Source organism: Anguilla anguilla, chromosome 6 (assembly GCF_013347855.1).
Source record: "Anguilla anguilla isolate fAngAng1 chromosome 6, fAngAng1.pri, whole genome shotgun sequence".
NCBI classification, from domain to species: domain Eukaryota; kingdom Metazoa; phylum Chordata; class Actinopteri; order Anguilliformes; family Anguillidae; genus Anguilla; species Anguilla anguilla.
Window position 1 is genome coordinate 25,919,978 of NC_049206.1, and position 72,089 is coordinate 25,992,066.

Genomic DNA, 72,089 nt, shown 5'->3' on the forward strand with positions numbered 1-72,089 from the left:
ACATGTCTTGGGTGTATGTACTACTAATTGCTGCTGATCACTGTCTTATCCAGCTCTCCCCTGCTCCCTGCTTGAATTAATGAACATTCAATTACCATTGCCCACATATTGCACTTGGAAAGGGTGTACACTATCAGCACTGGCACATTTTTCCTCTCTGCTCTCTTGGTGGCCTAAGCAGTATTGTTCTTCCAGTTGTATTAAATATGAAATGGTTGTAGAGCGGGACTGCCTTTTTAAGGGGCAGAGGAGTCTCACATTTCTGCTTGCTTGATCTCATGCAATATTTTTCTTTATCTGTACATTTTCTCTTTCCTGCTCCAGCACTGGGCCCCACTGCTGTTGTACACTTGTCAGGTTCCTGACCTGAATTGTTGCAGGTATTATTTTGCTGTAAAAATTGATAGTGTAGTGAAAGTGAGGTGTAAGCAGGCATCTAAATAGCACAGCCATTGTCAGTGCACAGCAGTTTGACCCATTCCAGGGCTTCATAGACTCATGTTAGTGCACTGAGTACAAACACTGCCTCTTCTAAAACTGGAATGACATACAACACACTGGGAGTGTTGTTTATGTCCCTGTCAAAAAAAAGTGATCTTTCCAGCGTGTATGCTGACATGTGATTGTATACTTTATAGGGCCCTATTTTAACAACTGCCAAACACTAGCTGTAACTCAACGCACTAGTAAATTAGGGCGTTCCCAACTCAATTTCAGTAATTTCTTGACACCAGACTTTAGTGCAACTATGGCGCAGCAGTAAATTAAATAGGAAAAAATTAACTGTGGGTGTAATGGGGGTTTTGTTACATTATTGCCAATCAAATAGCCCCATTTCATTCCCTTTAAAACAGTGTGTTAGCACCACAGCTAACTGCTAATTTAGTGATGACCAAAGAGCAAGTGCATCATGAAAGGCTCCATTATGAGCCCCTCTAAGCACCATTACTCATGATATGAAAACAAAGACTGAAGTTTTAATTTTCATATTTATTTCCCCCCAAATAAATGTTTTCCATTTATATGCCATTTCTTCTTTGTTTTTGTCAATTATTTTTGTTTATTATCACTGTTTTTTTAATGTACAAGAGAAACAACTCCACAGCCAACCAGTCCATTTTCTTGTGCATTTTTGCATCCATTAATACAGCTGTTGCACTTTCTACATCTGTTTTGAAGAAATTCAGGTTAAACTCCTAAAGCCCAATAGCCATGAAATTAGACACCAATTTCTAATAATAACATTGTCTTAAATTTTTCCTTTTATCGGTCTTTGATTCAGGGTGCAGCACTATCACCCATATATAACCCTGTCTCAATTGGTAAAACCACAAAAGATAAAAGAAATAACAAGGTAGCCCCCCCTCCCAAAGGAGGGCTGAAATTGACACCCCAGGTTAATGATTATGGTATTTTACAATCCAAAAAATGTCTGCAACAAGAGAAACGACTGCTAATCCTTCTCTACTGGGACATACGTTAATAAATTACTCCCTCAGACAAAACAAGTGAATCCACTCTTTGTACATAGGATTGGAAAAGTCGATGCATTATTTTCAACTGAGCTGAATAAGCAGCAGCTGATGCGAGTATTTTGTATAGGTAAATACAATTTCAAATGTAAATATTTTTCTAAATAAGAGATTTCCTACCTTACAAACACTGAAAGAATGATCTCAATCAGACTTTTCAGTACTGACTAAATCACCTGAAAGCTCCTACCTGGAAAAATCACTTTCTATGACCTAGCTTTGACCCTAGCCCTTGCTGAAACTCTGTTATATGTTGCAGTAACCTGACAGTCTTAGATAATTTCTCCAGCTTTCAAAATTAGTTTACAGCTTCTTTATAGCTGAAATAATCGCTGAGATATTTTACTGAATAACTAGTAACTTACAGGCGGACGATTTGAAGAATGCACAAGGTACAGCTTTGCACATATACCATCCATTGAGGTCTTTTTTCATAACATAACATAACATAACATAACATAACATAACATAACATAACATAACATAACATAACATAACATAACATAACATAACATAACATAACATAACATAACGACAAGAACAGGCCATTCAGCCCAACAATTCGCCATTTCCCTGACTAAATTGTACCTTGTGCTCTGATTACCTACAGACTAAATAGTATCTAACACCGTATCAAGCCTGGTCTTGAAAATCCCCAGAGATTCTGCCTCTACTATGTGACCTGGCAGGTTTTTCCACACATTGAGTACTCTCTGCATGAATAAAAGTCTTCCTGATGTCCGTACGGAATTTACCTATGTCCCCTTGTTCTACTAACAGAACTCAATCTGAAGAATCTCTTGTAGTTTACATTGTTAATCCCTTTCATGAATTTAAAAGCCTCAATCAAATCACCCAAAGTCTCCTTTTACTAAGCTTGAAGAGATTAAGCACCTTAAATCTTTCCTTGTAGCTTTTATCTTTTATACCAGGGATCAATTTGGTTGCTCTTCTTTGAACCTTTTCTAGAACCTCTATATCTTTCTTGTAGTATGGACCCAGAACTGCACACAATACTCCAAGTGTGATCCAACAAACGTATAAGATAAGTGTAACTTCCTTGGTATTTATACTCAATACTTTTGGCTATATATCCTAGCATCCTGTTGGCCTTTTTTTTCACTGCTGCAGCACAGTGCTTGGAACCTGAAAAGCTTTTATCAACCATTTCTCTCAGGTCTTTTAAAAATTGAGAACATTCCAATTTTGTCCCTCCCATAAAGTAATCGTACCAATGTTTTCTTATTTCCCACATGCAGAACTTCACATTTTGCTATGTTGAATTTAATTTGCCAGGTGTCCACCCACTTCTGGATTTTGTTTAAATCTTCTTGGATTACTTTAGCAGATACCAAACTATTAGCTGGGCCTCCCAGTTTTATATCATCTGCAAATTTGACTAATCTATGTCCATGTGAAGGTCACTGGGATGTCATGTATGCTATCCCAACAAGTTACGCCTTAACGGGGCGGCATATAAGCCAAATATAAGCCAAACTGTACGGAAACTTGTATTGGCATAAAAGTAAAATAATTACACCAATATCATATCTGGACAAAATCCCAGCTTTTAGATTCATACCATTATCTGTCGGATATTTAAAGCTGAATTCCCTGCCTAAAATGGACTGGATTTATCGTGTCACCACAACTGTTCTGCCCCATATAAAATGCAACTTTTTGTGTTGCTATCACGTAAATTGGACATTTACCTGACAATACCACAAATGGACGAAAACGCTTAATGTAACAAAGTTCTCAACGGTAGCAGATTGGCCACATTTCACATCAATCAAGCATACCTCTCTGTCAGGCAGAAGCCGTAGGGAAATGGATGAAATGGGAAGAATTAGAAACATTTTTAAAAAATGACACGGCAATCTGCCAGCTTGGTCTCTGAGATCGACGTATTGGGCACCCCTGGCATACACTTCCATTTATTTGTCATTCGTGGTCAAGTAAAAATGATTGAATCTATGCCTATGTGTCTCTTTCATCTAGAATATGTGTTAGCATGCATGTGTGTGTATGCATGTCTCTCATAGCCTACATTTATATTGGTTCCTATTATCACTAAGTCATAACAAACACAGTACAAAAAGATGTTATATCTGATGAAAAAACATGTTTTCAATGTACAAAAAAACACATACAAAGCGCTGCCTATAAGTCATTCATTAAAATCTAGGCCTGCCATTAAAAGTATTGATATCAAAATTGTCAAAGTTACATGAAACAATATTAGCCATCTTAGCTCACACAAATTAAACAAGCTGTATTCCAAAGCAATGCTACCCAATGTTTCCTAAATTCCTTCAAGCAACTTGGCCCTTAGTTTGTGTTTAAATCTGGTCTGGGTTGGTTTAAAACACAAACACATTATCGACCACCAAATTTGCATAGTGCTGAATGCTTCTTTTGACACGCTCCCTATTGCAACAACGTAACTGCCAAATCCGACAAATGTCCCGCTTGCGTTAAGAGGAAATTAGCAGTTCCACTTGCACTCAAGTGCATTTGTGCTTACGTTGTCACAAAAATAGGGTTTGGAAAAGAGTTTGCATGGAGAGATGTTACACTTGTGAATCTCCTAACACTCAGGTGTGTTTGTATGTGCGTGTGTGAGCAGCCTCCTGCTTGCCCAGGATCTTCGCCAGTCTGTGCAGGCAGGAGTCTCCAGGTTAATCAACAGTCCCAGGGTAAGAACCCCCTGAATCTAATTTGTCCAATAACTAGATTGTATTTAATACTTTTAACAGATGGGGGAAATGTCATTGGATTAATTACCCTGGGGTCATTTAATGGATTCATCCTTTCTAAAAGTTGAGTTGAGGGTGGTTTGTGTCGCCACTTGTATAGGAGAGCATTTTGAAACTTTTGGCATCATGAAGAAATTTTAAAGGTATAGCATTTTCAGTATTTATGTTTCTCATAGGGGTATGCAGAGAAAATTGAAACAATGAATTCTGCTGGAGCAGTCTAGCGATAAATAAGCTTTTAATTTGGAGAGTTGTATATATAGAGAAAGAACTGCAGATCTGTGACTTATATGGCAAAGGTCACACTTGGGTCGCTGTTCATGTAAGTAGCGTGCTGTCGGTCTGTGTACACCCTATTCTCGGATTTAACATAACCGGAAGGGTTCTGACATTTCTTATGTGTGGCTATTTTTCCATAATGGCTTTCTTCAGAGTACTTCTGGACTACAGCCTTAAGTAAAGGGAATGTACTGCAGGTCTAAAGGACTCAGACAGGCCTGCACTTCTGAAACCTGGAATGTAAAAGCACCTTTTACACAAAAAACATTTATTCATAAGCCTTTTGCAAATGTTAAAATGCAATTAATTTTATTATCTGACATAAATACATTCGTATTTTGAATTTTATAATGTGCAACTTCCTTTATATGGATTTTGTGGTTGGAATATCGTTTTCCTTTTTCTAGATATTGTGAGTCTGTCTGATTTCCCATAATATGGATTCCATCAGGGCTGTATGCAGGTGGTAGCATGGATAGTTTCAAATATTTATACACTTTGTTGCTTCACTGAAGCCTCAGACCTCTGGTCTCTAATGCTATTGATTTTCATTCACAGAGGACTGGCTACATAGAGAATACTACTCTGATATATCAGGCTGTGGTTCTGTTGATCGTGAAAACAAGTATTATGCATGTCATGTTGTCAATGGCAATTAGTGTCAGTTGGTGGTGTGATCTGGTCATTAGAGACCATCTTGAAGGTTCAAACTCTGTAGCCTTGCAGTAGTCTATGCTCCAGTATCACATGGCACATATTTTGTCCACTCCACAGTTTTTGGCAGAAGGTTTTATATTGATTAAAAGTATAAGCTGAGCGATGGAGCTTTAACTTTAACTCCAAGGTCAGTAAGGGAAGCCACTTTTTGAAATATGTGCATTGTTTGGTGAGCAATAACAATGACAGTTTGACTGAGTTTGATCCCATCTCAGTTTTGACCAGAAACTCAAGTGGGTACGAGTTCCTAACATTGTTAATTTTACTTTAATTTAAAATGCTGTGGAAGAGCTTTCTGGTCTAAAGCCTCACGCTTAACACAAAAGAAAAACACCAATATGCTCGTTCTCTTACGCCATCTCAGCTAGGCTTCCCTGCCCTCTGACATAAAATAGTTGAATTTGGAAGACTGTCTGCTCTTTGCATATTGGTAAGTGGTTAAGTCAGGACTTGAAGATGAAGTGGAAAAATTTGAGTAAGAAAAAGCATCAGGTGATTCAGACAGAGAAGGAAATGAAGCCACTGATGCAACAGATCAAGAAAGATAGCATTACTGTGATGGGGACAGACAAAGCTTTTGGAGACAGGAATGATGAATGAACGTTCAAGAAAAGGAAAATGTATGTTTGTGTATATATCTTTATGTAGTATTTCAATATCATAAGTAACTGCCACTGTTCAATGGCTCTTTGCTTTAATGTTATTTTGGCCCTGTAGTGGTAAAATATTATGCAGGGTGACTTGCTCTGTGAATTCCACCCTAAATTTTTATTTTATTTTGTGGAGGAGTAGCTGTCCTCCTGATTAAAATGAGCCGTCTGCCAACTCTTAACCTGTAGTGAGCATAGAAACATAGCACCAAACTACTGCAGATGCTCCAGTTACCTGCTTTACTAAAGACTACAATAGGCAGGTGCTTACAGTCTTCGGGCACATGTCAGACAATGTCAATCACAAGTTGCCACTCCTACTCAATACAAACATAAGGGCTGGGCATTACTATTTGGCCTGGAAGCCATTCTTCGAGACAGGGTGACATTACTTTCTAGCAAGCCACTGAAAAAAGAAAATCTAGGGCCATGTCTAAATCCACACACTTTCCCACTATTGAGTATGCTTGTTGAATGCACAGGATGAGAAGGTTATTTAGTCATTGAAACTGTCTCTAAATGTGGTGTACTTAAAATCTCAGGAGGATATACTTATTTCCAGGGTTTCACCGAACATATTCCAGAGCATACTTTTCAGGAAGCAAACAACCATTTCGGTCCCATAAATATTTAAAGCTTTTTAAAGCTTTACGTTTAAAAGCTTTGAGTTTTGTTGATGTTTTCTTTCAACAACGACATATGAGTATGGCTGTGCAGTGGCGTAATGTCTCACAACATGCACAGTACAGTTAGAAATATGATGGAGGATACTTTCTGCATACTGCCAATTGCTTACTAAAAAGTATTAGTAGACAGTAGAAAGTACACAGTACATACTTTGAAGACACAGCAGGGAGGCTGATGTGGTTAGTTTACTTTCCTGCTTCAGTTTTACTGAAAAGAAAATACTGCTACGATGTAGTGTGGAAAATTGCAAGGGTTTAACATAGCTACGGTTTTAATAGCTGCAATTTATGTAGAAAGAATGGGGGAGAGACAAAGTCATTTAGCTAGGCAAGGAAATTTAAATTTTATTTCATAAACCTTTATTTATACAGGGTCGGTTGACTAGGACACAGGCTGTTTTGCAGCAATGGCCTGTGATTGCCCTCCAAGTCGCCGAGCCTGCATGTCTTCAGATTGTGGGAGGAAACCAGAGTAACTTAATCAGTTATGCCTTAACCTGTTAAATGAAGTTAATGTTTTTTTTTTGCTATGGAATTCCCTTTTAAATAATTATTTTTGGTTTATTTATAAGGGACAAGTGCAGAAAACATTGGCAGTTGCCAACACAGAATTTGATGTATTGTACTTTGCTTTAAGTAATGCGTAACCTTCTCTGTCCTACTTTGGGCAGATTCTCATACTAATAATATAAGCGTGTTTTAGCGTTAGCATAAATTGATGAATGAAACGTGAACCTCAGCTAAATGAACCCTTTTAGAATGTGATGGTTAAAATGTTTGAAGGTTTGAAAGTTAATATGCACAAATTTAGATTTAAATAATTTAGTGGAATGGCTACTTGCATCCAGTTACTAGGGAATTATTTTTTAACAGGCTTTTCATTTTAATGAGATAATAACGAAACATAAAAATAGTCACAAGCTTTATCTCATCATTCATTTTTCTATATCTATTTTCTGAAAGATGTTGCATAAGATAGAACACTAAAATAGCTTGTCTGTAGTTGACAATTGTTATAAAAAATGCTGTCTGTCTTACATTCTCAAACATAAAGTGCCTTAGTAAGGTGTTGGGCCACCATGAGTCACCAGAAAAGCTTCAATGCGCCTTGGCATAGATCATACAATTCTCTAGAACTCTGCTGGAGGGATGGAACACCATTATTTTAATATTTTGATATTTGATATTCCCTCAGTTTGGGTTTTGATGATGGTGATGGAGAGTGCTGTTTAACATATCGGTTTGAAATCGCCCATTGGTGTTCAATTGGGTTGAGATCTGGTGACTGTGAAGGCCATAGCATATGATTCACATCATTTCAACATGCTATTTTAAGAGTGAGAAAACATTAATGCTCAGCTGAATAACCATCTACATGAAAGCTATTGCTAAACACAATGTACTACTGTAACACTTGAACTTTTACTGCATGTAATCAACATTTATTTCACAATTTCCTTCTCAAAGTGGGTGGTGCTAACTCTGGAATGGCAGCATGTGATAAGATAACTTGCAAAAACATAGTAAATATTACTGGAGTTTATGGATCAAATTTACTTATCGGTTTGAAGACAGGTAACCTACCAAAAGTAACAAGTAACACATTAAATAAATGGTAATACATTTAAGTACAAGCAGGGAAATAACGTTGTCTTGTAGAAATGATAAAGGTTAGATTTACAGGGCCAAAGAATCATTTTTTTCAAGCAGCCTTCAAACTATATTAATTATTGACCACGAGATGAGCTTGATAGTGGTGGGTAATCCTGAGCTAATGCTGACTGTCCTGTGAGCTGAAAGCATATGAGGAATAATTCAAGTCATGCCATAACAGACACGGCATGAGGGAGCACTAAAAAAGAGGAAACTGCAATCTGTTGAGAAGGCGGTGTCATACCCAGTTCAACTTAAACTGCTTCCAGCACTGTTTATTAATCAAAACATCCATAAATGTGTTGAGCACCGCACATTTCATTACACTGGAGAACAGTGCACATTGTTTTTGTTTTATTATGCTGTTTCCTCGGAAGCTCGCTCCCAAGTTGTTAATTTTAGATTGCCCCAAAGTTCAGTGAGAGGGAGAGACATTTTTCTAGTTTTTTTAATCAATGGGAAGTGACTTGTTAGTTTTATGCTCACTTTTTTGCATCAGCCAAAATATATGCATTCTATCATAACATTAAATTTGAAAGTGCATACACTCACACTTAATTCTTCATGTTTTGTGAATATACTTGCAGTTTTTTGTATTTTGCAGTTAGCTGTCACTCAGTATCATAAGGTAATCTTTATTAGTGTCGAGGACCTCTGAAATTTAGATTTTTGTGGATTCCAGGGTCATAATTTTACATTACATCAATACCAAAGCAGTGCGACAGCAAGTCATTTACACTCCATTTGGAGCTGAGCAGCTTAATAGGTCTGGAACAATTGCCTCCAGTAAGCAGTTCAGAATTTGCATTCAAAATGACATGATGTCGGAATGTATTTGAAGTACACGTGTTGCAAAATTGACAACTATTCATGGAACCAGTGTGGATGTGTTTCCTTTCTTCATCACTTATTCTTTCACTGTGTTCTTTCACAGTGAGCATTGTGTTTCCCTGTGTCTGTTTTGTGCTTCCCTAGCAGAGGAAATTTCCCCCACTCCTAGTCCTTATTTGGTTGTGTGACATGTTACTCATTTGATTGCTTTCAAGATTCCCTTTGCACAACTGAGGTGCACCGCTGGTGTGAATATTCCATTAATAGTTTTCCTTACAGCAGGAACTACGGCTGAACATGATACACCACTGGACTTAGTAATTAAATTGTTTCTCACCTGCCGTGTGAAGTAAACTGCACAGTGAGTAGTCATTGTGAGTTTTCTAATTGCGTGCAAGCCTTTAATACCCTATGCTGCAAAGTGGGTGGAGAAGTGGATGAGAAAAAAGAGACCTTGCCATTAAGTTAGGGGAGTTATTTGGGGAGTTATTTATTATTATTATTATATATATATATATATATATATATACGCTTATGTCAAAGAGTTTGAAAATACAAATACTTTCATCAGTTAAGTACTTTCGCTAATAAATACATGGCACTTACATTTCGTTGACTTCTGTGGCCTAACATGCCACGGCCTAAAGCAGGGGCCTCAAACTCCAGGACTGGAGTGCTGCAGTCTCTGCTGGCTTTTGTGATTTCCTTTTAATCAGCAGCCAATCAGGCCTTGGAAAACAATGTGTGCTGACTTTAACCAATCAATTACTTAAATTAACAGTCTAAGTGCAGGAAACATCAAAAAGCAGCACACACAGTGGTCCTCCAGGATTTTAGCATGACATCCCTGGGCTCACTGTCCCAGGGATCTCATGCTAATAAAAGTTATTTTATTTATATTGTTTTTTTATGTCCATTATTACTGTTTTAATTTTATTGTTAATTAATAACACCAACACATATCCACTTATTATTGTTTTTTTTTTTTTATTGTGACAATTTTGTAAGCTTTAACAACAGAATATATCTTATACTCATTATGCCAATATGCAGATTTGAATTTGAGAAATAGAGCATAAACACCAACCAAAACAGAGGGAAGAGAGGCAAAAATTTTGCGAACAAAATTTTTTAAAAGACATGAGATAAGAAAAACATACATTGAAGATCGCAGGGATGGACAACATAACTGAAGACTGCACAGCAAAACTTTGTGGATGAGGTTACTGCCAAAGCTGAGCATTCATGTTGGGATAACTGTAGTCGGGGCAATTAGGCTGTAGTCACAACAAAGTTTGGGAAAACAAGCATCTACATGCTGATTGGATACCACAGCTTTAAGTCACATCCTAAATGCTCGTTGGGCATGTATACACGTGAATAAGATCTAATTGACTTTAATTCATAAACAGATTCTCGGTCTCAATTCATTGATGAACCCTATTGCATATATTTTATTGGCCCTCAACTGAAATGACCAAATACAGAACTTGAAATCCAATATCAAAGGTAATGCTTGGCCCCCTGAGAATTCAAGATGCTGTGAAGCAGAAAAACATATTCTTGTTCATTTGTTTCTCCAGATACACTTTCTCCATATTGTATCCATTTCATTAAATGAATTGGGAGGAGTAGAAAACAAGATCACAGAATAGAGAATACTCATGTGCTGGAGGGTATTCATTTTAATTACAGAGATCCAGCATGTGAAGTAAAATGCAGAGGTGCCCACTTAATTAAACCCTTTTGTATATTCTCTATGGCAGATAAATTAGCTTCAAAGTTAGATCTTGAACTGGGACAAATTTAAAATTGAAGTCTATGAGGCCAAAATTTAGCTGGGAGTGATTGCTTTTAGGCCCAGACTAAAACTTCATTCATAATGTTAATGCCCAAGGAACAGATCTAGTAACTATCTAAAGCTGAGAAACATGTGCTCATAGAAGTATGGCGGACAGAGCCCTTATACTGGATTGGTTAAATAAAATTAATTAAAAAAACCTTTGCTCCAGAGTCTGGATGAGGGCTTGTAGCTGCAGGGCAAACTTTTTGGCTGATTCAGTCCGATTTCATTTTATTTGTATAGCGCTTTTTACAGAGAACTGTCACAAAGACACTTTAAAGAGTAGCAAGGGAAGAAACAAACCAAAAAGAGAAACAGAGTAAACACAAGGCCTGAACCCCCAAATGGCAAGGTAAAAAAAAAAAAACTCCCAGTGGGGAGAAAACCCTCAAATGGTGGTGAAACTTGCCTTTGTGCCTCTTTCCAGAGGGAATTGAAGAAACCTCGTCTAGCCTGTGTGTGAAGTTGGATTATGAATAAAAACTTTCATTATGATAAAAATTTTGAATTCTATGAATGAATGAAGGACCAATTCCAAAAAAATGAAAGTAGCTCCAATCTATGTGCTCAAATGCTTTATCTACATCTATGGAAAACACTGCTAAGCAATTACATCTTTTTTTATATGGAAGTAGCTTGTATGACATTTAGAAGACAACAGCCAATAAAACAATCATTGTAAAATCAAAACCAAAGCATGTCCAGTCTTTTTCTGGTAGTACCTTCATATTTCAAAATTCTTTGAAAATGAAAGCAACAGCTCTGGAACTATACAGCATTAACAGTACAGGAACAGGAACAGATATATTATCATTGGCCAAATCCTTGTAGATGGAACAGATACTTGGCGAGAATAAAAACTTATCGAAATATGATAAAAAGTTAAATTTTCAATGTGAAAAATATGTGAATACAAAGGCATCCACAATATAATAATACTACTCTACTGATAAATAGGGATGGGTACTGATGCATCTATTTACAGTATAAATACTGTATATACAATATATAAATACAGTATATTTACCTACCAGACTGAAACACTTGAATTTTTAGTGCAAATTTGCAGTATCAATTGGTAGTAATCACACACTTGAAAATAATGTTTCTTCTTCACTAATGAATTGGTGAAAGCAATGGTTCTTATTAACATATTTATTTTTGTAGTTCCTTGAACAAAATTGGATTGGATGCATACTCAAAAAAAAGCTAAAATTTAAACTAATTTATCTTACCTTATTTCACCTCCAACTCAGGTCTCCTGTTTCTCTATATTCTCTCAGTAACACAAACAAACCCCACAGGTCCTTCTGTTTCCTCTAGGGATGTAATGGCACCTTTGTCAGACTCCCTCATGTCAAAACACATTCAAATTACAAAGTAACCATTAGTACAACAAAATGCAAAGCTGATCAGTAGATATCTGCCAAGCTCTCTGTCCAGATGGATGTGAGGATTTTGTTTCCCGAAATGCACAAGTGGGCTCATTTCCAAAGCAGTTTAGAAGTACAGCTTGTTTCCTGGCCTGTAATTTATTTTTCTCCTTAGTATTTATCACTAGTAGATAATTCTCATCCATTTTTATTCTTGCAGATTCACTGGGGAACTGTTGGTATGAAGAAGAGGAACGCTTGTGTCGACCATCTTATCGCCAGTTGATTTTGTAGGGAGTAATGAACAGGGCTTGAAGTTAACACCCGCCACCCGCTAAATGTGGGTTGAATTTGGCAGTGGCGTGTAACTCGTTCACTCTTACTAGACACTTTGGCGGGTAACCTTTTGGTCGCATTTTCTATGAATATAACTATTTTAGTTCACAAAAGGAAGCTGAAGTAGTTAAGTTGATTCAAGGTGATACTACATGATACTACAACTCCCATGAGCACTGGGTACAAACTATATGCTCATCCCATTCGCCATGTACTTCGCCCTCTTGCGCTTGGTTCCTCTCAGTAAGAGAAGACGAACTCGGCTGAAATCAAATAACAGCCAAACATGGCGCCACATACAAATGTACCTATACTGATTGTGGCAGATTAGAGACACCCCATGCCAGTGAGAGCACCGATTCAGATTCTCAAGTTCTGATTGGAAAACACAATGATTGCAGGACCAAAGACAGAAAACAACAATGGTTTGGCAAAGGAGTATGAACTTCCACCAGACAGTTCTGTGACTTTGACAGGTGAACGCCCATGATTTCATGGCTACTTTAGCACTTTTGTTTATCTAGCACTGAAAAAAGAAAAGAAAGTAGACAGCTTGTTGCAGTGTTTAGTATGAAAGCATATGATGTGTAAGCCTGCACTGGAGTAGTTATTGCCACACTGCTAACACCGGTATTTTGTAATTGCAGTTTAAAAATAAAGGTAAATTTTTTAAATAAAAGTGCATCAGCAGAGTTTTAAGATTGATGTTATTAAATGAATATGAGTAAATGTCTGACAGTATTGAGCATTATGTGAATATCAATAGCCACAGTGACTGGGGAGTGAAAAGGTTTCAAGCCCTGTTCATGTCAAGCCCTGTTAATGACTAACTATTACTTGAACAAACTGTACAAAGTGTGTTCCTTTTTTAAACTCTTTTCCTTCCTTGCTCAGACATTTCCCTCTTCTTCCTCTTTTCTAGCCTATGCTGCTATTCCTTTAGGCCTGTGGTAGCTTGCTAGGTGGACTTTGGAGTGGTCCTGCTGCTACTGAGAGTCTGTCTTCAATTGCAATGTGAGATGTGCTGCTTTCCCTCATCTCCAAAGTTCCAGCTTGCTCCCAATCACTGTGATTAGATGACTGTATAACAATGAGATAAGTCAAAGTTTGGTGAGAAGCCAGAACCTCCCAATCCTTACTATTTTTAATTCCTCATTTTAGTTTTTCTCCCCTTTAGAATCCCTCAAAATTGACCCTGGAATTAGGGTTCAGACCCAGTACCACTTATACCCAAATAGGTTGCTCCCAAGGCCAGACAAAAAGCCCCAGTCCCCCCTCCAGGCCTCTCCACTGGAGAAAGAGATGTGATGGAGAAAGAGACCAGTCATAGCATCATTATAAGAAGACAAGTGTGTCCTTGAGCTATGGCTGAAGAAAACTATTTTTGTTGAATGTTGTTGATCAGTGAAAATAAAAGCTTTTTACTGCCATGTAACCTCTCCTCTCTGGCTCCATTTGCACTCTGGCAATGGGCAACCCAGAAAGCAGTTACTCCCACTACATCCCTTGCTTCTCAGTACTTACATTGCATGCTATTTGTTTTTCGCTTATTTTGGTTTCGTGATTTGTCATTATGCGAAATGAATCACATATATGTTAACTACTGAGTTCCCACAAAGATTGACCAGTGTGTTTCTTAGAATCATTTGTGCTCTTGGAGGCACAGTCTTTTAATTGGAAACATTTAGCACATTTTACTCAGGCCAGAATAGTTATGAATGAAGGTATTATTGCTGGATTTCCAATTTATTTTAAATGTTTCACCCAAATGCACTGCTACCAAATGAGCTTTTGAAACATACTGTAAGTTAACCATTTCACTCATAATTTTATGATTTGGCAGCAATTGCCACAATACTCTGTGATAAACATGCTCCATGTTAAAAAAAAAAAAAAAATGATATCTTATTTTTTCTGCTGTCAAACTATAGCATACTCTTTCTCCCTGAAGAGAGTGTAGGCTAGTGGCTGTTTAGAGAGGGCCCAATATTTGCAGTCATGGCACGATTGTGAAACTCTAATTGAAACTCAAGGTGGTGGAAAATTAAGCTGTATCCGTCTCAATTTTGGTAATGTTGTGACTAGAGACACTATAGTGCACTTATAGCACAATAAATGCAAATAGGTTCGTTTAAGAGGAATACATTTCCTGTGGGTGCAGTGGAAATCAGTTTCATTATGACCAATTGGGTTGGCTGTTTTTTTCCTGTGAATACCACTGCTTCAAAGCCATAGCCAACCTCTAGTTTTGTCATGTCTGGCAACCTGGAATGGGAGATGCAGCTGACACATACGTATTTGTGGAACCTTAAAAAGCCTTCTCAGACAAATTATGTTGTCATTATCCAAGATAACTCACATATATGCAGGTGCCTGTCCAATCGAGGTCCCACATTTCAAAGTCTTTGTCTTTAATGTCTATGAGATGTCAGTGAAATGTTTCATGGGAATTGTATGGCAATGCCAAATCAGAGAACAGGTTTTGCTGAGCACAAAATCATTTGAAAAAGGCACATTTTATTACTCAAGTGAACTTAAAACAAATGTCCTCGCAGCAAGCATGGATTAACGGGAACACTTCACAAAGGCAGTGGCACTGACCCAGTCAGTCCTCATAGATTAGTGTAATAAGCAACAGAAACAGAGCATGCTCACAGGAAATATAGTAGATTTTAGTATTTATTATAGTTTATAGTTAAGAAATGCCAGCACAAAACAGCAAGGTTTCATCTCAGCCTTTCTCAATTGAATGCCAGGTCGATGAACAGGAAGCACAGCATATTTAACACATCAGCAGTAAATTATATAGGATACAGGTGAGCAGGTGCATTCAAGTGGTAGGAATCACCACACCAGTAAGCAATGCGTAACAACTGCCACAAATAGAATATGTCCAAATGTTTAATTGTACTCATTAAAAAATCTATTCTTCTTTAAGTTGGCTGTATGAATAGCAAAATTAACTGTCAAAGATAGGAATACAGTGGTATGGGGGGGTGGGGGTGGGGTGGGGGGGTATATAGCATATACTTCTAAATTTCATGGTAGATCCTGAAACCAAACATAACTAGAAAAAAAGGCAAATCTCATAGGAGCATGGCCTAACTGCAAAAGGCAAACACAAAAGGGGGTACGTCAAGGTCTTCATTAAGACCTTCTGTTGCTATTCTACCCAAATAGTGAATCGAATATGCTTCATGTTTAAGTAGCAGGTTATTTTGTATCACCACCCCTGTGTGAGAAAACGGAGACTATCATCCATGGCTATCATATTGTTAGCCCCAGAAAAGTGCTTGGCTAGTGGAGACTGGAGGTCTTTCTACAGATGGCCCTTTTGGTCTTGAAGAAAACATAAAAAATTGCAAGGACATCTTAAGATAAAGATGATGAGACAATCCTTTCTCTATGTGTATTCTCTTACTGGATGGGTGAAAGAAAAGGTCTTGATATACAATAACAATGTAAAGTTGCAGTCAGGAATGCTGTCTGAATTACCATACCTTTGTGGCTTTGGATGTACATACTCATCAGTGTTAACAAGCATGTTTCTGAAACTGCATCCTCTCTTATGGGAAAACCTAGGAAACTGAAAAATAAACTGTAGCTTAGCAACAGATTTTAAGACATCCTATCTAATAAATAGTTACCTTTGAAAATGAAGAAACACAAATGTACCTGATTTTCATCATCCTGACATGAACCTGTAACACACATTCCAAAAGCTTACTCCTGTCTGTTTCATATGATTGTAAATTCAGTTTTGACCAAGGATTCAGTGTAGCCATGTTATATAAGTCAAAAGGACATATCCATAGCATTAGTTGCAAAGGAAATGAGTACAACTGCGCTGAATATGCATGAGTAGCTTAATAGGGAAGACTGTTTTCTGGGTACTGGGTGAAAGCTATTAGCTTGTACAGACTTACAGACTTCAGACTTCTTATACAAGGATGTAGATTAGCTACCACAATCTATTTGAAAGATAATGTCAAGATTGTGAGGCCTGGAACACATTTGGATCCTGATCACCTTTTTAAATGAAAAACAGTATATCTGTACTATTTATGTATACATCAAAGACATTACAAATAAAATTATGCTCAGATTTCCCCAGATACAAATTGGTATAGTTTGGGGACCCACAGCATTGTTATTTGGAAATAAATAGAATCTTTGGACAAAGCTTACAAACCAAAGGTTTCAAATAGGAATCAACAAAAATTGACAAATGTTCAGTTAAGGAACCTCAGCCAGAGGCAATAATGCACCCAGGTGGATTTAAGAGTGATGTTTGAATTTTAGGCAGTGGGCCCATGGAAAAAAACAAAAACAACTTAAGCTGTACATTGGTTTAGTTATTACCACAATACATTTAAGTAAAAACTAGATAATTTAAAACAAAATGGGGTGAATAGTGGTTCCTTCATATAAAGCATATACATTTCTGAATTTGATCTATTGTGTAGTAGTGCAAATTTTCAGAAAGCTAGCTGAAAAATCCTGCGAGAGGGAAACAAGGTTGAGTCGGCAGCGATCTTGATGATTAGCTAGGCTGCATTTTCCCCTTTGGGAAAATGTTTTCTGGATATGAGGACCAGTTTTGACCTCCCTCACCTGGTTGATGGAAACAAACTTTGAGGTCTGATCAGGTTCAGCTAACAGGAGTAATGTTTTGATCCACATATTACAGACAATGATCAGTTTGAGGGGCATATAAACTGACCGATTGTACAAACTCAAAGCGTGCTGTTGAACATAGAACAGGAATGAAAGGGACTAAATGGAAATCAGAGTATGAAAGCACAATCAGAGGCCTTCTCCTGGTCCCTCACCTTATATTACCTACTGTGTACCTTCATTCAGTTGCATTTTGAATTTCTTGTGACATTCATCGTATGCATTTCATGCGTAATATTTACAAAAGTATTTTGTATTCTGTCTTTCAGATTTTTATTAATGCAGCCCGTTGATTCTTACATCCAATATACAGCGTGTACACTTTGGTATTTTGGAGTATCAAATATCTAATAACTCTTTATATTATTTATAATTAAATTATCATACATTTTAAAGTTCAAACTATAGCCAGACCTCTATGTTTAAAAGAAGGCACTAGCTATTTTTACTTTCTTCCTTCTGTGACTTTTTCGTGACAGTTCTTTTTATGGACACTATCTTCATGGCTATTTCAAGACATACTATTACAAAAGGTGATATTACCTTCAAGGATAGTCTTCTTGTCCTCACAAGTTTAATTTAGAAAAGGACTGAACAGTGTTTAATTTTTTAAAAGAGTAATGAGTTTTACCTTGTATTGTTTACTATATTGTATCACACCAACTTTAAGGTCACATGATCCCCTGCTGAATTACCTCATTAATCTAAAGGCACCATGATGCAGTGTTTTATGACATGGACAAAAACAGGAACACATCAGAGATGCAGCTGTTCAAATAATATAATTTGGCAAGCAAACAATGTTAATGAGCAGGCCTATATCATCATCTCTGAATCGTCTGATTTAATGAGTCAGCCTGTTATAAAATATTACAAACAGCAGCTGCAGGTATATGTACTGTAGGTTATATGCAATATCTGGCAATGTAATGAACATTTAATCCCACTGTTATAGTTTATCAAGTAAATTATTATTCAGTTTCCCAACATCGTTGGTACTGTGGACAGACCGATCCCCATCAAGGTACCCACAGGCTGTAATGAGTTTTGGCCAGGGTTATTCTGAACAACTGAGTTCAACAACCAATCAGAATTCTGTATGTTTGTACTTAGTGAGTCCAATTTAGTGAAATAACATAGAGACGACAATGGTTTGGAAATAAAGGATATATATTTATTGACTATGATAATGAATACAGAAACAAACTAATTGAAAACAATCATTTGCATAATATGAGGAATAATACTATACGATTCATAATCAGAGGAAGTGATAATTATACAAATGGCAAAATATAGAAGTTAACAATACTAACACTTAATAAATGTGTTATGGATTAGTGACACGCGACTCTATATTACGTGGTTAGTTTGTTTAGTCAGTCTCATAAAATGAAGTTTTATCAATGTAAAACAAGGTCAGTCAATTCGCTATTCCAGACGAACAAATGCATAGCAAAACAAACACACAACAAAAAAAAATCAGCAGTTAAATGACTTAATCAGGTATTACAAGTTTTACGCTATCCTATGGTTTGATGTCAGTATTAAATAAAATGCATTTCAATACTTAATGGCAATAAAAGGGGAGACCAGTCCTTAATTCCGTTAGATGATGCGTCAGCTCATCAGCTGTTCCAAGGCCACTGCAGGCGCGTGTGGACTAACTTGGGATGTGCATAAATCTTACTCTTGGATCCAGCTACAAGGGAGGTACACAGGAAAAGTATGTAGATACTTGTTCCTCAAAACAGCTGTCGGAGGGAATTAAACCAGCTTGGTTTATTTTGCGGACGGTACCAGGCCAACTCTTTCTTATTGCTCAGGCAAGGTGCTTTGGGGTGCACAGCGAAGTCTGTCGATTTCCTTAGTTGTGTCTGATCGGGTAGACAAGTGTCTCAACCCTCATAGCACCCCTCAGAGCACCCAGATGTTAAGCCTTTTGGTGAGTTGTTATGCTCAAAAAGTCAGTGACTTGAAGAAACTCCATGTGTGTTTACTGCAACCTTGCTGGTGGATTATTTTTGGGTGCACAAACATTTCATTGTCTCGAGTTATTGGAGCGGTCAATAAACATGGATAGATAAACCACTGATTACTGCATTAATGTTTAAGCCTGTTAAATCGGGTTCCCTATTTTCCTGCAAAAACGGGGTGTTCCTCACCCATAGCTGATGCCTAATTGATCAAACAGAGAGTTTATTTCAGGGTCACAAGCGGAAGGGGACAGGCATATCCTTATGCTTTGGTTGACCAGTAAGGTTCATAATGAACCTGACTCGGCAGAGGGTCAGTCTCGTGGTCAGGGAGCCAGAGGTCCCAAATGTTTCTGTGTATAGTTACATTGTTACAGGACCATATGAGCTGGACTTCATGAACAGGAAATCTAAGCATGGGATTAATGTTCGTATGCATATGACAGGATCATTTACTTCGTACTCAAAACTGACATAATTCACAAAATGATGCCATTAATCAAACAATTTTTTAATGTTTTATTAATGGCTTCATTTTAGGTGTCACCAGACCATGGATGATACCACATAGCATCCGTGACTTTGCCTCTGCCATTCTCAAATTCCTGCCTCATTTCCAATATTGAAGCAAAGTGGCGGTTTGGTCCATGAATCAAGAAAATTAAGTGAATAGACTCTGTGCCTGTGATTCAGTTTATAGTTATTGGACATTTTTGTATTTGCCATTAAATCATTATGTTCTAATAATGTAATCATGCATCACAGGTCATTATGATGGGCGGTATTGAATTTTGTTGTCATAGTGTTATATCTATTAACTTTGCATAACTATTTCATGCATCAGTCTGGCTGAAAAAGAGATGCTGTTTCTTTTTCGTTGATTTTTGAACATCAATGCTTTGATGTGAGGTCCTTGTCCCTTTGGACGTAACATTGCAATGTGAAATCTTTCAGATTACTGAAATCTGAATCAAATTTACAAGACAATTTTAACATTTAATGGGAATGGTTTAAATTTAATTATTGGGATAATTGAATACAGCTAACATCAGACTATTCTTAGTTAGCTAAGCTACCTGTGAGGAATAGGGCCTAGGTTTTCTGAATTGTCCTTTTAATTCAACAGTTTTTTGTTTAATATTTTCCTCTAAAGATAAACAATTATCCCATCTTTGTGTCCCTTTCTTTGCTTTGCATCCAGTCTGATAACCAACAGTTCTCATCTTCCAGTTCAGTAGTCCGGCCCATTTCTGGAAGCAGCGAGTTTCTTAATTTCCACTGAGCCATTTACATTAATCAAAAGTATTAAAGCAGTCAAGGGAAAAATGAAAAAAGCATGTGTGTGTGTGCATGAATGTGTGTGTGTGTGTGTGTGTGTGTGTGTGGGTGTGTGTGGGTGTGTGTGTGTGTGTGTGTGTGTGTGTGTGTGTGTGTGTGTGTGTGTGTGTGTGTGTGTGTGGGTGTGTGTGTGTGTGTGTGTGTGTGTGTGTGGGTGTGTGTGTGTGTCTGTGAGTGTGTGGGCTGAAAAGAGCTTAGCTGACTAAAGTTCCCTTGCAATGATCGCTATGAAGAAAACATATGTGTAGTTATTGTTTGATGTCTTCATCACTCTCTCTAATCCAATATTTAAATCTGTAAATCTTATTTATCTCATTACAGCAAGAGTACGACCTTGGGGCTACACTATTGTACATTTTTCAACTGATTCTTTTTTTGCCAAGATTTTTCTGAAGATTGATTTGTGGAAATAAGCCTTAAAACTAGAATAATTCAGTCTGTTCATGGTTGAGTTACTCTTCTGTGTGACAACACAGAACTACAGTTAATTTAGCCAATGACAGGGTCACCATCACCTTGTGGAATCATGACAGCTGGAGTCCAAATGTGGTTGTAAAGCAGGGCCAGATTAATGGTTTTTTTCTGCTGCTTTGACCATTGTGGGAAACAGTAGATATAGTTCCTGACACACTGGGTATCTCAGAAAGTCACTCAGTGATGTAAATTATTGAGGCAATAAGACATCTAAAGAAACAAAACTGTAGTGGCTTTTGGGGACTTTTTTTGGGATTGTCCAACATATTTGGGACATTATTGACAGACTTGGAGAAAAATCTCCTAGAAACACTGCTTCATCACTGCCTTGCAGAAGGCACTATTGGATTTCTCATGTCACTGTTTTAGGTAACAGTCTACTCTCTCTCTCACACACACACGCACGCATAAACATAAACACACACGCACACACACACAGTAGAACATGTAGAGATATGAACCCCAGAGTTACAGATGGACAAAGTATAAAGGTACAGTATGATCCTGGAAACAGCACAAAAATAATGCCTTTTCAAGCTTCTTATTATACAATCCAATTTTCTTTGTTATTATCATTGATGCTAAGAGAAAGGATTAAATAGAAACAAGTCATGCATTCTGTTGAAAAAACATGAAATACGCCTCTTCTCTCATTAGTCCATTTAAAATCAATCAGTTTGAAGCAGATTAATAACACCATAACAATGTTACTTTCTCCTATACAATAAAACAGATGTTTTAATGCATTTTTGACACATTGACAGATTAATTTATTTATTAACAGTGCTCAATTTAGTAGTTTAGGTTGGATACAAAGTAGATTACGTTGACATTAAATTAGAGCTTGTAACTTATTTTCAAGAATTCAAGAAAGGTAGCATTTGTTGCTAGCAGTTGTCAATTATTTTTATGGTGCATCTTATTGTTATGCCACATTTTCAGAAACCAAGTTAGAAGGAGACCTGAAATTGATTATAAGCTTTAAATGTTTAAAATGATTTGAATGGAACCTTGTAGGGAACAAAATCATGTGATGGAATATTATGTTATAAAATGAATATACAATATGGATACACTTACACATGGAGACTAAAGAGAGACTTAAGAAGAAAAGTGTTAGTGGAGTGTAAGTCTGGGCACTATTAAGTGGGTTCTGCATACTATGTGAGTGGGTTGATAAAATTTGGTAAGCTCTATATGATACATTTGGATGTATTGAGGGTGTGATGTGTGGATATCTATGGTTAGTGTGTATATCTGTTTGTGAGTTTGTTGTGAGTCTGCATTTATGCGTGCAAGTGTATGTGTGTATGTGTCAGTGGCACTAATTTACCGGAAAGTTTAGATTTGTGATGATAGGTGCCCTGGATTTAATAAAATTTTCAGATTGACTTGTTATGGACGCAGTGATTTTTTCCTGTGAAATAAGGTCAATAATAAACTGTATCCACAGTGAAGTGTTGAGTTTATGTCTGGTTTTTTTGAATGTTGTTTTTTTGTTAATAGTAAGAACGACTAAGATGAGATTGGTGTCGTGAACAGGAGGGTTAAGGGCAGAATGATCTCCCAGCATGCAAAGCGGTTGATAGTGGAATGCTGCAATCCAGAAACAAGGGCAAGTGCATGTGACTTCCTCTCAGAATCGATGAACAGGTGGACAGAGCCAGGTGGCATGAAGATAGGTGTCAGGTGTATCGCTAGAGTAGTGAGGGCAGGTGTCGAAGTCACTGAAACCCATTTTGTACATTTTATGCAGAGTCATATGTTCTCTGAGTTAAATTAGTTGTGCATTAGGGGATGACGTCAATGAGAAAGGTTTTGAGCAGATTTGTTTCCAGAAATTGGTATCAGTAGAGATGGGATGATCTTTTTCCAGCTGGTTAATGGGAAGAACGATGGTGGGGTCTATTGCTATAGGAGCTTATATAGTTTTCAGGGGAGTTTTTAGAGGTATTTATTGTTTTCATTGGTTTTAGAAGTGGCTGTTCTTTGAGGTAGTGCTTTAAATGTACATTTTAACTGTAAGTATTCTAGAAATATTGACCCTCTCTTTGACACATTTTCCAATGTAGAGCGGGAGTATTCAAAAACTCTAGGGCTTTACTTCACTTTCACTTTTAAAATTTTAAGCTAGTCATGTATTATAATATGGTCACAACAGTCATATTATTCAAGCAGAAATAATTTGATCATCAGGAAGAATAGAAACTTATTTTGTGCAATCTTGTTTATCTGAACATTTTACATGCTGTTCGATATAAGGTAGGCTACACAAGATAATAATGTACAGCAGTTAAAATGAACATGCCTTTCATTAATTAAAATATTAATTGCCCTGCTTTTCAATTTTTTCTTCATTGTGTTTTTCCTTGACACTAAATTGTTTGTGTGTGTGTGTTTGTGTGTGTGTGTGTGCGTGAGCATCTTTTCATAAGCCCAGACCCACTCCCTTGTATTTTGGATCACACACAGTGCCTCTTAGTTCCGTAGTAGTTGCAGTATTCCATTGGGATTACAGAAGACCATAAGCACCCAGCAATCCCCTATTGGAGCAGGAAGTAATAAATGCTTCCACAAGTGAGGGAAATGGCTGTAATGAGAGAGAGCACTATGGTCCTCTAAGATACATTTTACCCTCTCTGCTTCATTAACTCACTGTCATCTGCTTATTCCATGCCTTCTAACAATGGGTAGCAATACAGTGATTCAGCATGGACTGTTATAAGAAAGTGTGTTGAAACACAATTTTTTTGTTCCCCCAAATCCTCAGAATCCCCAAAACTAATACATAGTATCTATGTGTATCTATAGCTATGTGTGTAAACATTACACAAAACATTGCTTTCGAACTCTGCATGAAACACTAATTGGACAATGGAGCCAATAGCATCTTATATGACTGTATAATATGCATATGTCCCAGCATTCATTACCATAAGAACTGACCTGTTTTTAAACACATTATTTAAATGAAATGTTTTGAAAACCCTATGCTCAGCGTGCAGAGTCAGTTAATATTGTCATATGTTCTCCCACTACACATATGTTCGGCATTTTAAACTGATTGCCATTGTCCATTTTGTCTCGGTCAATATTTTATTTCACTTTAAATATTAATAGGTTTTTCCCTCCCCTTTGTGTGATATGATGAACTGTCCCAATCTCTACTTTTATGCTGTTAACTGACATAGCTGGCAGAGTTGATATCTATCTGCGCCTTGATTATCTCGCACTGAAAAGCAATTTCCAGTGTTTGCACAAGCTTTAACTCACGGCTTTCCTCTAACCATTTGAAGTGCACGCAGTCTGTGCATTTGCATTAGCATTGCATCCCTAATCTGATTCTGAGTCTCAGCCTGCCTTGCAGTAACAATACGACTCTTGTTCATGTTGCTAAAAATGGCATCCGCCAACTTTTCTCACATCCACTTGAGTTTTATACTCATTGTCCTCGCCTTAATACTTTAATTAGATAAACTGAGTTTAGTCTATAAATTCCTCATGACTGCACACTGCATGTCTGTTACAATTTCTTCATTTTGTTGCACTCAACCAAGTTAAATCAGGCCTCACTAAGTGACATCACATGCATATGGAAACACAGACGTGCCAAACCAAACATTAGTAGCCTACATGACAAACAATAAAGTGCTGAGGAAATCAGTCGCTGGTCAAAGTTGGAAGTTGCTGTCACTAAAAATGGTGTCCATCTTTTATATCATTATCATAATCATGTTTGATCATAATTATGCCAAAAGCAGTACATAAAATGTCACAGAACAGAATTGGCATACTCAGAAACTACAATAAATGATTATCACTTGTACTGTATCAGCAAAGATTGTGTGAATCTCAGAGTAAATTTAAATATACTTAATGCATTAGATTGAGAGGAAGTACACAATAACATAAAAGTGCAGTTCTTCAATTTTTTTGTATTGGTGTTTATAAAAAATATAAGTATTGCGTGCATTCAGTTAGATATCAGTGCATTCAGTTAGATATGTACACCATAAAGCAGACATCCAAAAAGCCCAGAACAAACTAATGAGAGTATTCCTTAGTTTTAGTCCTCAGTCCAGAACATTTCAAAACGAGTACTGAACTGACTTCCTGTTGATTTTAGAATTCTGTTGTTGAAACTTATAATGGTTTATAAGATTTTACACAGTCTCAGTCAAAACTATTTTCTATGTATTTTCATTTTATTAGGGACTCTCATGGTTTGAATATGAGGGCTAACCTGAAACTGCCCAGTCTAAGAAGCAAGTTAGGGAGAAAAACATTTCTTCACTCAAGTGGGGATTAATGGAAGAAAATGAAATAAAATTAAATCTCTCCATACTTTGAATAGATTTAAGAAACATTTGAAAACTGCAGCTGAGAAAAATATCTGGAAGATTATGACTTTAGGACAATTTTTAATGTTGTATATGTGTTGATTGTGTAGATTTTATAACATTTAATAGGTATCTTACATGCTACACCCTTTTCTTGCCAGCCTCCTGGCCAAGTCTTCAGGAGCATAATGGAAATAAGTCATGTGCTAAGGACGGCTGATACCTGGGTTCTGGTCTCTTAAAATCCAGGTATTGATTCTGTCTGGATGCGTCCAGTGAGGTTTGTGTTCACATCTAGGTGTAAGCAGGGTGGGGAAAAGGAAGAAGAGCAGACTGTTGTACATTAGTCTGGTGAGAGGGCATTAGTCTGGTGAACCTATGCGTAAACCACCCCAGGGAATATGGGAGGAAATATTGATTCTTGTTGGCTCCTGGGGATTTATTGACTGCAGACTCATATCCCAGGTGTTTCATTTTCATGGTTAGGATTCAGATTGTCTTTGACGTCCGTATCCTAGCAATTGCTTCATCCTAAACCTGAATTCATGAGTTTTAACCTACTGCACATTTATGTCTCTTAAAGGCTTCACGTAAACTTTTACACGTGTGTTGTGTGTCTTTGCTGGTTCTGAAAAAATAAAATAAAAATCTCCAATTAAGTATTCAATATCTCTGGAAATAGTAAATGTAAAAGTAAAAGTTTTCAACAAAAAGTTTTTTTTCTTCCTATTCTTCCACATGACTCTCAGAGAGGAATGGATATTACCTTGGAAAGTTACTGATGCTTGTGATCAAGTGGATGTATGGACTGATGTTTCTTCTATAGACAGATTGCATGTGCGTGTGTGGCTGCATACGACACAGGCACAGATGGACCACGAGTCATCTTCCTCCCACGTTCCCTCCCACTTACCATGACCCCTCCGCCCCATGCAGGAGTGACGCTGACCCCGGGCCACATCGCGTACTCCAGTGCCAGCAACAACGCAGCCTCTCTGTCTGCAGGTGCATCAACATGTGAGCTACCATTGTGACTGCCTGCTACTGTATTAAGACAATCCATTTAAATCAATTGGATTTTGTTTGTTTCATGCTTTTTATGGAGACACTGTCATAAAAAAATGTTTTACAGAGGAAACAGATGGGGAAATTGGGCAGAAACCAGGACTGAACCTCCAAAAAGTGAGCAATTGCAGAAAAAAACTCCCCTGTGGGAAGAAGAACACTCAAACAGTGGCAAGAACAGACTCCCCAATGGGAAGAAATCTCAGCAGGAATCTAGCTGTAGCACAATAAAAATCGAGTGCAGCCCTCTTTATAAAACATAATATATTACAAACTTGGAAGCTTAGAAAGCCTTTTACATGTATTTTTATCTTAATGCTTAATGCCGCTGAGTGGAATTACATAATACTGACTTAGGCTTTGGCCCTCCAAAGACATGTCCATTAACACCAAAATGTGACAAATAATAACATTGCCATAGTGCTACTGGCACTGACTTGTAGACAATTGACAATGACTCCGAGCATTAAAGTGAGGATTAATGTTATCTATTCTGTAGCAGAATCTTCCCTGGTCCAGACAGCACAGTCTGGCTCATCGTCTTGGATGCCAGAAGGCAAAGATGGGATCTACTCATAACATGGTTGATTCAGTGACTCACTTCTCAGATCCTTGAAGAAAGGGAAGGAGCTCCTGTGTCGGACGGAAGATGAAGCTCTAGATTCTCTCTGCTGAAAGCATGTCCTCAGCTGATAACACGGAGGAACTGCAGCACTGCACTTTCCTCTTGGACAGCTCATTGTGGTTTCATTTCAGTCTATGTGTGTGTGTGTGCTTGCGTTCGTGTGCGAGCGCGCGTGCGTGTGTGTGTGTGTGTCGGGTACTGCTTGCATGCTCCATACATTATTCCTGCTGCCTTTCCCTCATACATGCTTTTGGTGGCAGGTAGGGCCACTGTGTCAGAGGAGTAACAGAACAGGTAATGAAAAAGAATGTGCATCATTACCAGAACATGTCACAGCACAAAATCTACACAGTTAAGCTAGATGGTATGGAAAAGGTTTGGAGGTGAGGTAGGGGGCAATGAGCATGTGCAGTTGTCATGGCATCATATATCTTCGCCCAGGACATAAAAACAATGAATGGTCATGTCACTCATTGATGAAGGTTCCTATTGCTGTTTGGAGGAACAGGTGTGAAAATGTGTATTACATATTTTCATCATGGGGTTTAATACATCTTCTGACATGTCTCTTAACTATCTCTGGGGAATCTTTCGTCTGAGGGAAAGCTACTACACAGAATTATGTTTAAAACCTTTCAAATTAAGGTTGTTGTGTGTATAGAAATGGTACCTACTACATCAAAGACATATTGTAAATTGGTTTACTTACTAATAATTCCATCGTCTGTCCTGTCACTTATGCCTGAACCTAGGAGTACCTCATTGCACCCAATTATAATCTTTCACTTGAAATTCAAGGTTAGGCAAAGCAAAGATTCCACTGGCATTGCGTTGAGGTAAAAATACCATAGCATCACTGATAAGCAAATGGTATAAAGGATAGAACATTTTTCTAGTGTCAGGTTAACTCTGTGAGTGCAATATTTAAATTCTAACCTACTTCTCAGTGCTGTGAAAGGCTGTAACTGTGGAGATGAGTTGAAAGCCAGTATGGGTAAACTGCATTCTAATTATCACTGGATCAACTGTTGTGCATTACAATTTCTCCCTCTCACTCACTCACTCACACACACACACACACACACACAGGCACACACTTGTAAATATCCAGGCACGCGTACCCAATCGAGCAGAAGAATCAAACAGCTATGCTGTTATTTCATGTCACTCGAAAAGAAAAGAGGGACATCCACCGCGGTGCGGCTGCTGGCTAAGGATGACAGCTGCGAGCATCAAAATCCTTGGAGTGGCTTTATTTCACAGAGTTGCACACACTCAGGAGGCAGAGCTAAATTTAACACACAGGCTCTGGCAGCTCCATGCAGCAGCCAAATTATCAACGATGCACTGAGATGGTGAGAGCGCCTGGGATAATCCCAGCCTTCTGAAATAGTTATTGTATATTCGCATATAGCCAGTTTGCAAGTCCACACTGTGTTGCTTGTATGAAATTCTCATGTTACACTCTCCTACCACATTGATTTTTGTTGTTGCTATGGCAATACTGTTAAAAACAAAACAGAGCCTTGGTGAGATGGAGGTTCTCTCTCACCTTCTTCGCCTTGGGCTGAATGACATTTAATGTTTCACATACAATCAAAACACAATACATGAAAACAATAAACAATATATCTATGGTGTTAAAAGAAAATGAGTATCGGTAAGATGGAAGTTTCAACTTCCTGCTAGCACAACAGAGGGATTCTGTCAGTTGCATTTCAGTTTACTCATTGGGGATGTCTAAGAAAAAAGTGAATATCTTTGTTGCATAATTTCTTCCTTTGGTGAATTCCATATTTCTTGATGCCAAACTGGCAGCAGAACATGAGTAGAGAATTGTTTTTTGTCATATGTTATTTCTGTCAAAACAATAGTGAAAACAGTTTAAAGTGTCTACTCTAGTTTAAATGCATATGATTGGATCATATCCAGCTGATATGACACAGAAAGTTCAAATGGCAAAACTATGAAATGTGGTGCGGTGCTGAAAGCTGTCTAGCAAACATTTTATTGCCAAAGCTATCAAATTTTCTTTTTTTACACAAGAGTTCTCCTTTGAGTTGAATTACCTAAAGTCTGTTTTGAAACCTTTAACCGTTCATTTTGTCACAGGTTGTCGAGGGAATGGACCCAAAAGCAGAGTAAAGAAAACCCCAAGAACTCGAAAACGGAAATACAGACTTTAATTACAAAAAAAACTCAAAAAGAAAAACAGAAAACAGAGAATCCAACGAGAAGCTAAACAGGCAGGACAGAAACAGGTGGAAAAAAACAGGCACGGGGAAACACGGGCAAACGCTCAGGCAAGACACATGGAAACACAAGCAAAAACACAAGGAACCAGCACCCGCGTCAGGGAAGAAGAAGACTTAAATAGACAAGACACTGACGAGACACAGCAGGGCACAATGCACAATCAGGCCACAGCGAGGGAAGGGAAAACGAGACAACCAAAAACCAATAATTGAACAATTGAAACCAATAATACAATTAGACAGGGGGAGCAGGACACAAAACAGAAGTGCCGCCATCTGGCGGCCCAACAAGGGAAACACAGACCGGAACACAGAACCATGACACATTTACACAGACAAAACAGAAGAAGGTAAAAAATAAAAGCTTTCCCAACTTCATAATTACAACATTAAAAGGCATTGAACCAGGTCCATATTAAATTGATCCATGGTAAAGCATGCTAGTACATGGACATATTTTAGTTATGTCAGTTTCTTTTGACAGCTTTGACCTCACTTTGGATTCATAAACCAAAATGAGTATTTCATGTGGCATTTCAGTTCAAAAAGTGGTGCAACTGCATCTACTCTGTAACAGCCGGACTTTCAGTGTGACCATAATGGATTGCATTATATAGCTTCTTTCATACCACAACCATAAAAAATAATATCGGTGCAAGGAAAATAAACTGAGATACACATATGGTCCTCTAAATATGTATCCAAGTATGATTAATACAATATTTTTGGTTCACTTGTACATGTGAACCAAAAATAAAACATTTTCATAAATGTTGCAATTTGGGGGCTCCCTTTCAATGGATATCCTTGCTAGATTGCATCCACAAGTCAACATTATATCTCAGCATGATTACTGGTTTTGATTGTTTGGAAACAGTTGTGGACCATTGTGTACCTTTATTAGAGTGATGTAGCATTGAAAAGAAACTGTTAGAATTGTGGGGAAAAGCAGGAAGTGAACTGGAGTCAATGGGCACGTAGATGCCAAATTAATGCAAATAAAGTTAAATACAATCTGCAGCACCTACAGTCAAGATTTCACAAAATATACCTGACCCCTAACACTAGACAACTAGGCTGACCAGATGATGAGACAAAAACACTAGTATTACTCAAGGGGCTATTTTTTTCACTCCAGTGTTGATGTAATGTAGGCTCCAATTAGCCTATGCATTGCACTTCTTCTCACCATTCCTTCTAACTATATAATTTATACTATCACTTTTTTTTGTCTTTTTTATTGATTCAAAAATATTATAATTTATTTATTGAACAGTATTACACAAACAGACTAAATAACTTTATACAGTATGTTGCCCATGCCAAAATATACACTTACACATTGGATATACACATTGGATAACTAGTTTGGTAGCTGTATTTAGCTGGCTTAAGACTTCTGTCAAATAATTATGTTACCAATAAAACTCTTGAAACCTAGCTCAACCAAAGGTAGAGCAGGAGCTCTTAAATGCAGAGATTTTCACAGTCCTGGGGGGTTGAGTAGACACTGTAGAATTATGCCACTGCCCTTCTAACAGGCTGCGTAGGCGCAACTAGAGGTGTTCATCCTGGCGTTGGTTCTTGCCTGCAGCCACATCCATATTTTATGATCATCACATTATTACCTATTGAAAGGTAAACAAAGGCTGGACAGACAAATGGCCAACAGTCTTCTAAAAACTCTCAAAGCACAAATAGTTACAGCTTGGTGGGGCGGCATTCCCCATACCTATACAACACCGAGAGTTTTCAGGGTTTCCTACAGAATAATGGTCACAGACTCACAGCCCTTCAAAAAATTCACCTCTGTACCTTCTGACCTTGTGTAAACAGACAGAATTCACAAACAACTTCACATAACCATGCAATAAAGCCACAAACTTAGCGTTTTTTGTTGCTCTTCTATTTCCTGCTGAATTATATCATCACAGATGCTCCAGGCCCATTGGACATTTAGGTACATCCACTAATAAAAAACATCGGATAAACAAGCAAAATGGACACAATGTGGTCATTCAACCTTTGTGTCAGCCATTTCACACTTTGATGTGACAGATACCTTTGAATAACCACATTGTGTTCCGATGGTAAAATGAAAAAACACACGGCCAAGTTAAAATTAGAAATAATTTAGAACACATTGGGCAGCAGCATTGCTATGGAATATGGCTTGCTTAATTTGTGTCAGCTAAGATAGGCAATATCATTTCTTGTAACTAGACCAAATTTTAATATGAGTACTTTTAATGGCATGCCTAGATTTTTCAAGTTTTAATGACTTATAGACATACTTTTTATGTGTGAGTAACTTGGTATTTTTGCACGTTGAAACTGTGTTTGTCTTCAAATAGATATTCACTGAATACTGACCTTCTACACTTGCACAGAGTGACCATTCAGTTAAGTTATTTAATCAGTGGTGTGGCTCCACTCATTTTCTGCAGGTCTAGGATCAGCTATTCTACCAAAATCTTAACTTTAACATTGGATAAACAATGCAAAACTGACTCTGGACTGACTGAAAACCATTCTCATTAGGCACCTCATTACTGCATTGATGTAAGCGTTCCCCTGGGATTTTTTCCGGCAGCTGAAAAGAAAAAGAACTTGGACCAGTGTTGGTAAGGGGGGTGTCTCTTTCTCTGCTCCCTTTTACTACCTGTTCCTTCTCTCTTTTTTACATCTCATCTTCTACCTTTCACCTGCCAAACTCCTTGCTCTGCTTCGCTGGCCTCCACTTTTACTGGTCTCTCTATCTTAAGATGCACTTAAGAGACACTACAGTAGGACACTACAGGCATTCTGTATCATTAGCTAGATATTCTAGAGGGCCATTCTTTGTCTCCCTTAAAATTCTGGGGGCATTATCAAGAACCTTGACACCTCACCCCACTTCTCCTCACTAGAGGCAGTCTTTCTTCTCTCGATGAAATACTTTAACAAATTCATCTGAAAATCAATACAATTCATTCTGGTGGGCCTTGTTTATAATCATCACATAAACTGATATGCTTGGTAAGGTTAGCTAGCTAGTCCGTGCTAGTCATATTATTCAGCTGCTTGCCTGTGTCCACTTGGCTAGGCTATGTCCTGAAAGCCTTTGGTAGCGTGAGTATACTGCTATCTTTGTATTTAAGTGAGATCTTCATGGAGAAAGGATTATGCGGGAAAGGTAGGCCTGGCAGATTTGGAATTAGAATTGGGGGGGAGGGGGGTGTGCTTCCCCTCAGAACTGACATAGGAAGCCGTTGACACACAAATTCACTACAAAATACTGGTAAATTTCTTTCATTGATGCATTTGCATTATCCAGTCAGGACCATAAACCAGAACTGTAAAAATTATTTGAAAACAAGATATCCTTATCAAAAACTGAAGACCCTAAAGCAAGGTGAGTTTTAAAAGTCCCTGCATCAGATTGTCGATACACTCATACAGCGCTGAGTTAATGGTAGATGGAATTTTTACCATTCGCAGTATTAAAAGTCTGAGAAATTTAATAATATATGGCATGATATATGTGAATATGTACATGCATGCTTGTGTGTTTCATCCCAGTTCATTTTGCTGTACGTGTGGGTGATGGACACAGTCAATGGTTTCTGCTCAAAGTCATATCCTGGTGCCCCACAGCATCAGGAGCGGTACGTGCCCAGCTTTGAGGTGGGTGACACGTAGGCTTTAGGCAGTCTCCAACCCTTAGTGAGTGACAGGCAGTGACTGCTCTGAAAAATTCATCTGCTGCCTGGAGTTTCTCCCCCTGTGTTTGGGCTCTGACACCACTTCTTTTCAGAGTGACAAAGGCCCTCCAACCCTACAATTACTCAAAGGATTTGCTACTTGTTATTTGACAGTGAAGGGAATTGAAGCCTGCATGCTTGTTCACAGCCCTGACTGAGAAATACCCTTGCAAATCTCTGGGGCTCTCAATGCACCATACTTGTTTATGTTGTGTGCACATAAAACAGACTCCTTTCTCCAGAACTGAAAGTGAGGTGCATATGGGAAATGAAGTCCAGAACCAGTGTAAACGTTGTTCAAAGAAGCTTGAATGCCAGAGCCTACCACCCATCAGCAACTCCTAGTTATAACAGTCACAGTTATACTTGCTTGGATATACAGTGTAAACTTATTTTTCTAGTTTTTGGGGGTGAGGGGGTGTTAGAGATGCATGTAAAATAAGAAATTGATTATGAAAATCTCAAACCAAAATCCCCCGCCCCTCAATGTACAGTTCTCCTGTGCTAAATTAAAACAGCCACACCCAATTATATGGACTAGTTTCTTGGGTACCAAGTGGCTTATTAAAATGTCCATAATTGGGGACTCATTCCTTGCATACTGACCTTTCTTTTTCAGGACATTCACTTCTGCTGTTTTCAGTCTTTGCTTTCTTCAGGTGTCAGGAGTCTGAGTTCATTGTTGAAAAATTGATCTGATGTGAGGGAACTGCAAGAATCTTTAAAAGCCAGCTTGAGGACAATGTCTCCTGGTGACTGTGTCACTAGCTCCTCAGTCACTTACTGTAATAAGAGAAGCAGCCTGGGTCTTACTGGCTACCAGCACTTTCACTCACGGTCATAAAAGCAACAGCTTCGGCTTTCTGGCTGTTTGCACTTTCATTCACTGTCATAAGAGCAACAGCATGAGTCTTACTGGCTACACAACTGGTATTATCCCCTCCTAGCCACTCCTCCTTCCTCATCCTCACTTTTGGCCAATGAAAAGCCAAATGGCAGAACAAAGGGCGACTACATGACCATGTACCTTTTGTTAACAAAAATAATACAGCGACACCAAGGAAGGCAAACAATAAAAAAAGGCTTTTCGGGCACAAACTGGCTCACATGTGTCTCTTCGTGGTAGTGCTTTTGTATTTTCATGAGCAGAGGTGAAAATATGCTTGGACAGCTCTTGGGGTTATGGAATAGAATCTGGCAGGCTGCTGACAGAGACATGGGGTAAAGGAGGCCAAGCTTTCAAAGCAGGGAGTGAAAATGAAGCTGACAGCAAGCACACCAGGGACCCCACTCTGCACCGCACAGTTCATTCACTTTAAGTGCCCCTGATTTGAGTGTCTCTAACCTTACTCAGCCTAGGCACCATGCAGACAGCATGCATGCCCCACAATGAACTGGGGCTTAAAGATGCATACCACTTTAATTTCAAGCAGCCTCTGTACCACACAGGCAGCACATTACAACATGCACACGGTCTTAAGAGCAGATACCACAGATGATTTAATGCTCTAAAGACACTCTCTAAATAAACTGCCAAAACTGCTCCAAGTGTGATATTACTGATTTATAAAATGCAAATGGATCCAGAGACATCTTCTCAGAGAAGTATCCTACATCATTAAGGCCCACAGGTGTGCAAGTAATCGTAGCCATCAAGGATTAATTACAAAAAGATGCAGTTCAAGGGAAGCATCAACAAAAGGGATGTGAAACATAAACACCAACATTTTAAAAAGAATTGTTAAAAACACAGTGTCACAATATAGTTTCTTGGTACACAAATGGAAAAAAATTGTTTTGTTTAACATTAAATTTATGTCAAACCACACCCAAAAGGCTACAGATTAGCATTTGAAATCTCCAAATTCAAGTTACAGTTTGTTAAATGATTGAGAGGAATCATCTGTCAATCAACTAAAGGTTAATTAACTTTTTTTCTAGCAAGCCAGTAAACTGTTATTTCCTATTTATCAGTGCAATTTTGGAAGAAAAAGTGGGAGAAAAAGGCGATTAAAATCATTTGAAAAAACAAATCCTGTTCATGATGGCATTTATCATTTCCATTCATAATTTTTATTTCCAGGATAAAAAAGACCAAGGAAATTCAATTAGTTACTACAGTCATTTAGCTGCTTCCAAGCAGAATCCTAAAACCCTAAATTAAGCTATTTTAAAACTACATCAGAATCATTTCCAGCATCCTTAAAAATGTGCTTTAAAAAGCCATGTGCAGTTTGTCAGCTTGTTGAAGTAGGCTAATTTCAGTATGCTCCTTCCTTCATATGGACCTGTGCCCTATGGGGGATGCACAATTATATATTCCACTGTAAACCAGAACTATACTGTAAGAACTCATTTTTGTTGGAAAACAAACATTTCTTTTTAGAGCTAATGTGTGCTTCATAGCACTTTCACCGTTAAAGAAACTTGCAATGTTATAATAATCTTCATTATACTGAAAAATATGTATCGCGCCTTAATTCCATAAAATCTGCCAATTCTATTACCTTTCATCAACACCTTGTCAGAAAACACCTTGTCTTCCTACTGTATTTTGGTTTCAAAATATAGCAGCAATATATGGTGGCAATGCAGTAAATATCCACGTAATTTAAAATAAGAACACTTTGACAACCATCCTCTCAGTAAGTCTGTCTAATCCAGTGAATAGGAAAAACTGATGGTGCCAGCACTTCACTGTGGTAACTCAGAGCACTGCCATGTGGAGCACATTTCTCAAACAGTCAGTCCCTATCACACATTCTGTCATCTTTTATTTCGAAGCCCAGAATAATGAAACAAAGAAAATTACATACCACTCTACAAACTTAACCTTTTCCAAATACCTGGGTATGATTATCACACTAAAACAGCTGCGTGCCTAAAAACAACTTCTATTTGTGAAAAAGAGTTATGGCGTTGGGAATAAACTAAGATGTCTGCTCAGCAGACACTACCAGGCTCTGGAGACAGAGGCTTCACTTCAGTGCTTTATTCAAGTGCTCAGGGAGACAATCGCTTGATGCAGAATTTGTCTGAAGAGACAATCTCTCCAACCACATTTTATACCATCCGCAGGTCCGCAACATAGTTGTAATTCATCATCTCTCCTTACCACTCCTTGGGGAGGGAAGTATTCTACTCCCCTTCCTAGAGTCTATGACCCTTACAATGGAAACGATTAGGTCTCATTCTTGGCAAATCATGACTATAGATGAGACAGACACACAGATCTAGCTCGGCAATTCCACTTTCTTGTCTCAAAGAGTGCTGCCTAGCAACCCAGCTATGACCTCAGCCTGTACAAACACATAAAAAACCAGATGCACCAAAATATTTGCTGAAACCAAATTTAGGAGAAAAACAAATAATGAATTATGAATCAAGTAGTAAAACTGTTTGGTGAAACAACTAAGTAGCCTAAATGTAATAATGATAATTCCTTTGTTGTCTATTATACAAAAGAATAAATCACTATAAAAATTCACGGCATAAATTGAATCCCTGTAGTGGTCATTATGGCAGCCTTCAGAGACAGACACGTCGTCATATTTACAGGTCTTTTTTGACACTTCTCTCACAAACGGGGTTTTCCCAGTATGTTGGTGTGCCACTATTGTTTAAGTATGGGAAACACTGAACAAGCAAGCAGCCACCTGCAAGTTAACTATCTAGCAAGCAAGCTATGTAACACTAATTGAATAAAGCAATATACTTTTGCTTTCTGGAGAAACGCACTGCAACTTTAGTCATCACAAAATTCAATGAACAATTATTGCCGAGCCGGAATTCATAAAATGGAGGCATCAAGCCTCTGAGTGGATCATTTTTTGAAAGCATGCTCTTTGCCTAAGACGGATTTACGAGTCACACAAATTGATTAATTTCTGCTCACTTGATGTGTCCCATTGAGAATAAGCCATATTTAAAATGAACACGTTTACATATCAAATTCACTGATAATTGTAAATTGAACTTAATTTAATTGTGTTCTAATGACTATTTTATAGCACTTTGTGTAAACTTTACTCACAATCTGTTTAATAAGATTGCCAATTAGGTTTTGTATTGTGGGAGTGGAAGGACCATTAACTCAGTAATCAGCCTGCGTTTAAAATGGAGTTGAGGGTTGAAGGTTCTAGGTTGAAAGGTACAGTGTAAATCTTTCCACAGTGATATGAAGCTTGAATTGTTTTATTGTGAACACCACTTAGTCAGTATAACACACTGCATCCCAACTTCAGAGAATAGGAAAGCTATCACTTAGCTCTGTGTTGAAGTGGTGCCAGACACTGTGTCAGTGGCCCAATCCACCACACCAGACGCAACAGCTCAAGCCATCTGCTCCCTCTTTATGTTCATTGTCACTCAGTTTCTCACAGTGTGCTCATCAGCACTGTGCTAACTGCCATACGGTACTGAAAACTGAGTTATACACTGCATGTGTGGACATACCCACTCTGAATGGGCCACATACCAATAACAGGTAGTATGTAGAGCAAACTGACATTGATGGGAAGGTCTGCCTGTGTGGCAACTGATTGACTGCTTTGTTTTAGTTGGTGGTGGGCCAGGTGTTCCTCATTGTGCCAGGGGGCTTTGTGGTAGGTACATCTGGGTGTCTGCTGTTGTCTTTCTCCGCAGACAGGAGCATACGGCTTAGATAAGTTATATTTAGCTACTATTTCTATTTTTAGTAATTCGTTTATGTTCTCTTCCCCATTGAAATGTTAATTATACAGTAAGCTTCTGCCTTAGCGACCTCAATGGGTCCAAAGGGGAGGTGAATACATGAAAGGCCAGGGATAAACCATTAAAAATCAAAACAAACATGGCAGCTGATGCAATTTCAAAATTTGAATATGCAAAGTCAAATTCATTCAACAGTTTATTCCTGTTATTATTTTTTTCTTGTTATCACAGCATGGTGAACGTAGACATTTGCATATGGCAGGGGAGGCCCGGTAGTCCTACCAAGAGTGCAAGTATTGACTTGCCATTAGCGTACTGTACTTACGTAAAAATTGCCACTTCATCGCCTCATTCTTGATTAGAAAATGACATTAACATTTAAATGAGGACACTGGATAATCCGGTTGGTCGCTTATGAGGGAGGCAGTTATGCAGGAGTGTGCTTTAATAGAAAACACTCACTAATAAAGAATATCTTACTGTTTATGGAAAGACCATGCTCTGTTGCTCCAGTCTTCATCTCAGTAATTTGAACAACAATTCTATTCAGGAAGTGGATGACTAGTGAGTGACTATATTATATGCAAAGTCTATATGGAAAATAATATTACGACCACTCTAGACTATAGTTGCACAGGCAATATGCTATTGTAATACAAAATCACATAATTAGAACGATTTGGACATACCTTGTCACCAATTTAGTTAATTATGTAACTTGAGACAATAATACACATGCAGAGCAACAAATTACCTGTGGATGTGGTGGGGTTTTGGTATCATCATGGATAATCAGAATAGCTGCCTTCAATACCGGTGTACTAATCCCATAACAAATTTACCATATCATTATGTCTGATATGTTGCCTGATAGGTGTAGTCACAACATGCATATTCTGAGAACCTTTCTCAGGCAATTGATGTCAAGACTGTGAAGCATGGGATGAAGAGGCGTGTGTATTGATTTAGTTTGTGTATTTCCATGTAAGATGCATTTAGGTCTAACCTAATAATTATATTATTTTTTTATTTTAAAATAAAAAAAATGAACAACACATATATGAGGCTATGCAAGTGCCATAGTACATATTTACCATATCACCTACATTTCATTCATGTCATACTCCACAGTCTGTCCTCCCCCGTGCACTTTGGGCCTCTCCAGCCAGCTTCACTATTGGCACCCAGAATTCTATTGCACTTTCAGTGTATGCCTTCAGAATATTGCAAAACGATATGGTGTACTCCACTGAACAGTGAAAGTTAAACATTTAACATTACAAAATCCAGAGCGCATACCTGCAGAAGAACCTCCTATGACTTTTGACTCTTAGTGTTAGAGACTGACTGTCCTACCAAAAAATAGTTTTGACTCCAGGCACTTAATCTCTAATAGAATGCCTCGAACATACAGGCAGAGGCTTTCTGTATTCTGACTGGTGGTGATAGATTAAGGCTGCTAGATTTGGTTGGCTGGTGGGGTTTGCTGTTTCATGGTCCCACCCCAAAGATGTTGTCCATACCCCTCCACCTGATTTGTTCTTCCTCTCTTCCATCTATGCTGATACTGACCAGCATGGGTGGACTATAATGGGTTACTTTAGCTATACGTCCACCAAGGAGGGAAAAATGTGTGTACACTGCATTAAGCAATGTGACTTTTCCCCTGTAGAGCCCAGTCTTAAGGTGTATAGCAGTGTTGTACAGTAGAAAATAAATATAACATTACAAGAAAACATATATAATTACCCAGATGTGTATAAACACATAAAACAGAATCTAGGCTTGAGTGTTTATTTGCATCAGTGTAATTATGCATTTATATACCTTTTTCTTGTACACATTGCAATCATTTTTGCAAAACAGAATGATCATAACAAATTCAAACAGCTAGCAAATAAAGCTAAAAATAGCAAGACACCAGAGAGGAGTTGTATCATTCAGAAAGCAGATATAGAAAAAATGAATGTTCTAATGATACAGCTGGTTTGATTATTGGTCAATTTAAAATAGGGCTTATCAGCAGCCAGTTTAAAACTTTCAACAGTGTGTTAATTAGTTATTAGCTGTTGTTAGCTGTCCTCCCCACACATGAAGTGCTTTGCTTCTTCAACATACAATAGGAATGTACATGTGGAGTGCATATTCTTAAAAATTGCCTGCATATTTGATTGAACATGATACAGAACACAACACAACATGTTGTGTAGCATTGACAGAATCACCAGCTACAGTTTGTGAAAGTAAAGAAGATATTCAGTGGTGTTACAACTATTGATGGTGAAGTTAGATGATCAGGGTCAATTTATGAGTATGACTGTATGCACCCCTGTATATATCTGACATGTTCCGATTTATTCCAGCATCACATAAGAAATGCTGTGTTGTTGCTCCAGACCTGTTCACACAGTGAATGCGTGTCATGAACTAATCCTCCAGCAAGGCCCCCTCATCTGCTGCCAGTTCAGCTGTATGCACACTTTAGGCGACAATTCACAAATTACATCAGAAATGCAACTTAAAAATGTTGCTGACAGACTGTTTGTAGACATACAAATAGAATCACATCTTGTTCTGTGGATTCTGAAAACACACAAATGGTAATATCTGCAAGATTGCTTCATTACTTTGTTGAAAATCTGAACTACATAGCTCTAAACTAAAATAATGGAAAGGCTCAATTATCTCTAGATTTTTGGAATTCATATAGGCCTACCTGTCTGCACACCAAATAATTTATCTCAAGTAATGGTGAATTACAACTAAACTCACTTAATATCTTCACAGAAATTACATTAAAAGAATCAAATTCTAAAGCATTTCTGTCCATGTTTTCTTGCATTCACTCAAGTGGCTTGGCCACTTGTATCTTTATGTTGGCATCTTACCTTTCATTTGATCTTCAAAAATGTTTATTCCAGAATATTTATCAATTAAGTTTTATTGGTGCATAATATTTGTTCATGTGTAATTTCACTATTGTAAGTTTTTTTATATACAGTAGTATATTAAAATGCTTTTGTTGTTATCACAATGCAATTTATGTATAACAAAATATTATTGTATATTGGCAGTGAAAGATACCAGCATGCATTATTATTATCTATCTTATTATAGTGAGTTAGAAAACAATATGAAAAACAGCATGCACCTATCCTCATGCATGGCTTGAAAGAAAAATATATTTTATCTCATCTCTACTTTTTATCTCTCTCAGAAGAGCGAGACTTCAAGTTCCATTAGAAGCAAGTGTGGTTTTCTGATGGAATGCCTAAGTTGAATTATTATGCTGCCTCTTGAGTTGTCTTGGCAACGCAGCTTTTCGGGAGGAAGAAAAATTACAGGAATATGAAATTCCTCTTTAATCCTCTTCATCATGCAGAGCAAATAAAATGTTTACACTGGGTGCTCTTCACAAACATTACCAAACTCAAACCCCCTGCCCTACCTACTGAATGAGAACCATATAAACCTGATTTGCAAATATCAAGCAGACACTTTTCACACAAGATGATCTCCCACAGACATGAGTGACATTGCTCTTATAGAATTTTCTAATTGGCTCATGATTTTGTATGTTCTGATGGTCCTTGCTAAATTGCCCCAGGATTTTGCTTTTGATTTTTGTGGATTTTGTAAATATCCAACAAATGCAAATGCAGTTTTAGCAGCTTGGTTGCAAGAAAATAAAATTCTAAAAATGAAATGTATTTCTAGAAAACAGTTTGCTGTAGTTCTACATAAAAACATTGCTGTGCCAGTAAGGCCTGCAATTTCATATTTTTAGGGCAAGGCCACTTTGACCTTTGATGGTAATTTGTTAGGGCACCAAGGCACCGGGGCAAGAGGGCTGAAGAGACAAAATACTAGGTCTTTAAGGGGAACTGGGAAGCACTCCATCTAGCAGTGTTAGAACATTATATTTGATTGGCGGGTGGGGGTACACTGTGGTCGCACTCTTATAACAGAGTGCAATGTGAAATTACATTACCAAGTTAATTTAATTTAATAAATAAGTTTGGCTGTCATCTACCATTAGGATACCGTGCCAGTTAGCTCGCTAATATCCTGTTGATATTAAATAGGGGAAGAGGCAATGAGAGGAGAGGCTGTGTAAAGACTGTGTGGAGAAGTGCAAAAAGCACCCCGATACTGACTTTTTTACTGACTTGATATCGAAGAAGACACCAGGAGTCTGTTGTTTGTGACCCCTTCTTCTATATCAAGTCAGTAAAAAAAATAAAAAAAAAAACTACATGAGATTGCGCAAGAACAACGATAATGGCAAACCTTTCATGTACAACAAATTGGCTTTCTAATAATTATCCACACCGAAGTGCAGGATCTTGTTGACATCATTGCAACTTGCCAGTTTGCTGGCCCCCCCACTTGAAAACTTGTTCCTGTGCCACTGCCTGACAGTACACTAAAAGGAAGACAAAACCCTTTCCCAAGCCCCCAGCTAACTCTACCGAAAACATCAATGGTTATACTAAATGTACTTATCAGACTGGGAACCTTTGAAATAAAGAAAAAACTTTACTCCCAGATCTTTGTAAGTATGATATGATAAAAGTGTGGCATAAATATATACATATATATATTTTTAATCCTTAAAGAAATTATTAGTCCATCAAACTATTTTTTGTTGGGGGCAGGTGAGAATTTGACTGAACATAAAACACAAGTGGTATCAAGTGCTAAAACTCTTCACTTATGCAACAGTAAAATACTTTAATTTCTCAATTACAATGATTCCATAGCACAGAAATCTGCAACCTGGTCATAATGGATAGCTCAGATGGATTAAAATGGAGGCTTATTAACTCACAGATTTCATCAAAGCTCCATTGAATAACTCTTATTTCTGAATGTAGGATCATTGTCTTTTCCCTACGGCACACAGAAACTGCCGCTGTGGGCTGTGCATGGCAAATTGTGGTCACTCACTGTTTTGTTATGCAGGGGAGGCTTGAGACTCAAATATGTTGAATCTACCGACATTAAAGCCAGGGCTGCATTTTAAAACCACGCCTACCCTTCGCTATGTTTATACTGTTTCGTCACCACGAGTTGTAGCTACTGAAAACACAAGCTGAGCATGAAGGAGTCACTTCCTTGTAATTATAATGTTTCCGAAACGTGCCTTCAAAAAACATTATCATTAGCAAAGGCAGTTCAAGTGGTATGTCATTCTATTGAGAAAGATGATGGTAAAGAAGGTGAAAACGAAAGTGTACTTTCTGGAGATGAAGATTTTTATTTCCATGCAATGTTTCCAAATGGACCCAATCGAGGACTGAGAATACCACTATTGTAATAGGTTAGGTGTCTTTACTGTTTGTGTAATAAAATAAGAACTTTACTAACCACTTTTTTAATATATCACTATTTACTATTACAGCTATTGAAATATATAACCACTGTTTTACAGGCAATACAAAGCCTGAAGTTATTCTCAAACTGTTTTTGGTACATTGAGATTTCAAGTCACTTTCACTTATGAAGCAGTCTGCCAACTGCTTCAATAGCTTGTAAACTATTCATTCATTTTATGGCAATGATGGCAGTGGCTATTTATGCTTGCATACTTTTGCTATCATAAACCCGTAGTTTATACCGCATCCAAATTAGCTGGAGTAGTTTTACTGAATAACTGTGCTAACATCCTGTCCTCGTCGCCAGAAAATCTGATATGTCCCTGCTAAGGACATACAATTTTTTTTTTATTAAAAGGAAGCGCGACAGACTGGGATATGGAACTTTGGGAATAAACTCACGGGCTCTGGCACATAAAGCAAAACCACTTGGTGGTGGATGTTTTATTACATTAACAGCCTAACACATGAAATGTGGAGCTTCTCTCTGCGTAGAAACTACATTTTCACCTATTTATATGGTAGTCTCTTTACCAGTCACAATGCAGTGTTTACCCGTGCCCATACTAAGGTTTACCATTTTAAAATATAACCAATCCCCAGACTTTGGGTTAGTTCATCCCACTCTCCATTTGGAAATAATAGCTCTCACTGCCCCAGAGCTTTAAAATGGCTTGGTAACCCTTTCCAGACTAATATATTAGTCTGGAAAGGGTTTTACAATTTTTTCTAATCTCTTTTGGAATTTCCTTTGATCATGGCATGTGCTTGTAGAAAGTTTGCACTGACTACTTCACTCTGATGTTAAGGTTCAGTATGAGTGAGGTTTAGATTCAATGGGGAGGCTGCAATCAAACCTGGCTGTGTTCAATAAGCTGGATCTGATTATCAATTAAATTTCATTAATTAGTTGATTGAGTAAATAAGGGGTAAATCACTTTTTCACATTGGTGACATGGGTGTTTGATCACTTTTTTCATGAACAATATGAAATAATAATTAAAAAAATGTGTTTTGTGTTTACTTAGTTTCCCTTTGTCTAATATTACAGTTTGTCTAAAGATCTGAAACCATTCGGTGTCACAAATGTGTGTGATACCTTGTCTCTCCCACGGTAATGAAATACAATACAAAGAGTAAACAAACAACTAAAATACCCACACAAAAATAAATATAAGCACATGCTTAACAAGCCAACACTATGGGGCAAGGAAGACACCCCAGTCTCCTCAGCCCATGTGTAAACTGTGATTTGGAAAGGATGAAAGGAAGACTAGTCTTTAGATTTGTTTGGGTCAACAGAAGATTGATGGAAATAATCCTCTACTGAGTATTGTGGAGAAAAACATTACTGGGTTGAGAGACAAGTTTAGTTCTTAAATATTTGTTGTACCATTGTGTAATTATGATAGGTGACTAGAATTTTTATGTGCCTCATGGCTATTGTATGTGGCAACGCAATTGCACTCATGTCTTCCGGCACTGACATTGGAATTTTCTGTAATGCAATGCACTGCAATATTGTGTTTTCATATTGCTTTTTTTGTCATAAGTATCCCTTGATTTAAGCAAGCCCAAAATGATATGAACAATGAGGACTCAATTACTTCTCCACAATGGTTGAGTTTTTACTACATCTAAGCTTTGAGTCCACCTTGCAGTAGTTTTCATTTGGCCATAGAACATATTTTGCATTTTCTCTTACTCTCAAGTTTAATTTTATTTTAATGTGTACAGTGCTTGATTTTTTGGAGATGTCAAACAAAAAGGGAATTTTACATTCTAAATTCAAAGAAACTTATGTTGTTTTTTTTCAGCAGACTCTTAGTGTTCTGAATTGCCATCACTGCTGTACTCCAAAGCATTTGTCTCAAACCAGATTCCTTTCAAATCACCAAAGCCGGGTCCATGGGGAGCTGTCAGGCCTCTGCATATTAGGGGTGAAATGGCTGTCATATGCTCAGAATTCACAATCCATTACATGTGATTGAGCAAGGCTATTTGGGAGAAGAATGTATTATAATGTCAAGCAAAAAAACCCAAAACAAAACAAAAATGTGTTCAGGTCGAGAAAATCTGATTGTACATAACATTGTTTCCTGTTGCACTCTTACATGTTTTCCCAACTGTGCCACTGGTATGTTTGTTTTAATAAAGAAATTTCTAGAAATTCAGTGTTCGGGGCCAGTATAATAAAGTGTTTCAAAATTACTCCTAGGAGTCCTACAAAATGCCTTCAGAACTGCCTCAGAGTTGCAGGTGGGATGTCATTATAAAACTTCTCATGATAATTTTGAGCAGGGACTAAAACCGATTCCTATGAGTAATTCTTAGTTTATATTTATGTGAAGAGCTGCAAACTCATGGTTCTGATAACATTTTCCTCAGTTATAAATAGCCATACTGAATAGACACAGCCTTTTTCAAGCTATTATGCTGCCAATACCACTATCATCTGCAACATCATTGGACATTTCTTATAACGCAAGTACACATGACTACCATAAATTACCACAGCTGACTTTCACTGTTGTTCAACTTTAAGGCAACAGTTAAATGACATTTTTTATTACCATTTCTAGTCAAAGGCATAAAACACCTTTGAGGCCACTCGACTGCACCTTGGTTTAGTTTAACTGAGTATCAAGGGAACTCAAAAATCAAGGCTAGATATTTCCCTAAGCTGTTGTCAAACAAATAACATGAATGGTGTAACAAAAAAGTGCAAAGGTTTAATTGACATTTAGTAACAAGAGGAATTAAAAAGGGGTTTAATAAAATGACAAGACAAAAAACTAAACTACCAGTTTTAAGTTTTATATCAATATTTTTGGCCAGGGAGTTGCACTGGTAAATATGAGGGTGAACTTGTCCATAGTGAGTATTACAAACTATACCTACAATACAGTCACAGATCACAGTAAGTCAAGCATTTCATTACAGTTCTTCCGAAGGGTTTATTCTCAGAGTTTTAGGATATCATACAATTATGCCATTAGCATCTTATGCAGCAAGGTCCTCCTCTAACCAGCATCGAACCTGCATAGCAAACAAAGGTTAGTACTTCAAAATACAATGTAAAGATGTGTGGAATAACAAAAGAAAACGGAGACTTATACACCATTCACACAACCTAACTAAATAAATAAAATGAAAATTTAACAGGTCTAGCTACATTCAAACATACAGATATACTCATTTACACTTCATTTCAGGTACTGTGTTCACCAGTCATAAATCGCAGGTGTTACACTCACAGATTTTTCTTTCTTTCTTCTAGGTCATCTTTCCCACAGTGCTCTGCAGTTTCACAGCAACAGTTAACCCTCCATCGCAATACACAAAAATCCCACAGAGATGCGGAGAATTGCATTGCATCATGGAACAAAAAACTGGACTACTGTAAAAATCAACTGTAGTCAAGAAAAGAAGTTTCATAAACAGTTTTAGGCAATTATGCTTCTGCACACCCCACACTTTGGATGGCTTTAATTTTCATATCATCACTATTGGCGATCACATTTGATGATTTAAAAAAAAAAAAATCAGAAGTACTCGTGAAGAAGAAACTGCATGCTACACATGGTAGTACATCACATACTTTCACACTACAAATGTGTGGAACCCAATTCATAAGTTTAATTTGAATTTGATTCTTAAACCAGCCCCATGTCATGACTTCACAGGCTCTGGATACACCAGGATATACTCACTTTCTTAAACACCTTGATGTGTTTTTCAGAAATTGTAGCCTGGGTAATATAGTAATTAAGTGTTCAGTAAAGTCAACTCACAATAACATGGAAATCACAATACATTTCCTGTGTATCCTGCTCTGACAGGGCAACATATAATTGTTGCTTGAAAAAGCATATTTTACCATTGTAGATGAGACAAGGAGATTGCTGTAGAAAACCACAGAGTTACTGCCTAGTATTTGAAGTCCTCATGCTCAATAAAATGAAAGTAGTTTGGTGCATGTAAAACGATTATTTTAAATGCTTCTTCTCCAAGCAATCACATGTAACCTGTTTTTATGGCCCCACCAATCATAATTGTCCTGCACTGACTGTGGATAATTTTTCTAGCTACCACAAATTATAGCTCTTTGTATATTCTGACCCACTATCAAAACCAAAAAAATATTCATGGATTTAGTGTGCTTGAGCCCTGTGTTATCACAGCAGAAACCAGGGCTAGGCTTGGGAATACTCTGAAAGTTACCACATTGAAAAAAAACCTGGTAGATGATAGCACAATGGTGATGCAGGTAAACCTTGTAGGCATAGTCAGAATAGTCACATATAAACATGGCGGGTAACTTCACAGTGGTGGTATGGGTAAATAGTTCAGCCTACCCCCTTGCTGTCTTTTAGGATGGGAATTTGTAGGTCACAGTGAATCTTATGTCATGTTCTGCCATGGCACCCCAAACCGCTTCAAGTTTAGTTTTTTTTTCCTCCCCAGCACCAGATGGGCTGCAATCTGGAAGTCTTTGGCACAGTCAACGTGTAGATGTCTCTGTAGTGTCTTTAAAAATGGTAGCAGGTGCTTGAAAGGAAATGTGTTCACTTGAAGCAGGCGCTACCAGACAACTGTTTATCTTGAATAACTTTTGCTCAGGGGTTCCCATTTCTAAACGTCAAATTTGGAAACTAATCTGCCCTACAACATAGATTAACCTAATATTCCCTGCAAAATTTCCTCTGCTTCACTCACCGTTTGTGAGTGCATGCTCATTGCTTTATTGTGTGGCAATGAAGTTGTATTTGAATTCTGTGTTTTTACATGAGGTCCGCGTGTACAGAAACGTTTGTGGTCATTGTACTATTTATATCGGAAACTATATGAAAAAATATCTTGTACTTTTTGGGTAAAAGTATGCCATGTCCACTCCTAACTTGGTGGATGGTATACCTGCCAAGTCAATAAACCATCAATATTGTACACTTGTTAATTTACCAGCTCAATTTGGAACAGTTATGCTGGAAATTGAGGTTTGTTTAGTCTTTAACCTTAATGCTATGGAATGACTAAATGCACATGTACAGTAATAAGTATGTATCTACACCAGGGAATTTTTTATAGTAAACTGGATGCTGTATGTGTTACAGAATTGGCTATAATTTAATGTTTGTAACATTATTGGTTCAGACTACACATTTGGTATAGTATTGACCCACTGTGGGTGTTGCAGTGCAATGCTGTCCAGCAGATGTGCAACAAATCACCATGCATGTATTGCTATACCATGTTGCTGTCATTCTATATCATTATTTCCTATGAATACCTTTTGACATGGAAAAGAATGAATATCCTTAATTGGATTAATTCACATTTTTTCTGACATATTGTGACTTAGCAGTCTCCATGTTGGTTCAGACTAATAGGCAGCAGATCCTCAATACAAGCTCTACTGGAGGTGGGGACTGAAAGTAGGGAGTAGTGTTTTTCTCCCTGCTTGAACAAATTGGTTCCAGAATTTAAGGCAGGTTTATGCCAGATTGGGTCAGTCATTTTGCTACAGTGTCTGCAATGATTACATGTATGTCTCGCAGAAATCTTAGAGTCTCTCTGCTTCACAGAAGAAAAAAACAGTTCCTAACTGAAATAAGTGTCAGGATCATTAAGAGATATGTCTCCAAGGTCCAGGTCATACATTGTTTTTGATTTTACATTTTTGCCAGGTTGATGTTCCTACTTGTGTTATTGGCAGTCGACTTTATTTTTTGCAGGAATGTTTTAATATAACTTTTTCACCTAATAATGATGTATACAATTGTATGGATGGTTTGACCTCATGTCAATGGCAGGCGCTGTATTGCCAGCTAATTTGGACAGAAACAATCTAATCAAATCTACCTGGGAATAATATTGATTTGGCCTTTTTCTCCACAATGACCTTTCATTATGACTGATGCTCATAAACCAAGACTGTCAACAGAGAGACCATGAGAAGATATACTGTGCAGTGTGAAAATATTTGGATAGTAACACAATTATTTTTGTTGGGTCTGTACTCCACCACATTGTATTTGAAATAAAACAATGAATATGAGGTTAAAGTGCAGACTGTCAATTGAATTTAGGGGTATTTACATCCATATTCGATGATCCCTTTTGGAACTCACGCTCTTTTTATGCATAGCCCTCCCCCCCTCCATTTTAGGGACAAAAGTAATTGCACATTTAGCTTCTTAACTGTTTCTTGGCCAGCTGTGTGTTGTTGCCTCATTCGTTCATGCACAAGAAAGCAAAAAGTCTAAAGTTGATTTTAGGTGTGAAATCAGTCATGAGACTGAAGAATCATAAGAACTTAATCAGAGATGTAGTCAAAACTTTTGGTGTGTCAAAATCAAGTGTTTGAACACTCTCCAGGTTGTAGGCATAGATGTGTCAGACTACCATAAAGATAAGACTACAACAGCATAACCTCAGTGGGTTCATTAAAAGATGCAAACCATCTGGAAGCCTGAAGAACAGAACATGGCCAAGCTAGAGTTTGCAAAAAAAGAAAAACAAAGTACATTTTAAAAAATGGTACAGTTCTGGAACAAAGTCTTATGGACAGGTGAGACAAGTTTTAACCTGCATCAAAATAATGGACAGAAGAAAGTGGAGAAAGAAAGTGAAACGTGTTATGGCTTGGGCATGCATGGCTGCCACTGGAACTGGCTCACTTGTCTTTATTGATGAAGTGACTACTGATGGCAGCAGCAGGATGAATTCTGAAGTGTACAGAAACATCTGCTCAAATCCAACCAAATGCATCAAAACTCATTGGATGGTGGTTCACCATGCAGCAGGAAAATGATGTGATTTGTTTGTGTCCCATCAGGGAAATGCTAGAGCATACATACAGACCAAGACATAAACATCATCCTGTCACATAATAAGACTAACCAGTATGCAATATACACATAATGCACTGTTGCCACTCTATTTTTTTGTTTTACATGAATGACCTACGGTTACAATTAGTGTGACACCCCTGGGAGAGAGATGTGGCAGTTCCGGGAGAGGACCGTCGTTCGCCACATAGAGAGAAAGAGAGAGAGCGCACCCACGCCAACACACAAATGAATAAACAAACACCTTCACCCTTTCCCCTCATGGGCAAAAAATAAGAAACTGAAACAACAAACTAAAATAACAAAGACAAAAGAAAGCAAACCTGAGCAACAGCTTTTCAGCTCGCTCAAACTCCAAAATTAACTCTCTCTCAGTGTGCACTCCCAGTCTCGGCCCCCGAACCGTGGAGACGAACACATCTTCAAGTACCTGGGCTGATTGGTTAACGTAACCCAGGTGCATGTGCTGTTTCCACCAATCCGCTTCTCTGCTGGACCACTGTTAAAGCAATCAAGTTTTTCAGGGCCAAATCATGTAATGTTATTTAGTGGCCAAGTCAATCACCTGTCGGAACATGTATTTCACTTGCTGAAGACAAGACTGCAGGCAAAATTCCCCAGAAACAAGCAGTAACTGAAGATGGCTACAGTACAGGCTGTGATGGCAGAGCATCACCAGGGAAGATGCCCAGCATCTGGGGATGTCTATGGGTTGCAGACTTCAGGTACTGATTGAATGCAAAGGATTTGCAACCATTTATGAAGTATGATGACTTTCTTTCACTTTATTTCACATGTTCTTTTGTCCAGTTTGTCTTTTTGCTCCCCTAAAATGGGAGGACTATGTATAAAAATGTCTGTAATTCCTACATGGATTACCTGATATGGATTTAAATATGCACAAATTAAAGCTGACCTTCTGCTTTAACAAAAACTGTATAACCTAATATTCATTGTTACATTTCAAATCCAAATCTGGAGTACAGTTCCATAAGCAAATAAGTGTGTCACTGTCCAAATGCTTACACTGCACAGGACATCTTTAATCTTGTTGCATTAAATATAAAATATCCATCTGCATAATCTGGAGGTGTAACAAATTTACAAACTTTTTTTTCATAAAATACTTGCATTTACAGCTTTAGAAAAGTGGCTTCAGTCCTTTGCAGGTTTAATGAGATACTGGCAATGATCAAAAACAATTTTTATGCCAGTCAGGCTGTCTAAATGCAGTTATTTTTCACAGGTAGCCAAATGGATTAACTGAGACACGGCTTTGTAATTATCATCTGTTTGAAGACCGACATGAATGACTAATGATTTCTAAAACAGGATTCCCTTCTCACCAACCAAAAGGATTTAGTTTATCTACTTCCTGCAACTTACATTTTAGTGTTGTTTTTCATGATTCCTTATGTGAAAAATGAGTTGAAATGCAGAATAATTTATGTAAAAGAGAATGATGAGTGATGGTTTACAATGAGTATTCCTTACACTCAGCACTAAGTACATATTAGCATCCAGTTTCGGACTGTGGATTTAAATGAATCATCTCAGAAACAGGGAGTCTGTCTCCTGATCACAGATTACTCAAATTGAATGATAATTATACAGGCATAGTAGTTTAAGACATGTTTTCGGAGCTAATTCATTATGTCTGACATGTTAATTACAGTCATTATCATTTAACATTTGCTTTATCTCTAAACTGTATTTATAATGTTCTACCTACTGTGTGATGAGTCTTTGACTTTCAAGTACATTTCACTGCAATTTGTTAAATTCTTATTGCATTTATTGGCAATACAGTGCAGCCTATGTGAAAAAAAACCAAAAAAAAACATCATGCGTATGTCTGTTAGTGAGCTGTAATATGTCCCTGTCAGTTCCTGTTTCTTTATTTATAATGAACATGTAATGACATGCAAACCAAGAGTGGTTATCATTAAGGGACTAATTAATAGGGGTTTTCTAGCATAGTGGCTCAACAGTCCCCATATTTCCTTTTTTTTGCAGATTAATATGTTATTCTATCAATACAAACTGCTGGAGACTGGAATTGATTGTACAGAAGATATCCTTTCCTCAGCACACACATGGTGCATCCTGATCTGGCACCCTATCATGCAACTTCAGTGCAGTGGCGAACTGGGTGAAAAGAGATCGGGCATGTTTGTCTTAATGCATGTGTCATTTGAGAAGTTCCAAGTGTATAGCCTCAATTATAGCTTACTTGATTGTGGCCATTATTTAATGCCTGGAGGAAGCAGGTGTGAACATCATTCCAGCACATTAACATGGCAGCCAAATGATTGCATCTTAGGATGAGGCTTGGCTGGAAAAGAGTGGACTCAGCATGTTTTACCATTTTTTACATACTCCAGAAAACAATGCAGTAAAAAGGATAAAATTGTATCAGGAATGTTGCTAGCAATTCTGAGATGTTTGTCACTTTGAAAGTGTCAAATGTCAAAATGATACTAATAATTGTAATCTTTAATGATTGTAATTGATTGTGAATTAAATTAGAATAGCACTACTTAGGCTACTCTCATTGTGTAGCAACTAATCTTTGTTTAAATTAACCAAAATCAAACCAACGGTAATACAGGGATCTGATTATTACATGAATTACATTTTAAATTTAAGTTGCTTTCTGAATGATACCTGTATTGAAGTTGATCTCATTTTCAGGGATCCATTTCAAGAACAGTGGACTACTAGCAAAGCTGAGTGAAGGCTGATTGTGAAGGCTGAATCCTTTACCAAGACCTCTTTTAGGAAAACTTAAATTTCCTCTATGCTCCATGTTGCAGTTCATTCCCATTCTCAAAACTACCTCTACATGAAGTATAGAGGTAGATAGCAAACACTCTTACACTGTACAGTGATGCATAATGCTCCACCTTCTGTGTGATGAGTCTTTTGACTTTGAAGCACATTTTACTTTCTTATTTTTCTCTTTGCCATGCAAGTGTATATATGTAATATGCTCCATGTTATTTTCCATTTTATTCTCATACTCAACACTACCATTAAATAGCCTATAGGGGATAACTAACACCCATACAGTAATTCTTATTAGCTACAAAATATTGCCTGCATTTTTATGGTAGCTAGACCTGTCATTATGAGCCAGTCATGTGTGGCTAATGTGTCCATAATTTACCACTACACCACCAGAGTATGTTCCAGCTTTGAATTACTGTCTGCAATTGAAGCAATCATCCCATAAGTTGGGTGCATCATGGGACCTATTCAGACCTGAGATACATGCACACAAAGATTTGGAGCCTTGTAATGTTTCCAGATAGCTCCAAACATGAAGTTTCCTAACATAAAAAGGTAATTCTCAATGTAGTCAGCCACATTTTTAGTAAATTTAGATGTCAGCAAAATTATCCCAGTCAGGGCCATTAGTATTAAGTATCGTCAACCTCATGTAATCTAAAAGATTTAAATTGATTAGATCCCATATTTGGTCATTTCCTCCAACTAATGACTAGTACTCATAGTAATTTCATAGAAGTATTAGTCATTTCTAATAGCCTGCATGATGGCAAGACAGAACTTTTAGCTTTTTTTAGGATTTCTACAGGCAGCATATGTGTCACAAAGTTAGAAGTTTGGCACCTCCCACTTCCTGCCTTATGACTCAAAGGAACCTGTCATTCAGGAAAAGTGCTTTAGTACATCCATTTCTCTTGAAATAGATGAATTCATTTTAAGTTGCACAATCAATAATATGCAATCGTATAAGGGTGCACTTATCAGTGAATGTGCATTGCAGTTGCCCTCAGCTAAGAAGCAAAGTAAGGTTGATTATCTTATATTTTATTTTATCTTGTAATATACTGATGTAAAATCATATAATATTGAAATTGCTTCTTGTTAAGCATAATAGGGGCTCTACGCAAGTGTTAGCCCATATTTATAATGCATCCTGATTCCATAGTTTGCAACTTTGTCTGTGAATGGAAGCCAGGCCAAGTCTGTTTGCCAGATTAATTATGGATTTCCAGACAGTTTTGGTCAGACCTGGGTCAGGTTTCTATTTGCTATCTGTATCATTTAATAAGAGACAGTAGAATTTTAATTTGAATTGTGTCATACTGTCTCAGCTGTTGCTGAATGTGATACTCTCATCTGATATACTGCTGTTTTCTTAAAGATTAAGAGCATCATTTTGTGTATGTGTGCGTGTGTGTGTGTGTGTGTGAGAGAGAGTGCATGTGTGCAATTAAAGGAAAATTAAAGCAAAACAAAATGACTATGTAAGTTTTGTGTTCCTTGACAGAAGAAATGGTTCCATGAAAAAGTAGCACAACATGGGCCTTTGAAGAATGAAAAAGCTAAATAAATAAAAGCATCAAATATTAATCATAACATCATAGACCGCTGTCTTGCCAAGCTCAACTTTGTCAATAATTTCTGTACAATTTAACAGCGCCTTGCTTCTTTGTGGGCATACAGTCTGAATGGATGACCGCATTTTTCTGCTACATGCATAGCTTTGCATCTTGTTTCATGCATTATTGAAGAATTTGCTTTGCAGGATATCCATGTTCCCCACAGAGGAAAAATGTCCTTCTGTGTTCACATTTTCCAGCCCTTCCCATGGTTCCTCTATCTCAGAATTTTGTCCTTTAGATTCCTTTTTACTTTTTTCCAGGTTTATGCATATAAAAAAAAGCATGGGGTCATGCAAAGAGTAGAAATGAAACAGAGCAGCAGGGACATGTTACTGATTTGCTCGGATTGCCACTGTGCCGTTGCCCTCACAAGCTTTTTAACATCTGAATCAGAATCTCCATGTGTGTTTACCACAGATAAAGGGAAAGATGGGGGACAGAAACGGTTGCACCATGTAGACCCCGTTCAATGGAAAGTAGCTGGGTGTCCTTCCTTGGCTGTTGCAAAAGCAGCTGGACTCCCTACATTATTGCTTAGCTTAGAAAAGATTAGATTGGCAGTCCTCCATCTTAAAGTTACACAAAGAGACACATGGAGTTCTGGCCTAATGTGCACGTTTGTGTGTGTGGGTGGGGGGGTCAGGGTGAAGTTCTCTATGCCACATCATTGTTGGTACTGTCTCATGCTACAAAGCGAAGGCAAAAACCCAAGACCTATTGCAGGGTCTGTTTGCTACATTTTAAATAAAAATTACACTCTAATCATCACAACCATTGCTATTGCTTTATTATGTTAAATTTCAGTGTAATAACGGAAAATGTTTTGCTGACTGTAATTTGGGATTGAGAAAATGTGGGGGAGAGAAAATTGATTGTATGACAACAGGACCAGCTCTTTTTTACTTCTTATTCCCAACAAAAGACAGAAGAGAAGATAGCTCTGGTGACCCCTTCAAAGATATGCTTCATAAGGAAAATAAATACCTTTTAACCTAGCATTCCCACAGATTGACAGTTCTGAACTGAGGTAGGTGAACTGATGGAGTATCTGACCATACTTTGACTAACCTTGCATACCTGTTACAATGTACTTCACAAAGCGATTACCTCATTCCAAATTCAGGTATTTCTGTGGCACTTTCCACACCCTCTACCACTGTGTGACATTTTACAAAAAGGCACTCAGCTCACTCAACCCCAAGCTGAATTCCTCCGCCATGCTGCTCATATTTAATGATAGCCTATTAAAAAATAATGGATGTCTTTATCAGTTGCAGTAATGCACAAAGCTAATACCCCCAGCCATTCCATTGTTGTTGCATGTTTAATTTTCCATAGGGTTGAAAGCTAATGCGCCTATCCAGACACATGCTCAAAGGGCAGAATGACCCAAATTATCCATGCATGGACTCTGGAAATTCAATGTGTAAGCACTGGTATTTGTCAAAGTGATGCTGTTTTGCTACATGCGTCTGATGGATAATTGCACTCATTAACCACTGACTGGATTAAATAAAGTTGGTCAATTCAATCAAGATTATTGCAGCATGTGTGAGACATGCAGTATAGACTTGGCTTGCCACTGCAAGGATTTCAGTGGACGTTTTATAATTTCCTGTTCTACACAGTGGGTGTTTCCTGCAGCTGTTCCTGTATGCTGGTCCAGTAGCCCAAAATAATGATCTCATTAAAAAAAAATCATGCTGCTCTTAAATGCTTCTGATCCAAGCAGATGATCTGAGGCCAGTGCCATAAAAGATGGCTAGCAGATAGATTGGAAGCATGTCCACTCCCCTGCCTACAGCAGAGAAACTCCCCCCTTTCCACAGGGCAGTTGATAGTGCAGGGTCTCCGTCTCTTTAATATGATTGCTGATTAAAAGTTGCTTAACCGATAAATCAAATTATATGCCTTGGGTACCCCAGTGGACACACCCATTACTCCTGCTCGCTGGAGAATCATTCATTATATATATATATATATATATATATATACACATACATATATAATGATTCTGGAGTGAGCAGGACATTTCCACAAGTATGTGGACGCCTGATCATCAAACCCGTATGCACTTGTTGACTTGTTGAACATCTCATTCCGAACCATGGGCATTAATATGGAGTTGGACCCCCCTTTGCTGCTATAACAGTCTCCACTCTTCTGGGGAGGCTTTCCAGTAGTTTTTGGAACAAGGCTGCAGGGATTCTTTTCCATTCAGCCAGAAGAGCATTATTGAGGTTGGACACTGCTGTTGGGTGTAAGGCCTGGCTCCCAGTTGGCATTCCAGTTCATCCCAAAGGTGTTTGATGGGGTAGATCTCAGGGCTCTGAGCAGGCAAGTCAAATTTTTCACCACCAAACTCAGCAAACCATTTCTTTATGGGCCTTGTTTTGTCCACGGGGGCATTGTCATGCTGAAACAGAAAAGGGCCTTTCCCAAACTGTTGCCAAACTGTTGGAAGCGCACAATTCTCTAGAATGTCATTGTATGCTGTAGCATTAAGATTTCTGTTTACTGGAACTATGGGGCCTAGCCCAAACCATGAAAACAGCCCCAGACCTTTATTCCTCCTCCACTAAACTTCACAGTTGGCATTATTTGGGCCAGCATAGTTGGCACTACACATTCCGCCAAACCCAGATTTGTCCATCAGTCTGCCCGATAGTGGAGCGTGATAGATCACACCAGGGAACGTGTTTCCACAGCGGCGGTATGGCTTTACACCTCTCCACTCAATGCTTGGCATTGTGCGTGGTGATCTTAGGCTTGTGTATGACTGCTCGGCCATTGAAACCCATTTCATGAAGCTCTTGATGAACAGTTCTTGTGCTGAAGTTTCCATAGGTATTTTGGTACACTGTAGTGAATGTTAAAACCAAGGACAGATGATTTTTATATGCTATGTGCCCCAGCACTCACTGGTCCCATTCTGTGAGCTTGTGTGGCCTATTGCTTCACGGCTGAGCTGTTGTTGTTCCTATACCTGTCCACCTCACAATAACAGCTGATCGGAGCAGCTCTAGCAGGGCAGACATTTGATGAACTGACTTGTTGGAAAGGTGGAATCCTACGACAGTGCGATGTTCAAACTCACTGAGCTCTTCAGTACGAGATTGAATGGCTGTACGCTTGATTTTTGCACCTGTTAGTGGGTCTGAAACCAGTAATTAGAAGGGGTGTCCACATACTTTTGGAAATGTAGTGTGTATGTATAGTAATATTTTATCCATTTAGTAAATTAACATATTCAAAGCAATTTACCAATATGTATTCAGAACTGTTAGGCAACGATCAGAGATGAAACAAAGGATTAAAATCATCAGTAGCTGCGGTTACATGCACACTTTTTTTCATTCTGATAGAAATCATTCCAATTGAAGATTTTGGGTCAACTGTTTACATGGGATGTGATCTAATACGGTCTGGTGTTTACATGCGCTGACGCATTTAATCAGAACAGCTGTGTGACATCAGCAAAAGTGACAAATACATCACGTTGGGGGTGGGCGATATGGCAAAAATATCATATCACGATTTTTTCAGGCATTATCACGATCCACGATATGATAGCGATTATTTTTCATGTTGGTATTTAAGATTATTTTGCAAGTGAATGAACAGTGCAATCAAACTAATATCCCTATTTAAGAAAATATTGCCTTTCAAGGGAACAAAACCTAAAAGAAAAAGAATAAAAGAGACCATTTGGGCCAAAGTATCAGATTTTAATCAAGTGCAATTTTGCAAAACATTAACATTCAACAATGCTTTCTCTTGAGGTGATTAAAAAGGTTCGTCGTGTTGCCATCTGATGTGCAAACATTTTCTTGCAAACTTTGCAAATAATGGTGTTTTGCGCCGTGTTGGTTTTGGAAAATCCAAACCAGTTCCATATCACAGACGTCGATTCGTTTTAGGGGCCAACTCCTCCGTAGTGTCAGCCATCCAGACCCATGACGTACCTATACTAACAATCTAGCTACCTAGAGTGAGAGCACCTATTATCGACCACCACCAGGGGAGGGGGGGGGGGGGGGGACGTTTATCGACCACCTTAACCGGTAGTATATTAACTTCATATTTATTAGAGATAACTGGACATCGTTACCTATGAAAATGTAAGTCTTGTAAGAAAAATACTCATAATAAACTTTCTAAATGTAAAAAACCAACTTCATACATATACATGTAGTTATATTAATACAGTCATTTACAGTATCAACTTTAAGACAAGCAACAATAGATGTGCTGATAGAGAACCACCCTTTCTCATATTAATCTCAAATACGGAAGATAGGACACTTTTACAGTATGCGAGCAAATTTATGTTAAGTTACATTCATTTATATGGGGTGGTCGATACACGTCCCCTTAGCAACCAAAAGAGCTAGCTGGACCACCTCTGACTTATTTACCGGCACAGAAAAAAACTGCGGAAGTACTATAAAAATACATTTTAGGTTTGGCTGAGAAAACAACGTTGGATGCCTTGTATGAGCGTTGTCAGTCCAACTGACAGAATGTGCAGTTTCACTGTAGCCCGATACTCCCGATCTCTCTGGAAAGGCAGATCGTGGAGACATTTCAATCGTTCACAATCTAATATCGTCATATCGCCCACCCCTACATCACGTGTTTGATCAGTGGAGAGAAACGTACGTCACCACGCATTTACATCAAGACGGTGGGCATGCGCAGAAAGAACACAGTCAGAAAATAATCAGTTTCATCGGTTACATGGTACAATTTTTCTTTTTATCGGTTTGTGAAAAGGTTTAAACTACCCCTCTGCAACCGATTGAAATTTCAATCGGTTTGGGCCTGTTTATTCTGATTGAGGTGTTTATATGGAGCATTTTCATTCTGCTTAGGCTTTTAAACCGATTATAATTGGAACATTAGGCTCCATGTAAACCCAGCCAGTGTTGCAACTGATAGTAGAAGTTACTAAATAATCCTGTAACATAACGTTAAATGCCATAGCAGGTGCAAGGAGGAGACGCTAAGGTCATAGAGCTTTAAGTTGTAAATTAATTTGAGGGTACAGTGTTAAATATAGCATAGGCAGAGCATTAAATATAGCATGGTTATTTCACCCAGAATAAATGACCAGAGTTCAGGATATATTGAACCAAGTAAGTTTCCCGTTAGCAGTGGAAGACTGACAATGACTCGGCTGTTCTGGCAGTTGTTCTGTAATTCTGCTTATAAATGGCTGATGCAGTGACTTATTGATTAAATATTCAATGTCTTATATTGAACTATTTTTAACTATTTGTCGGCAGACAATCACTGCACCAGTTGCATGGCTCAGATTTACATACTAATTGTAAATACTACAGTAGCAGAATCTATAATCATTTTACCAGTTTCCTGGAAATAAATCCGATAATATGGATGCACAACAGATCTGTAACACAGTACCTCACTTGGCTGGCCTTTGGATATGGACTGTGCTTTTGTTCTTGATGAAAATTTTCTTGCTCATTATTTTTGATGTTCTTGTTTTTGCACTAATTCACTTATTGCAGTCCTTTCCTTCACTCTTGCCCTGGTAATACACCATGGAAATGATGCTCTGTCAGGCATGCATTAATTAGAGAGTTGAGTCCAGCCTAAAACTCACATCCCAGCTGCCAGGCGTTGGTCCCTCTCCTTTTCTTTCTAATTTAATCTCTTACTTACTGTAACTTAATGCATAATTATGTGCTCATTTTGACAGATTTAATATTCCAACTGCAGTTGGCTTGCACTCTGCCCTTGGCTGCAGATCTGTCCCTCTCAGTTGAGTAAGGGGCAGACTGTGATTCAGTAATCATACAACTCTGACCTGAGATTCTATTCAGTAATCACACAACTCAGACCTAGGATTCTATTCAGTAATCACACAAACCTGAATAGAATCCCAGGTCTCAGTTGAGTAAGGGGCAGACTGTAATTCAGTAATCACACAACTCTGACCTGGGATTCTATTCAGTAATCGCACAACTATGACCTGATATACTATTCAGTAGTTACACAAGTCTGACCTGAGATTCTATTCAGTAATCACACAACTCTGACCTGAGATTCTATTCAGTAATCGCAATCTGACCCAAAAGGTAACAGACAGGAAGTTGGTCCCAGTGTCCTCTAACTCCCATTACCTTACCACCATCTTTTGCTTCTCAGACTCAGACATGGCTTGAATTTTGTGTTCTCCCTTTATACAATACAAATATTTACTGAAACAAGAGTAGAAATCAAAACCTACTTGTAAGAGATTAACCACAGATATAAATCACATGTACCTTCATATTTCACTTGTGTGTGCTGCATGCATTGCAGTGACTGCTAATTGAGCCAAGCTATGTGAAAAAATGAAAAATTGGTAGCATTGCTTTGGAATATGGCTTTTTTAGTTTAGTGAAAACTGTAGTTGTATCTTCCAATTTTTTTATAGATAATTTGGCATTAGAGAGTGTAGGAATGTTTGTACGAATTATAGAGTGTATGCAGTTTGGCCTTAATTTATTACAGTGAAAATATTTTTGCGGATGTATAAACTCACGGCCATATACTGTGAAATGCATTCATGAAGTCTTAACCAACTGGTAGATTCTGATTACAGATTTTGCTGTAAATTTGGGCATTTTTCCATACAGTCCTTTTCTAAAAAATCCTTCTAAGCAACCTGTTCAAGGTTTCTACTAATCACTCTTTCATACAAAAACCTTGGTCACTAATTATATTTACATGTGCATTGCGATCTAAATACTGGTCAATATGATGGTTATAGTAATATTACAGGCAACATTAAATACATACAGTTGAGGCCAAAAGTTTACATACACCAAGGCTAAAGACATTCAAACTCAATTTTTCACTACTCCACACCGTTCATGTTACCATACATTCCCTGTGTTAAGTCAATTAGGGTATCTAGGCTACCCAGGCCTCACAAATGCACGTATATTTCACAAACGGATTGTCCAAGACAATATATGACCACTCAAACTAAAAAGGGACATCTCTACGCATAAAACCAATGGTAAGGTTGTATATTTATTCAATATTTAGACCCAGATATTGACGGTAGAATGACATGGTATCATGTCTTGTTTTGAAAACTTTGTCTCGTTTATTTCGTTATTCAGTGAGCAGCGTTTTCACTGCTGTATTGGTATATCTTAGGGCTATAGTTAGGTTTATCTTGTTGCTATGATGGAATACGATTTTTGAGTGGTGAAAGAATATTTTTATAAATGCCCTGATAGACAATATTGTCCATTATGTTATGGGTAGGGGGTGTAGTTGCAGATGAGACTGCAGGGAGGGGGTACTTATTAAATGAATGACCAGAGTGACAATGGTGGTGCTACAAAACTCCGTATTCGGCATAGTTGTCGTGTATCGTCTACTAATGAAACTAAAACAATGTGTTTCTGTTTTTAATACTTTGGTTGCAGTAGCACTGAATGTCTGAGTTCAGCAATCTTGGCACGCTGGCGTGTCGACCACTAGGGGCTTTGCGCTAAGAGGTTAATGGTGGATGTAGATACTTGGTAGGTACCTGATGCCTCCAACTCCTTCACCAGTTCCTTTGTTGTTGTCTTGGGGTTCAGTTGACAAAAGTTTGTTCAGCCATGGGAATGTATGCCTCCTTTCTGAATGATGCAGTGTCTGTGTGGTTCCAAGATTTTTATATTTGCATATAATTGTTCGTACAGATGCTCGTGGTACCTTCAGTTGTTTGGAAATTGCTCCTAAGGAGGAACCGGACTTGTGGAAGTCCACAATTTTTTTTCTGAGGTCTTGACGGAGTTGCTTAGATTTTCCCATGGTATCAAGGGAAAAAAGGCATTGGCTTTAAATGTAGGCTCTTAAATACAGCCACAAGTGTCAATTAACTCCTAATTATGACAATTAGCCAATCTGAAGCTTCTAAAAAGTAATTACATCAATTTCTGGAATCTTCTAGACTGTTTAAAGAGACAGTCAATTTGTGTATGTAAACTTTTGACCCACTGGAATTCTGATATAGTGAATTAAAGCTGAAATAAATCTGTCTCTAATCGATTGCTTTAAAATTACCTCCGATGTGAACAAAGTAGATGCCCTAATTGCCTTATGATAAATGTATGGTTACATGAAATGTGCGGAGTTGTGAAAAACTGAGTTTAAATATCTTTAGCCTAGGTGTATGTAAATTTTGGCCACCTCTGTAGGCCATGGATATCCCTGTATATATGCAATCAGAGTACCTAAGTCTAGTGTTACTATCATTTATTATTATGGATAGATGGTATCTTTTTATTACCTTGTTGTTTTTGCACTTCTGCAAAATGACGTATTGCAAAGAATCATTTCTCATTATCAGTTATCAACACCCTATCAGGTTTTCCCCATTCCAGAAATTGTATTTTATTCATGTCACTCGCAATGAAGAAAAGATGGTTCACAGTTGCTCCATAAATGCAAGATTTTTGGTTTGGCATTGGCAAAAATAATTCCTTGGAAAATACAGAATATTATGTTTAACATTATGTTTAACAATTTTAAAATTTGTGTGTACAATGGAGCTGACAAAAGAAAAAAAAAAAGCTTGCTGTTCAGCGGACTTTCACCTTTGCTGTTTTTTTGCCTTTGCTCTGGGTCTGTGTGCAGTGACACAACCTTGCTCTCTTTTATACTGTGGCAATGATTTTAGCCCTGTGTTTCCAGCACATCATTGCTAAATTACTTCAAGTGGTGGGAAACAAATCCTCCATTTGCAGTATCATGGTTGTTTCTTTTATTTATTCATTTCTGTCTGAGTCTGTAAGCAGCGTGTGCTATATTTGCAAAGTGTCTGGGAAATAGACAATATGATGTCTGTCTTGGGACAGTGCTTAGTGTGTGAGGATATGATTACTTTTGCATTAAACTGGTTTATAACTCCTGTTACCCAGAGGGAACTGCTTGGTTTCAAATTTGAAAAACTTGCTGGTGCAAATCAAAACCCCATTAAGCAGCAGCAGTTAAAATTGGAATACATTTTCCTCACTATCTCACAACAAAGGTCATATCCTATATACACCGGCAGATGAAGGCCTCTGTGGAGGTGACCAGTAGCCAGCTCTTTTCTGGGCTGCGGTTTGGTCATGAAAAATTGATGTGCAACTGATGAATAATGCAAGCTGTGGATGAAAAAGAATAAAAGGATGTGCGAATCACGTTGACTCTCGAAGCAGTCTCTTTTTCACGGAAGTGGCAATTCGTGTAATGGCTGGTACCCACAACGTCTGTCTCCTTTCAGCCTGGGGCCATGGAAATGTCATCCTGTCCTGTTTTGTGTGGATGTGTAGGCTTCCAGCCTATAAAAAGAAGCGTTTTGTTCATGCTTTCCACTCCCACACACAGGCTGGTGGAGTCCAACCACAGTTTTGAAGTATTTACGAACGCGTCTATTTTATATTATATTCATTTTCATTTTGGCACAGAATACCTACCATACATTTTTTTTAAACTAAGATGCATGTGTGATAAATTTCCTCAGACTACACCTTACCCTTCAGTCACTGTTGAGCAACCATTTCTTACTCCAGCAGTAATGGATCGCTTGATCCATTGAGGTTTTATGTCCCCTTGCTCTTCCTGGAGGTTGGGCTTTAATTCTCCTCTCTCCTGAAATCTGATGACTGCTGTTCAGGACATGATGGAGCAGACAGAAATCTCCTCACTGCACAGATGGCTTAAGTGGGTACAGGGAGACCGACTCCATCAACATTTTCAGTATGAATATCTTTCACAACCTACAGTGCAGTTCGTAAGTATTTGGACAATGACAGTTTTTTTTAAAATTATTTTTTGGCTACTACAGCATATTGGATTTGGAATTTGTGCACATGTGCATCCATATCGGGTGAACCATATAGGAATTTCAGCTTTTTTTTGTGCATAGTCTCCCCATTTTTAGGCCACCATGAGACTGACAAATCAGAATAAATTGATCATAGACATATGGGGTGCCGTACTTGGTACATTGCTAGGAAGGAGCAAACAACCGGGTAGACCACAGAAGAAGTGAATTACTGAAGAATACTTTTAATTGTGAAGAAAAAAAATGTTTTCAACTGTTGCACAGATGAAGAACACTCTTCAGGATGTAGATATATATGTGTCAAAGACTAAAATACAGAGAAGACTACACCAGCATAAAGCCCCCCCCACATCCTTAAAACATGGTAGTGTTAGTGTTTGTCTTGGGAATGCATGGCTGCCACTGGAACCGGCTCACTTGTCTGTATTGATGATGTGACTGCTGACGGCAACAGCAGGATGAATTCTGAAGTGCACAGAAACACTTGCTCAGATCTAACCAAATGCCTCAAAACTCATTGGATGCCGCTTCAACTTGCGGCAGCACAATGTACCCAAACACACTGCAAAAGAAATCAAGTTTTTTCAGGGCCAAAAAGTGGAATGTTCTTGACAGGCCAAGCCAATCACCCCGCCAGAATCCAACTGAACATGCATTTCAAATTCCTGAAGACAAGACTGAAGGCAAAAATCCCCTGAAACAGGAACTGAAGATGGCTGCAATGCCGGCTTGGCAGAGCATCACGTTGGAAGGTACCCAGCATCTGGAGATGTCTGTGGGTCGGATGAATTGCGGAAGCTTAGAGTCACATGTTTCTTTCTGGAGGAGACAGGGAGAGAAAAATTAAATGGCTGCACACACACCTTCACTCCAAGAACATTCTAGGCTGCGGATTAATTATGTTTTTATGTCTCTGTCTCCTTCTATGAAAGCTGGTCAATAAACATGCTGTAACCCATTTATCCCGTGGTGTGTATTTTTTAGGGCTTATATTGATTTACACATGACATTATAACATATTTTCCCATTTCTACCTCCCTAACCTGTACATGTGTCACTCATGTCCTCATATGGCCAGTCAATGAAAGAAATCAGGCCCCAGGGGAAATAGGTCAGGATAAAGATATGGGGCAGGGGAGAGGGAGTTATTACCACTGCATCCAAAATAACCTTCCTCATTACCCAGTTGCAAGTCAGCACATGTACAAGGATGAGAGTGCTAATGGTTCGCTCTGCTTTAAAATTAAGTCTGATAGGCAGGCAACTAGGAGAGAGGGAGGTAATGCTGGCTATGTACTATTGCCCTAAACCAGTTCCTTGAGAAGTTATCTAGACCCTCTTCCTTTTTTCATCTGACAGCTGTGCTTTCGAGTCCCTTTTATTCTTATCTATTATCATTCCATTCACTGGATCCATCCACTTCAATGCTCAAATGAAATATGTGGAGCACAGGAAGAATTCTCCTTAGCACTGAAGGATAATATATTTTAAAACACATCAGCTGTCTGGCGCCCTTCATGTAATATTTATAAATGAGGTATGATCGCATTATATGGAAAATGGGCACATTTTGCCAGCTAAGTTGCAGTCACTGGATATGTGACCTGTCAGCTTTTTGACAAAGATGCTGCATACCAAATATAAATTGTTTAATTCACTCGCTTTCCCAGCAGCCACTGCTATGACCTGGTCACATCTGTACATACATGAATAAAAGAGCACGGATCAACTCAAATAAATTAATCACCTGCATTCTGAAATTGATGTTTTTCCTTATTAATACATCGGATCTTCTTCAGGATGTTGAGTTTCAGCTTCAATGCCACAAACAATACACAGTTGGCAGACCCTGTGGCCAGATGAAATCTCACACAGCGATTAATTTAAGTTTTGCCTCACATATGTTTCCAAAGCTTGTTATTAATTTGTGAGCCCTCGTTCTTCAGTTTGTCTGACCTTTATGTAAGCACAGACCTCCTCAATGTCATGTTGCCTACACTGTACAGTCCTGTCTGGGTCCTGGGGGACAGCCACAGTGACTGACTGTGAAGGATGATTGACTTTCTGTGCATTAGTTCCTCTCGCTCCCCACCCCCAACCCAACCCCCACCCCTCTGTGCAAGATTCAGGGACTTAATGGGACAAGATATGGTGGCCACTTCAGGGGGCAGAATGCCACCATGCTGTCGGAATGACAGACATTTCAATCTGGGCTGTCATGCTGAGAGGGAGGGATCCTAAGTCACAGAGTGATGCATATCCATATTTCCATAATACATATATCCACAATCCATATTTCTCACAGTTTGCTCTGAGCATGTCCTTGCCGCCTAAATATTCCATTCTTTTTCCTCTTCTTTTGCATTCCATTCCGTGCCTGGAGGTTGAATGGCGAACATATCATGCATTTTAAACACTGTAATTCAATTTGAGTGATTTAGATCTGGCTCGGAACCCTTTTGTCCCTGAAGAAGTTCCTCTGGTTGCTTTATTCAGTGTGCTCGGGACGCAGCTCACCTCGCTTTGCCACATCAGTCACAGGGCTCGCGGCGACTGCGCCTACGAAAGCCGGCGGAAACAGGCACTGCTCTCCTCCCTGAGGCAGCAACACCGCCACTGTGTCTGTCTGTTTGGCACTGCTGTGGTGGCCAAGCATCCAGACTGTCTGCTTCCCACTGCGTAATGCTTTTAATTCGCTGCGTTATTATTGAAGTGCATGCAATGGAACGCACAGCAAAGCAGGACCGCATTTGATAATATTGAAGGATTACTGGGCTCTTGCCAGTTCAGACATCTAAATCCCCTACTGTGCCTTTTTAAAATAAAAAGGAGTTATGCAATTACATCAGTCTATGCTGGTCCTTTCTGAGGAAGGAGGTTTACTCTCTAGTTATTCATCACACAAGCATATAAATATTTACCATATTCACTACCCTTCTTTAACCCATGTAAACAGGGTAGTGAGGGTAATGATACAGGGTAATGATAATACATTTTAAAAAATGGTTGTACTTACAACCTCCTCACCCTTCCCACTTATAATACCTCCAACACCTATGCAAATCCATCCATTATACTGTAAACAAACCCATTTTATGCAGATTATTTTACCCCAAGCATGGATTTTTCATAAGCTTCCCATCCAGATTTCTTAGCTACCCTGAGTTTACATCTATTTATCTATCTATCTGTCTGTCTGTCTGTCTGTCTCACAAGCAAGCTAGCTGTGATTGACCTAGCTAATGTGAGAGAGAGAGAGAGAGCTGTTGTTAGCTAGCTATATCTTTTGCTTGCTAATATATGCACAGGAGTGAATAAATACATATTCCTATAGGTTCTGTCAGGCTGAGCAGAGTTGATGAACTTCCTTCATGGTTGTCTCCTGGAATGCTGACAGTTTGTGTTCCCAGCTGCGTGTGTCTATCTATCACCACCTAATGAATATGAAACCAGAAATCCCTAGCACAATTGTACATTAATCAAGCTCCAATAATGCATTAAACGGGAATAAGTCACCCTTCCCTCTGATTAAAAGCTTGATTATAAAGATATAATTCATATGCAACATGAAACAGAGAATCTGAAGTAAAGTGTGCATTTTTTAAGATTGCTGAAAACAACCTACAAGCTGTCCAGCTCTGTACAAACTTAAAATAGATATTTGATACTTCATGAAATGAAATATTAAACAAGCAGCATATTTTAACAAGAATTCAGCTTTGGGTAGCTTGAATTTGATGTGCCCAACCTCAGCCTTGGCTGCCAGATCCAGTTGAATATCCACCCCACCCCACCGACTGATCTTAAATCCCATCTAAACTGATTTCTTCAGTCTAATGGACTAAGTCTATTTTTTCTTATTAGTTTCCTCCTCTTTCCCATCTCTCCCTCTGTCTTTGTACTCATCAATAACTTAAGATCAAAGGCAGGAAGCTCAAAGCGCCCAGGCTTCAATTAGACTCAGGCTTCCTTGAGAGGACAGAGAGTCAGTAGGATGAGGTTTGCTGGTCAATGTTAACTCTCTAAGTACAAACCAGTATGTCTACATATCCTGGACATAATCCTGGCTCTCTGGCTCAAGGGGGACTGGCATCAGGCTGGTGGAGGGGGGCAGAGTTGAAGGCTAGAATTCCAATCCAAAGCCAAGGCATGGAATAAAAAATAAAAAGGTTTTATTTTTTCTTTTCTTTTTTTTTTTTACCAGGTGAAAAGCACATTGAGATTTGCCTGCCAGCTAATAACCATAATCTCTAAGCCAGCAAGTGGATACAGGTAAAGTCAATCTACATCTGCTCTTCTACCAGTTAGGGACAAGAACATGTCTTTATAGTGTGACACAGACAATACTAAACAGCCACATTATGTCTAGTCACGGGATGAAGGTTCAAACCTGATTTGATGGTGTACAGGGTTGGTTTGTTCAGAAAGGGTGATGGCAGGGGTTGTACATATGGTGCAGGTTCATATTAAAAGGATTTATACCCAGGCAATCATAATCTATTGTACATAGTAGATTACGAAGCCTTGATCCTTGAGCTGAATGAGTTAAATTTATAGGAGCTTATCTAGCCTCAGATGTCTATCAGTACTGCAACTGTTTGGTAACTGAAATAAAAAAATTTAAAAAAATTAATATTTTATGAATTTATGTCAAGAAATAAGGATTCTAGCCATGCTTGGTGTAAAATAGTAAAAAATATATAGATCTGGTTGCACAGAAAAACCACAATTTTTCAGCATTACACTGATGAAAATATAAAGTGTGGCTGGAATATTTTTTAAATCTCAGTTACTGTTCCTATTTTTGTATGTAGTAAAGCAAAGTAATACCAGTGGACACAAATACTATTTTGCAGGGCTTCACATACAGGGATATTTTGAAGCTCGACCTATCATTTTCGAAATCTGACAGCAAAAACAGATCAATAGCTACATGGGGAATATTATTCTTTCATGGTTTTCTAAGTTCTTATCAACATAATACCACTCAGTTTAGGTAATGGTCATTTTGGAGTTTGGTACCCACCTATTTACTACCACCTATCTTGCTAGCTGACTGGAACTAAGTAACAATTTAGCTAACAAGGTTTCTTAACTTCTTTTCTATAGCACATTCTAGCTTCTGTAACCTCAAGTGCTTCACAGAAACACTAATAAATAAAAAATAAAAAACGAATTCAGCAAGGGTCAGGATTATAGAGTATACGAGTATTGAGGCAATCTAAATGATCTAAGTTGCAGTAAAAAGATCTGTTTGCAACTGAATTTTTAGTTGAAACGGCCTTCTGTTGGCGCCTCTGTAATCTGAAGAGGCAGGCTGTTCCTCAGTTTAGGAGCAAGAAAGCAAAAGAAAGCTCCATCTGCTCTTTTTTCTAGTGAACTTTGAAGATACAGAGAGTCTAGCCCCTCCAGATCAGAGGGCAAGTTTGGTTTGATATTTTCCCAAAAGGTGAACAATACTTTGGTGCCAAGCCACTTTGCAATAAATAAAAAAATAAAATAGAAAGAATCTTTAAATTATTATTTAAAAAAATAAATTAAATAGGTACCCAATGCAAAGATATAAGTACAGGGGTAACATGATATTTTTTCCTTGTTTTGGACAATAGGCTTGAGGCAGTATTTTATCCTGTGCCCGGCAAAATGTATCAACATTTTTCTCTACTTGAATAAAATGCATGGACTAATATTTATCCTGATTATTATCTCAATGAATTATCCTGTTTGTGAACTCATAATATTGAAATATATTTAACTATAATAATGATCGGTACTGTTTCCAAATTTTGACTGAGCATCTATCAGTAAAAATTGACAAAGTGTCATTTGAATACTGCTGACCAAATAGATATTGAGATTAGCAGATAATATTTTACAAGGCAAACCCAGTCACACAAGGTCAATAATGCTGTGAGCAATGGTAAACTGGATTAGCTTTGCTGTTTTTTGCTGATATCTTTTCAAATTAAGTTTGAAAGGCCAGTACAAGTATTGTAATAACAGGAAAACTTTTGAGCAGAAATCAGATGAGCATGTAATTAGAAGTTGGCTTTGTATCGCTCAGTTCCAGAAATGTTCTACTGGAACTGTAACCTCTGCAACTGCAATTTCGTTCGCTGGAATGGCTATAACATTAATAAGCCCCTGATTTAATTTTCACTTCTCTCCAAAGACATTATAGCATGTTTTTATCTGTCTTAATCTTGTTGCAATTATAGTTCATTGTCCTTGCTAGAACCTGTTTTTTCCCAACCTGCTGCACAGCGCTTGCATTTCTACCGATGGAATTTTTCCATTCTTGATGGCCCCACATCCATTTTCAGGATTAATAAAATAGAATTAAAACCCCCTATAATGTATGACCTGGGGCCTAATTTATAAAAATGTTCTTAGATTTATACTTGAACTTAGTCTTAAGATCATTTCCGATGGTGTGCTTACGTTCGATTCATAAAAGATACTGAGCATAAAAAACCTTGCTTATGCAGGTTCTAAGAAGCCCATTTGTAACTTACGTGCCTGTGATCTATAAATCTCAGATTAACATCAAATTTACGGCACCTGAACGTGCCTTACAATCAGCGATTTCCCCTTATATAATGCTAGCACAAATGGGGGTTTAGTCAGGAATAACCATGGACCAAAAGAGAAAAGCAAACTTTTTGGAAGAAGAGATCACGGTGATGGTAGTGGATATTGAAGACAGGCAACACGCATTATTCGGTGGACTAAATAGTGGGTTGACAAACAATTAATTCCTCACACCTTTAATTGATAATTCCTATCAAATTGTTCATGAAGCTAATGCAAAGTTCACCACAGGCTTGGACGCATATGCTTCCCAAACTGCAATACCCTTACATAACCAGTCGGAAAATCACTTACATCAAGTCTAGATTTGCGTAGAGATAAGATCATTTCCAACTCAAAGTAAGGTTTTATAAATAACTACTTATACGTGGTTTTCTGCGCGAATCAAAATTGATCGTAAATCCGTTTTATAAATGAGGCCCTTGATCACTAAGCAGCTCTTTACTCCCGGTTAACCACTAATACATTAGGTCAACCTGGTCCCTCAATTTAACAAATTTAAAGGACCATAAAATTCATACTCATCCTACGAATGAAGGACTTGACTTTCTCCAAGTCAATACAAACCAAAATGCAAATCTGCCATTTGTCTTTCACTGATGAAAAAATAAAGGTAAGCCAACAATATTTTATTTCCAATGTACATTTATAGAAAACCTTTATTTAATAATTAAAATGTAATGCAATATGATCATTCCTTTGCCTTTTCATCTCTCTTTTATCTGTGTGTGTGGCTAGCTACAGTATGTTCTGAGTGCCATATCTAGATTGTCTTAAATTACCACTATTTTAGCAAGCCAGCCAGCTGTATCCCACATAGCTAGCTATACAACTTGCTTGCTAGGTCCATTCAGATCAGTGCATAAGCTGCTGTATGTGATTAATAATGTCACAAAGCTGCCGTTTTGAGGGTCTTTTCATTTTTAAAAATTATCTTTTAAACTCAATTTTTCCATTTACATTTTATTATCTTTATGAACTTAGCAGGGCAGCCTTGCATTTCTTACTTAAAACACCTATTTATTTATTGAAAGTACCACAGTTCTTATAGATTGAATGCACATGTTCTTTCTTAAAATAAATTGATCTTAGTTCATTTCACATGAACTAACAAGTATATACTGTGATGGCTATCTCACAGGCTAAATACATTATGAATCATGTCTGAA

The 72,089-nt window shown here is 38.0% G+C and overlaps 2 long non-coding RNA genes across 2 annotated transcripts; both read left to right on the top strand.

Annotated features, from left to right (window-relative positions):
• Nucleotides 1-12,624: 12,624 nt before the first annotated feature.
• On the top strand, nucleotides 12,625-14,094 carry LOC118229276. Its single transcript, XR_004765636.1, has 3 exons — nucleotides 12,625-13,135; nucleotides 13,582-13,673; nucleotides 13,837-14,094. It is a non-coding gene; the product is annotated as an uncharacterized LOC118229276 (long non-coding RNA).
• A 12,117-nt stretch (nucleotides 14,095-26,211) lies between these two features.
• LOC118230582 lies at nucleotides 26,212-28,551 on the top strand. The gene is made up of 3 exons (XR_004765882.1): nucleotides 26,212-26,481; nucleotides 26,597-26,646; nucleotides 27,029-28,551. It is a non-coding gene; the product is annotated as an uncharacterized LOC118230582 (long non-coding RNA).
• The last annotated feature ends 43,538 nt before the right edge of the window (nucleotides 28,552-72,089 follow it).